The sequence below is a fragment of the Engystomops pustulosus genome, chromosome 9 (assembly GCF_040894005.1).
Source record: "Engystomops pustulosus chromosome 9, aEngPut4.maternal, whole genome shotgun sequence".
Taxonomy (NCBI): Eukaryota; Metazoa; Chordata; class Amphibia; order Anura; family Leptodactylidae; genus Engystomops; species Engystomops pustulosus.
The window spans coordinates 101,580,488-101,652,576 of NC_092419.1; the positions used below are offsets into that span (position 1 = coordinate 101,580,488).

A 72,089-nucleotide genomic window follows, 5' to 3' on the forward strand; every position below is an offset into this window, starting at 1 on the left:
AAATCCAGCAATATAGATTTTTTCACAGTCCTGCTGCTACTAACAACATACACAAAGGTATGATTACTAAGACTGGTATGATTACAAATGGTGGTATGATTACAAATCTCTCCAGGTATTATACCTAACTCTGCAGTCTGCATGGTCATGTCTGCTGACAGGTTCCCTTTAATTAGGCTTTTTTTTCCAGTGTAATTATTCTTCAGTAATCTCTAGTGTAATAAAATATTATCTATGTGTCAGATGTCTCGGACTGGCGGGGGTACAGGAGAATCGGGAGCAGTGGGTGCAGGATCATGCAGAGGTCATAGGTCACTGCTGTCACGCACCCGTCAGCTGTGCAGCGAGTGATCTCCGGGGTGATTGTTCTACAGCCGGGAGATTCTAAGAATCCGCTGTCACACCTGGAAACCCGACTCCTTCTACCGGGTGAAGGACGAGAACAGGGAACATTCCTGGAGACAAACATATGTGACGTGTGCAACCACAACATAGGGGCACATTTACTTACCCGGCCCATTCGCGATCCAGCGGCGCGTTCTCTGCACAGGATTCGGGTCCGGCTGGGATTTAAGAAGGTAGTTCCTCCGCCGTCCACCAGGTGGCGCTGCTGCGCCGAAAATAATCTTAACGCCCCGGAATGCACCATCCCATAGCAGGTGAAGGTGAGCGCTTCCCAAGCGACACATTTCGGTTTTTAAATGCGGCGGTTTTTCCGAATACGTCGGGTTTTCGTTCGGCCACGCCCCCCGATTTCTGTCGCGCGCATGCCGGCCCCGCTGCGCCACAATCCGATCGCGTGCGACACAATCCCGGGGCAATTCATGTACAAGCGGCGCAAATCGGAAATATTCGGGTAACACGTCGGGAAAACGCGAATCGGGCCGTTAGTAAATGACCCCCATAGTGTCTCGGTGACCCTGCCCCAGTGGGGTAAGTCCTGCTACATAGGCGACATGAGAAAGAGAGGCCACTCTTAGAGAGCTTCATGTATCATCTTTATTCCACAGCGTCTGTCCCCAGAGGAGCTCACACTCTAAAAGGTTCAGTATTCAGCAATGTCCGGTATCATTATGGATTCAGAGATGAGGATTATGTCTTTGGTTGCCCCAGTAATACAAGACCACCATGCTGATATCATATATCACCATTCTATGTCCGCTGATACAATGTAAGTCAATGGCTTCCATGGTTACAGACTACAATCAAATCCTGTGTAGTCTGATCCTCCCCACACACCTTGTGGAATAAAAAACTCCGCTGCTACCATTGTCTATGGAGCTTGTAGGGGATCATGTGACTGACCTGCTGCTCAGTGCATTATGGGAAATTAGCCCCCGTACCAGTGATAGGTCATATCACCACTGATCAGATGTTATCCCATATACTGTGGGTTGGACGCTTTATTATTAGAGTTTGGAAAGATTTGGGAGACCACTATAGTAGGGGAGCCCCATAATACTGGTGTGCAACCCCCATATATTTAGGATCTCTATGCCGCTGCCAGGTTACTGCCCTTGAACGTGTGATTTTGGGGCATTTCACATGTCTCCATCTCCCAGTGATAGTACATAACATGACGGGAACAGATGGCGGCTGCTTCAGAGGCACAATAACACATCGTGGTGGCCTCAGATCACACGTGACACATCCATAATCCAGCGCTGCTCCTCATGCAGCTCCCGCCCTGACTTGTACAGTCCTCAGACCACGGCAGCTGTCTGGGTAATGAGGCTTGCAATGGCATTATCACAGTCACTGACTGCCACACTGTGCAAACAAGGATGGACTCCTACTCCTACATCATCCTGGAGGACCTGCATGTCAACTCCTGAAGATCTCCAGAAATCTATAACACATGGGATTTATTACAGGCAGATGCAACACATATGGTATGAGTGTGTGTTGTTAGTAGCAGCAGGACTGTGATATATGTATGTAGTGAGGTGGGGGTGTCCTGACACAGCTGCGCTCTCAGCGCTACTCAGGGGAGAAGCACAATGCACAGAGCACAGCAGTGTAAATCTACAATCCTGCAATATAAATCCACGTTTCACAGTCCTGCTGCTACTAACAACATACACAGAGGTATATAAAGTCCACAAAATTATCACTTACCACTTCACTACCCTGGACCACCAGGGACTATGCAGGAATACATGTTGAATGTGGCAGTGTTATATGGAAGTATTGTTGGAGGTAGTATGGGGCTATTACTGGGGCATTGAATATCCGTATTGCACATGAGACATCACAAGAAGAATTACATAAAACTGTAGAATACGGGACGTTACTTTACTGAATCATGAACTTTGTTGACAAAATTTAATACCCAGAAAATCCATAAAATCTGTGTTCAAAACCAACATCATAATGGGAAGGGGGGGTCCTTGGTAACAGTATGGTCCATGTGTGACAAGGCTCATACATAGGAGACCGCTATGTAAACTTCTCCAGTCTGTAGGAGCTGGTAACACATCGGAGGTACGAGGCACGAGGTGCCACATGTCACATTCACACCGACAGCTGGTTCAGCGCCCAGTCCTGGCACCGGCAAGGCACCTCCACCTCCAGATCCCCAGCACGTATCTCCAGCTCACACCGGCAATCGTGCCGCAGTGCCAATCCCAGTTTGACTGGCAGAATGGGCAAAGAGGCTACATGGTGCCTCACCCAGCATGAAATCTCCATCCTCTAGGCCTTACGGAATATCCTCCCGGGTTTGCGGTAGTCTCTTGCGCGGTCCCTCCTGACGGTGCTCATGGTAAGAGGAGAGAGGGTCATGCGTGACGAGGATCGGGTGTAGCTGCAGGGTAGAAGAGAATGAAGAGTTAATTACTGTATACAAGAAGCATGTATGTTAAATTATTATCCCCCCATTAGCCTCTGGGTCGCTGACCTTCAGGTTACTGATTGCCCCTATTGCTCCCTGTGAAGGGGCAAGAGTAGATGGAAGGTAAGAAGATGAAGGTCCTGGAGTTCGGGATTAAGGGTCATGGTGTCTGTACAGCAGGTGCCCCCTGGTATGCCAAGCACCGGAGGGCCATAACTCATTGTCTGTCCCACATTGGGCAAGGTCACCATAGAGGTCATCCATGTAGGTGCAATGGCCCCAGTACCCCTCACTTTCTCTGTAATTTACCTTGTAGGGATCACAGTGACAGGAACATAGACCAGTGGCCAATGGTGACACAGTGCAATGGAGGCCATTACTCCCCAAAGCAGTTTAACATATCATAGTGGTCCCCAATGTGGATGTTGTAGCCCCAGTTCCAACTTTTACTACCAAACAGGAGAGAGGGTAATGGTCAGAGGGTCACCGCACCCTTCACAAGGGATAGATAGGGGGTGCTAATACCTAACGCAGACCCCCTTGAGCCACATAAACATGGCCGACTAACAATCATGTAGCAGGTATGGCCTATGCTGGGGTCATGTGACCCATATATACGGTCAGTACGGTATAAGGACACTACCGCTTTGATCCGCAGACATGACACCCGGGTGTCCGCCAGGCTCCCCTCTGCTTGTGTTGTCGGAGATTGCATCCTGCCATATTGGAAGGAGGATCAGACAACAGCCTGTAAGACATGTGCACATCCCGGGGGCCGCCCGGCTGCCCGGGAACTGACTCCGGAGACATCAAATATTGAGAATAACGAAGCCAAGAGATGAATAAACACCCGGAGAGCGGGAGAATAATCCGGAGGGGACGGTCAGGGATTTATACTCTAGATATTCTGACACCACTTATCTGCACTGAAGAAGGTTATCTCCTGAAATTTAGAAATCGCCCTGGCCTGCTGAGCTGGGAAAGCTGGGTGACAGCAAAATAGGGCAGCCATCAGGAGATAACCTAGCTAGGTGTGTGGCTTCATAGTGAGAAGGAGGTGTCACTGTGTCAGTATCTGGGAAAGCTGGGTGACAACCTCCGGCAGAGGGAATCGTCATGGTGGCCACATTGTCACTCAGCTTTGCCAGAAATGGATGAAACCTGTGAGATATTGGTCATATTTACCTTGCATCCTTTATTCGGTGGGGTTCCTCGGGGGATTCCATGCGTCCTCCTGGCCAGCAGCAAGAACGTGGGAGCGGAGTTGTCAGAGCTTAGATTCTGTTCTGTCTAAAAAGCAAAACATCTGTTGTATCCAAAATTTAAGGTTCTCTCTCCGTGATCTGCTGTAAGGGGTCTGACAACTGATTTTCGGAGGTAAGGCTGGAGCGTTTGCTCAGCAGGAGTTCCCCTTTAAGTAAAAAGCTGGGGTCTGACAACCTGTTCCTTGCCGGGTGAAAGCCCCTGATAGACCTTGTGGGTGTTGGGAAGAGTCGGAGTCGCCTTTTAAGTTTGTTTCTTACTTATTCGATGTGAACCAGACGAGAAGCACGAGATTACCCTGAATCTTGGTGACGGAGGCAAACACTGCCTGCATTGTGTGTAAGCGGCCGGAAAAAATGTGCACAATTTTAAACGGTTTATGAAATGACTTATGTCCCGAGATCCACAATATTTCTACAGAACAAGGAGACTTCCTGAACCGACTCCGTAATCCGGCATGAATGGAGACGGTTCATGGGAACAGCCGTCGCCTTCCATGACCTACATCATATGACCGTCTGTGCTGCAGCAGAAGTGGGGCAAGGTCCTCCATCCCCCGGGGCAAGGTCCTCCATCACCAGGGGCAAGGTCCTCCATCACCCGGGGCAAGGTCCTGCATCACCCGGGGCAAGGTCCTCCATCCCCTGGGGCAAGGTCCTCCATCACCAGGGGCAAGTTCCTCCATCACCCGGGGCAAGGTCCTGCATCCCCCGGGGCAAGGTCCTCCATCACTAGGGGCAAGGTCCTCCATCCCCCGGGGCAAGGTCCTCCATCACCAGGGGCAAGTTCCTCCATCACCCGGGGCAAGGTCCTCCATCACCATGGGCAAGGTCCTCCATCACCCGGGGCAAGGTCCCCCATCACCCGGGGCAAGGTCCTCCATCACCCAGGGCAAGGTCCTTTATCACCCAGGGCAAGGTCCTTTATCACCCAGGGCAAGGTCCTCCATCACCCGGGGCAAGGTCCCTCATCCCCCGGGGCAAGGTCCTGTATCACCCGGGGCAAGGTCCTCCTTCACCTGGGGCAAGGTCCTGCATCACCCGGGGCAAGGTCCTCCATCACCCGGGGCAAGGTCCTCCATCACCCGGGGCAAGGTCCCCCATCACCCGGGGCAAGGTCCTCCATCAACCGGCGCAAGGCCCTCCATCACCAGGGGCAAGGTCCTGCATCACCAGGGGCAAGGTCCTCCATCCCCCGGGGCAAGGTCCTCCATCACCAGGGGCAAGGTCCTCCATCACCCCAGGGCAAGGTCCTCCATCACCCAGGGCAAGGTCCCCCATCACCCGGGGCAAGGTCCTCCATCACCCTAGGGCAAGGTCCTCCATCACCCGGGGCAAGGTCCTCCATCACCCCAGGGCAAGGTCCTCCATCACCCGGGACAAGGTCCTCCATCACCCGGGGCAAGGTCCCCCATCACCCGGGGCAAGGTCCCCCATCACCCGGGGCAAGGTCCCCCATCATCCGGGGCAAGGTCCTCCATCACCCAGGCAAGTATTCTGTGCCCTACAAGCCCCTCTATAGGTCTGTATTTGGGCAGCATTGGACCCCAGCACTAGGGTATGGAATACAGTTACCTACAGACCAGGCATACTGTACCACATCAGTGCAGTATCTGCCGTGTCCTGATAGTATAATCCTCTGGGATTTCTGCATATCCTCACCCCCCGCACTCAGGAACACCAGACGGATTAAGGCAAAAGCTGAGACTTTTCCTTCTCCGCACTAAGGCCCTGTTCACACAGCAGTGCGGGTTGTCTGTGCGCTGTCCACATATACAAGGGACTATATCCAATTCTGCGTCGTGCACTACTTCACGCTGTGATCATGTATGAAGAATGACCACAAGCATGCTCAGCTCAGCCAAGTGTGCATGTGCACTGGGGAGTCAGGAGGAATAGCTGTCGGTGGAAATGGCTTACGGTTATTGAAAGGGACAGTATATTGACATGCAGCAGATTTATTGCAGGCGCCTTCTCTGAGATACATGTATGGGCTCACGCATTGCAGGCACTTGGGATATTGTCAACCTGACAAAGACCCCAATAACGGGCGCACAGTGTCTGACCCCGGGGGCATGCCGGGGAATTTCATCTGTAAAGTGCAATCCCGACCTCAGAGCATCATGCAAGCATTAAATGACCCCCAATAGTCCAATAAACAATGAATGTATGTGACTGGTTAATCCCGGGGAAGCTGCTAGGTCCATGTGTCAGGACCACCAGTTCTGGGGTCCTGGAAGCCATCCCTAAGCTTTCTGATCAGGAGAATCAGAGGTTCCCCCTGCTCGCCTACGGAGGGTGTATGAGGGGTCTACCTGGAGTCCCCTACATGATGGAGGGGCTCACCTGGAGGACCACACCGGTCCAGCCTTCTTCTTGGGCTTACACGCCAGCTTCTTGTACTCCATCCAGCCGCTGACCAGCTCCTGCAGGATCACCACGTACAGGAGGAAGATGAGGATCCGGGGGTCTATCTGCGGAAGCTCAGACTCCAGCTCCCCGGGCATGGCAGACAATGGAGAGAGAGGAGGGCGAGGATGTGGCTGCTATGTACAGGAGATGGAAGCATGAATGATGCAGAGCCCTCCAGGGGGTGGAGGAGGGAGGGGGACGCAGCAGCCATGGATCTGCATCTGTCCCCTGGATTTCCACAGCCTTGTCATCGCCTTATAATTAAGCTTCTTCCACCCCGTCCCCTACTCCCATCATCCATCCCCTACTCCCATCATCCATCCCCTGCTTCCATCATCCATCCATCTACTGCAACAGGATCAGCCGGGACCCTTCGTGCTGCAGGAAGCCCCCCACCATACACACACAGGAGAAGAGGATAACCCTGCTGACAATGGCGCCTCTCACTGGTGGGATGGGGTACTGCCTCTTCCTAGAGTTAATGTGGTGGTAGCAGGAGACATGGGCATCTTCTGGGGTTCTGATCTACGAAAAGTGGCCCAACAGATGAGACCTCCATCACACATCTCTAGGGGGTCCGCCCTGGACCAGTCACACCTTATATGTGACTTATGACCTGATTTCATGTGTGATTAATAAATAACCTCCATGCTTTACACTGCATCCAGAGAATTTGGGAAAATGTCTTTAACCCTATAGTATCCGGAGCCGGTTACTGCTTGTCTGTGCTGCAGCCCCCGTTGTGATGTGTAATAATGTACAGGCGCATCGGGAAGGGTCACACCGTGATGGAGGACTCCAGTTTCCATGGTAACAGCAGTTGCCGAGATGTAGAGGCGCTCACCTCAGACAGCGGCTGCAGGGACCAGCATCAGTACACCCCCGCCACCACACCAGCACCGGATAGTAACCGGAGCACTGACCTGGACACACGGGGAGTCATCATGCAAACACTGCTATATACCCCTGTATACCCTCCTCCTGTATACACTGCTATATACCCCTGTATACTCTCCTCCTGTATACCCTGCTGTATACCCCTGTATAGTCTCCTCCTGTATACACTGCTATATACCCTGCTATATACCCCTGTATACCCTCCTCCTGTATACACTGCTATATACCCTGCTATATACCCCTGTATACCCTCCTCCTGTATACACTGCTATATACCCTGCTATATACCCCTGTATACCCTCCTCCTGTATACACTGCTATATACCCCTGTATACTCTCCTCCTGTATATACTGCTATATACCCCTGTATACTCTCCTCCTGTATATACTGCTATATACCCCTGTATACTCTCCTCCTGTATACACTGCTATATACCCCTGTATACTCTCCTCCTGTATACACTGCTATATACCCCTGTATACTCTCCTCCTGTATACACTGCTGTATACCCCTGTATACACTCCTCCTGTATACACTGCTGTATACCCCTGTATACTCTCCTCCTGTATACACTGCTATATACCCCTGTATACCCTCCTCCTGTATACACTGCTGTATACCCCTGTATACCCTCCTCCTGTATACACTGCTATATACCCCTGTATACTCTCCTCCTGTATACACTGCTATATACCCCTGTATACGCTCCTCCTGTATACACTGCTGTATACCCCTGTATACCCTCCTCCTGTATACACTGCTGTATACCCCTGTATACCCTCCTCCAGTATACACTGCTGTATACTCTCCTCCTGTATACACTGCTATATACCCCTGTATACTCTCCTCCTGTATACACTGCTGTATACCCCTGTATACACTCCTCCTGTATACACTGCTGTATACCCCTGTATACTCTCCTCCTGTATACACTGCTATATACCCCTGTATACCCTCCTCCTGTATACACTGCTGTATACCCCTGTATACCCTCCTCCTGTATACACTGCTATATACCCCTGTATACTCTCCTCCTGTATACACTGCTATATACCCCTGTATACGCTCCTCCTGTATACACTGCTGTATACCCCTGTATACCCTCCTCCTGTATACACTGCTGTATACCCCTGTATACCCTCCTCCAGTATACACTGCTGTATACCCTCCTCCTGTATACACTGCTGTATACCCCTGTATACCCTCCTCCTGTATACACTGCTGTATACCCCTCTATACCCTACTCCTGTAGACACTGCTGTATACCCCTCTATACCCTCCTCCAGTATACACTGCTGTATACCCCTGTATACTCTCCTACTGTATACCCTGCTGTATACCCCTGTATAGTCTCCTGTATACCCTCCTCCTGTATACACTGCTGTATACCCCTGTATACCCTGCTGTATACCCTCCTCCTGTATACACTGCTGTATACCCCTGTATACCCTCCTCCTGTATACACTGCTATATACCCCTGTATACCCTCCTCCTGTATACACTGCTGTATACCCCTCTATACCCTCCTCCAGTATACACTGCTGTATACCCCTGTATACTCTCCTCCAGTATACACTGCTATATACCCCTGTATACCCTCCTCCTGCATACACTGCTGTATACCCCTGTATACCCTCCTCCTGTATACACTGCTATATACCCCTGTATACCCTCCTCCTGTATACACTGCTGTATACCCCTGTATACCCTCCTCCTGTATACACTGCTATATACCCCTGTATACTCTCCTCCTGTATACACTGCTATATACCCCTGTATACGCTCCTCCTGTATACACTGCTGTATACCCTCCTCCTGTATACACTGCTGTATACCCTCCTCCAGTATACACTGCTGTATACCCTCCTCCTGTATACACTGCTGTATACCCCTGTATACCCTCCTCCTGTATACACTGCTGTATACCCCTCTATACCCTACTCCTGTATACACTGCTGTTTACCCCTCTATGCCCTCCTCCAGTATACACTGCTGTATACCCCTGTATACTCTCCTACTGTATACCCTGCTGTATACCCCTGTATAGTCTCCTGTATACCCTCCTCCTGTATACACTGCTGTATACCCCTGTATACCCTGCTGTATACCCTCCTCCTGTATACACTGCTGTATACCCCTGTATACCCTCCTCCTGTATACACTGCTATATACCCCTGTATACCCTCCTCCTGTATACACTGCTGTATACCCCTCTATACCCTCCTCCAGTATACACTGCTGTATACCCCTGTATACTCTCCTCCAGTATACACTGCTATATACCCCTGTATACCCTCCTCCTGCATACACTGCTGTATACCCCTGTATACCCTCCTCCTGTATACACTGCTATATACCCCTGTATACCCTCCTCCTGTATACACTGCTGTATACCCCTGTATACCCTCCTCCTGTATACACTGCTATATACCCCTGTATACTCTCCTCCTGTATACACTGCTATATACCCCTGTATACGCTCCTCCTGTATACACTGCTGTATACCCTCCTCCTGTATACACTGCTGTATACCCTCCTCCAGTATACACTGCTGTATACCCTCCTCCTGTATACACTGCTGTATACCCCTGTATACCCTCCTCCTGTATACACTGCTGTATACCCCTCTATACCCTACTCCTGTATACACTGCTGTTTACCCCTCTATGCCCTCCTCCAGTATACACTGCTGTATACCCCTGTATACTCTCCTACTGTATACCCTGCTGTATACCCCTGTATAGTCTCCTGTATACCCTCCTCCTGTATACACTGCTGTATACCCCTGTATACCCTGCTGTATACCCTCCTCCTGTATACACTGCTGTATACCCCTGTATACCCTCCTCCTGTATACACTGCTATATACCCCTGTATACCCTCCTCCTGTATACACTGCTGTATACCCCTCTATACCCTCCTCCAGTATACACTGCTGTATACCCCTGTATACTCTCCTCCAGTATACACTGCTATATACCCCTGTATACCCTCCTCCTGCATACACTGCTGTATACCCCTGTATACCCTCCTCCTGTATACACTGCTATATACCCCTGTATACCCTCCTCCTGTATACACTGCTGTATACCCCTGTATACCCTCCTCCTGTATACACTGCTGTATACCCCTGTATACTCTCCTCCTGTATACACTGCTATATACCCCTGTATACTCTCCTCCTGTATACACTGCTGTATACCCCTGTATACACTCCTCCTGTATACACTGCTGTATACCCCTGTATACTCTCCTCCTGTATACACTGCTATATACCCCTGTATACTCTCCTGTATACCCTCTTCCTGTATACCCATGTATACCCTCCTCCTGTATACACTGCTGTATACCCCTGTATACTCTCCTCCTGTATACCCTGCTGTATACCCCTGTATACTCTCCTCCTGTATACACTGCTATATACCCCCGTATACTCTCCTCCTGTATACACTGCTGTATACCCCTCTATACCCTCCTCCAGTATACACTGCTGTATACCCCTGTATACTCTCCTCCAGTATACACTGCTATATACCCCTGTATACCCTCCTCCTGTATACACTGCTGTATACCCCTGTATACCCTCCTCCTGTATACACTGCTGTATACCCCTGTATACCCTCCTCCTGTATACACTGCTGTATACCCCTCTATACCCTCCTCCTGTATACACTGCTGTATACCCCTGTATACTCTCCTCCTGTATACCCTGCTGTATACCCCTGTATAGTCTCCTGTATACCCTCCTCCTGTATACCCATGTATACCCTCCTCCTGTATACACTGCTGTATACCCTCCTCCTGTATACACTGCTGTATACCCCTGTATACCCTCCTCCTGTATACACTGCTATATACCCCTGTATACCCTCCTCCTGTATACACTGCTATATACCCCTGTATACTTTCCTTCTGTATACACTGCTGTTTACCCCTGTATACTCTCCTCCTGTATACCCTGCTGTATGCCCCTGTATAGTCTCCTGTATACTCCCCTCTTGTATACCCTGCTATATACCCCTGTATAGTCTCCTCCTGTATACACTGCTGTATACCCCTGTATACGCTCCTCCTGTATACACTGTTATATACCCCTGTATACTTTCCTTCTGTATACACTGCTATATACCCCTGTATACTCTCCTCCTGTATACCCTGCTGTATAACCCTGTACAGTCTCCTGTATACTCTCCTCCTGTATACACTGCTGTATACCCAGGCTCTGCAGTGCTGTCTGTGGTGCTGATCCTTGATCGATGCGCTCCGCGCTCCCTCTTGTGCTCCGGGGTGATTTGTTATGTCTGGTTTCCTGAGTAACAACAGACGCTGAATGGCGGCGGCCGCACAGGAGGGAGAGCGGCGGGGGAGATGATGGCGGAGCACAGACAGGTAGATACTGCCGAGCCTATGTGTGTATATATATATATACACACACATACATGTACACAGACACACACACACACACATATATGTATGATAACACTGTTCTGCTGCTCCTGTGTAACCATGTGTATGTCTATACATCCACATATCTTATAGTTATCAATAAATATTACGAATATATATTGTATATAGTCAGTAGCGCTGGGTTAGGTGTGGTATACGGCGAGTAGCGCTGGGTTAGGTGTAGTATACGGCGAGTAGCGCTGGGTTAGGTGTAGTATACGGCGAGTAGCGCTGGGTTAGGTGTAGTATACGGCGAGTAGCGCTGGGTTAGGTGTAGTATACGGCGAGTAGCGCTGCGTTAGGTGTAGTATACGGCGAGTAGCGCTGCGTTAGGTGTAGTATACGGCGAGTAGCGCTGGGTAAGGTGTAGTATACGGCTAGTAGCGCTGGGTTAGGTGTAGTATACGGCGAGTAGCGCTGCATTAGGTGTGGTATACGGCGAGTAGCGCTGGGTTAGGTGTGGTATACGGCGAGTAGCGCTGGGTTAGGTGTAGTATACGGCGAGTAGCGCTGCGTTAGGTGTAGTATACGGCGAGTAGCGCTGGGTAAGGTGTAGTATACGGCGAGTAGCGCTGGGTTGGGTGTAGTATACGGCGAGTAGCGCTGGGTTGGGTGTAGTATACGGCGAGTAGCGCTGCGTTAGGTGTAGTATACGGCGAGTAGCGCTGGGTAAGGTGTATACGGGGAGTAGCGCTGGGTTAGGTGTGGTATACGGCGAGTAGCGCTGGGTTAGGTGTGGTATACGGCGAGTAGCGCTGGGTTAGGTGTAGTATACGGCGATAAGCGCTGGGTTAGGTGTAGTATACGGCGAGTAGCGCTGGGTTAGGTGTAGTATACGGCGAGTAGCGCTGGGTTAGGTGTAGTATACGGCGAGTAGCGCTGGGTTAGGTGTATACGGGGAGTAGCGCTGGGTTAGGTGTAGTATACGGCGAGTAGCTCTGGGTTAGGTGTAGTATACGGCGAGTAGCGCTGGGTTAGGTGTAGTATACGGCGAGTAGCGCTGGGTTAGGTGTAGTATACGGTGAGTAGCGCTGGGTTAGGTGTATTATACGGTGAGTAGCGCTGGGTTAGGTGTAGTATACGGCGAGTAGCGCTGCGTTAGGTGTAGTATACGGCGAGTAGCGCTGGGTTAGGTGTAGTATACGGCGAGTAGCGCTGCGTTAGGTGTAGTATACGGCGAGTAGCGCTGGGTTAGGTGTAGTATACGGTGAGTAGTGCTGGGTTAGGTGTATACGGGGAATAGCGCTGGGTTAGGTGTAGTATACGGCGAGTAGCGCTAGCGCTGGGTTAGGTGTGGTATACGGCGAGTAGCGCTGGGTTAGGTGTATTATACGGTGAGTAGCGCTGGGTTAGGTGTAGTATACGGCGAGTAGCGCTGGGTTAGGTGTAGTATACGGCGAGTAGCGCTGGGTTAGGTGTAGTATACGGCGAGTAGCGCTGGGTTAGGTGTAGTATACGGTGAGTAGTGCTGGGTTAGGTGTATACGGGGAATAGCGCTGGATTAGGTGTAGTATACGGCGAGTAGCGCTAACGCTGGGTTAGGTGTGGTATACGGCGAGTAGCGCTGGGTTAGGTGTATTATACGGTGAGTAGCGCTGGGTTAGGTGTAGTATACGGTGAGTAGCGCTGGGTTAGGTGTAGTATACGGCGAGTAGCGCTGCGTTAGGTGTAGTATACGGCGAGTAGCGCTGGGTAAGGTGTATACGGGGAGTAGCGCTGGGTTAGGTGTGGTATACGGCGAGTAGCGCTGGGTTAGGTGTGGTATACGGCGAGTAGCGCTGGGTTAGGTGTGGTATACGGCGAGTAGCGCTGGGTTAGGTGTAGTATACGGCGATAAGCGCTGGGTTAGGTGTAGTATACGGCGAGTAGCGCTGGGTTAGGTGTATACGGGGAGTAGCGCTGGGTTAGGTGTAGTATACGGCGAGTAGCGCTGGGTTAGGTGTAGTATACGGCGAGTAGCGCTGGGTTAGGTGTATACGGCGAGTAGCGCTGGGTTAGGTGTAGTATACGGCGAGTAGCGCTGTGTTAGGTGTAGTATACGGTGAGTAGCGCTGGGTTAGGTGTATTATACGGTGAGTAGCGCTGGGTTAGGTGTAGTATACGGCGAGTAGCGCTGGGTTAGGTGTAGTATACGGCGAGTAGCGCTGGGTTAGGTGTATACGGGGAGTAGCGCTGGGTTAGGTGTAGTATACGACGAGTAGCGCTGGGTTAGGTGTGGTATACGGCGAGTAGCGCTGGGTTAGGTGAAGTATACGGCGAGTAGCGCTGGGTTAGGTGTAGTATACGGCGAGTAGCGCTGGGTTAGGTGTAGTATACGGCGAGTAGCACTGGGTTAGGTGTAGTATACGGTGAGTAGCGCTGGGTTAGGTGTAGTGTACGGTGAGTAGCGCTGGGTTAGGTGTAGTATACGGTGAGTAGCGCTGGGTTAGGTGTAGTGTACGGTGAGTAGCGCTGGGTAAGGTGTATTATACGGTGAGTAGCGCTGGGTTAGGTGTAGTGTACGGTGAGTAGCGCTGGGTTAGGTGTAGTATACGGTGAGTAGCGCTGGGTTAGGTGTAGTGTACGGTGAGTAGCGCTGGGTTAGGTGTATTATACGGTGAGTAGCGCTGGGTTAGGTGTAGTGTACGGTGAGTAGCGCTGGGTTAGGTGTATTATACGGCGAGTAGCGCTGGGTTAGGTGTATTATACGGCGAGTAGCGCTGGGTTAGGTGTATTATACGGTGAGTAGCGCTGGGTTAGGTGTAGTATACGGCGAGTAGCGCTGGGTTAGGTGTATTATACGGTGAGTAGCGCTGGGTTAGGTGTAGTGTACGGTGAGTAGCGCTGGGTTAGGTGTATTATACGGTGAGTAGCGCTGGGTTAGGTGTAGTGTACGGTGAGTAGCGCTGGGTTAGGTGTATTATACGGCGAGTAGCGCTGGGTTAGGTGTATTATACGGCGAGTAGCGCTGGGTTAGGTGTATTATACGGTGAGTAGCGCTGGGTTAGGTGTAGTATACGGCGAGTAGCGCTGGGTTAGGTGTATTATACGGTGAGTAGCGCTGGGTTAGGTGTAGTATACGGTGAGTAGCGCTGGGTTAGGTGTGGTATACGGCGAGTAGCGCTGGGTTAGGTGTAGTATACGGCGAGTAGCGCTGGGTTAGGTGTAGTATACGGCGAGTAGCGCTGGGTTAGGTGTGGTATACGGCGAGTAGCGCTGGGTTAGGTGTAGTATACGGCGAGTAGCGCTGGGTTAGGTGTATTATACGGTGAGTAGCGCTGGGTTAGGTGTAGTATACGGTGAGTAGCGCTGTCACATGACCCCGATGCTCTCTTTGCCTATAACTTTCTCATCCTCCTCCAGGTTATGACTTCAGTGGCAAAAGTGCAGAATGCGTCAGTGATGAGAAGATCTCCGTATATGAAGAGGATCAGCGCCAACCCTGCCACCCACAAGAGCTCCCCCAGCCCGCTTCCCGGAGCCCGGTAATCTCAGGGAGGGGGGCGGGTGCCATGTGTCCAGCTGGGCTAGTGCAGGGGGCAACAGACAGCAGGAGCAGCTGTCACCTGACGGCACCTTCCTTCATTCTGATTGGACACCACACAGGGGGTAACAGTCTGCAGCTTTGTGATGGTGCACCGGGGGTAACAGTCTGCAGCTTTGTGATGGTGCACCGGGGGTAACAGTCTGCAGCTTTGTGATGGTGCACCGGGGGTAACAGTCTGCAGCTTTGTAATGGTGCACCGGGGGTAACAGTCTGCAGCTTTGTGATGGTGCACCGGGGGTAACAGTCTGCAGCTTTGTGATGGTGCACCGGGGGTAACAGTCTGCAGCTTTGTGATGGTGCACCGGGGGTAACAGTCTGCAGCTTTGTGATGGTGCACCGGGGGTAACAGTCTGCAGCTTTGTGATGGTGCACCGGGGGTAACAGTCTGCAGCTTTGTGATGGTGCACGGGGGGTAACAGTCTGCAGCTTTGTAATGGTGCACCGGGGGTAACAGTTTGCAGCTTTGTGATGGTGCACCGGTGGGTAACAGTCTGCAGCTTTGTGATGGTGCACCGGGGGTAACAGTCTGCAGCTTTGTGATGGTGCACCGGGGGTAACAGTTTGCAGCTTTGTAATGGTGCACCGGGGGTAACAGTCTGCAGCTTTGTAATGGTGCACCGGGGGTAACAGTCTGCAGCTTTGTGATGTTGCATCGGGGGTAACAGTCTGCAGCTTTGTGATGTTGCATCGGGGGTAACAGTCTGCAGCTTTGTGATGGTGCACCGGTGGGTAACAGTCTGCAGCTTTGTGATGTTGCATCGGGGGTAACAGTCCGCAGCTTTGTGATGTTGCATCGGGGGTAACAGTCAGTATTGGACAGTGTTGTGTGACCCCTTGGTCTTGCTGACAGCAGTACAGGGAGGGGTCATGCGGTTCATACCCCCAGGAAAACTAGTGACCCAGGAGATCGCCCGGGCCCCTCCGCGCAGGTGTATGAACTCTCTACCCCTCTCCTATGAAGCGCTGTCAGCAGTGTGGAGGGGTCACAGACCACAGACCCCTGTTAATACATGAGCGGTGATCACGTGGCTGCTCTATTTTTGGCTTATTCAATGTTTTGAACAGGGGTAGTAGTGGATGGGTCAGGGCGCCCCCTGCTACCCCCTCAGTGCTGCCACCGTATGGCTGGAGCAGGAAACGACCCCCTCCCCTCATCTGCAGGAGCAGCTTGTTATGGACGGAGCCGACTGTAGTGTAGAACATTGAACAGAGGGGGCGCTGCGTGTCAGCTACCTATGGATGTCAGGTCTGAGGCTTTACTATAGATTACTGATAACATCTACATTTTATCCCTCAGCAAATCAAAGACCCCACCAGTGCCCCCCTCTACAGGCTGTACCAGTGCACCCGCAGCCAGCACCCGATCACCCGCAGGAGGAGCACCCGCTCTGCACCCACCTCTGAAAGCAAAGGTCAGTGAGAGGACGGGGCTCAGATTAATGATTCGATTGGGAGGTGGGATACTAATGACTGCAACAGACACGACCCAGAGCGGGTGTCAGAGGGATAGGCGGCCTGCGGGTGCCAGTCCTGGCATCTCATGTGAGGACGGGGCACTCCTGGAAATGTTGGGGTTTGATGGTTTGTTCCTTGCAGAGAGGAGCGAGTAGTGTGAGCGTCGGGGGAGTCAGAGCCAGGCACAGCGCTCCGGTCATACAGAGGGAAGCACAGGTGAAGGGTGGCGCCCCCTACCAGCTCATACCCGTCAGGCTGAAGAGGACGGGGTAAGTGCAACCATCACATCTTCTACAGTATGTGGAAACTTCTCTGACCAATGCCATATACAACTCCACATCGCATCAAGGTATCTCACTAGAGGAGGGCTCTTCGGTACCGAAATACTGGTCTCATTATCCTCTAGCTGTTGCCCCTATATGATGATCCCATAGCAGCAGCACAGAGGATGTCAGGAAGCCATTCTCACTTGTCTGAGTAGTGACTTATTGTATAATCCTCCGTGTTTACATCAATCCAGAGCAAAGGTCCCTCCTGGTATTTATTTGTACAATCTGCTTCACCCAGTGACCTGTGGGGGGCGTACCCCTGAGAGGCCTGGGAGGAGTGTACTGCACCCAGCACGCTCTGGCATGGACGCACATAATAGACCATATATAGGAAATCCTTTCTTTTCATTGCCGTTAGAGATTTCTCTTCCTCTTTTGTCGTCTGCTTGTTGTTCGGTTGCCCTTGGATACAACCCAAAGGCGTTCTGATACAGATGTAGTGGGTTGAAAGTTTCTGATAATTGACAGGTAACATTACAATATCAAACCTTTTTCAGCTCCATCCATAGTCCTAGCATCCCCATTACACAGCGGTCATTCTGCCTCCTATCCTCAGATACACGCACCCTCTGCTCTCCTGAGCATGCATATCTTAAAAATGGGGAGATGTCAGGATCAGATACTACAATTCAACATGTCCAATGTGTCTCGGACCACAATACAAGACTGATCATCCCTCCATGAGGCACAAGCAGTGACTCCTCCTGGGGTTCACCCTCCTATCAGCCCCATTTTTGTCCCTGCCCTTCTTGTTCTGTCACCCATTGTTCTAGATTGAGCCGGCACCAGGAATATACAGTGGATGGAGATGGAGGTAGATGTGCCCTTTGATATGAATGGAGCTGGATTACATTACCCATGATGCTTCTGGCTCCATCCACAGTGTAGGACTAGTGCTAGGAGAAGTCTAGAACAGCTGATTGAGGGTTCAAAGTGTTAGACCCCACAGATCTGATACTGATGACCTGCACCAGGAATAGGTAATCTATATCCACCAGACCTCGAAAAATACACAGATTCTGCTCTGTTCCCCTCCTGTGTACAGCCTAGAAGATCACTAATTAACAAACATTTTCTTCTTCCAAGATTGAAACTTTTGGACCCCGAAAAAGTCAAGAATTTGACCTCAGCGGCTCGACTTCCCATGTCAGGTAATTCACAGTCATGGAGTACATGGGGGACGGGCGGGTCCATACGTGTGGATGTCCATACTGTTATATGGTGGGGTATATTCCAGGGTAGCACCGCGTCGGGGACAGATCACCCAATCATCACCTTGGTATCCAAGTATCAGCATCTGCCACTAGATTACAGGCAGCTGATATCAAGAGGAGTTGCCATTCAAGCAGTTGCTCATACCTTTACGTAGAGGTTATGAGACAAGTCGCACTTGTAGGGGAAACGATGAAGAAGGAAGCCGCTAATCACTGAATGGTTTCTTATCTCCATCTTCTTGTTTTGGATGGAAACAGGAAATATGAAACGTAACTTCATTCTTCATGAGACAACCATCAACAAGCAGCCGCATTGGAGCCGGAGGCAGAGCACAGCGCCCGGGTCATCAGTGAGTGAGGCTGCCGGGAAGAAGACGGGAGGCACCAGCAGAAGGTGAGGACGGTCTCCTCCACTTGTGTTCAGGTCGTAGTGACATAGATGATGGACACTGATGTGTATCCTCTCCCTCCAGAGACCACAATGTCCAGGCTGGAGGACAGAAGAGTCCAGCACCTGAAGACCCTCCTGGAGACCTCCCACTGACTGATCAGATCAATGCGCTCCTCCTGGATGATAAAGGTTCTGATGAATCCGGATCCTGTGGTGCTGATCAAGTGTGTAATGGCCATCCACAAGCTGGCCAGCCTGGAGTTCACCCACATGACACCAGACCCTCTGTCCAGGACAATGCTGGTCACTCAGAAGAAGCCATCATACAGGATGATCTCACCGACCTTCATACAACATCTGAGGAGACAGCAGATCCTAACAGGTTAGTCACCACTTCTGGTCACTCGCAGATTGGAGATGGCCAAGAGAAGCTTCCAGGAGACACAGAATCATCTTCACAAGAGAAGGAGACTACAAATCAGAGGCAGTCTCCTACTGCCATCACAGAACCTCCATGTCCTGAGGTCAGTGTGATGGATGGGCTATGTACGACCTCCACAGAAGCAGCACGTCACTCCAGTCACCTGCAAGACCCCAATACCAGGGACCATGACGTACAGCCACCTGTAGGGGAGGAGAGCGCAGAGTCCAACACAGATGATGACTTGTTGGGGGAGAAAATTTTAGGGACAAATTTACTCCCCGAGGAACAAAAGGCAACAGAAAAGCAACGTGTCTGGTCAAGAAGCAATGAGGTAATAAGACAAAGCCAAGGAGTCCTGGTCCTCACCAGAAGTACAGATGAAAGTGCAGTCTTCATTCCCAAGCTGAGGTTTGAGTTCACCCCTGATAACAGTGTAGACTGGACCATGCATGTTCCTCCACCCCCAGGCAGCCAGAGGGGAGCTCCAGCTAAGAGGAACGAGCCCAGGGACCTGCAGGCATGTACACCCCGAGGACCCAGCTTTAGTAAGAGCGTCTTAAGGAAGTCCTGCATGTTACCTGGTCCAGGTGGATCCTCAGTATCTGCCCAAAGCTTGTCCATAACTGGAGACGTCACAAGGAAGAGCAGCCGTCCTATGGACAGGATTGTGGATCTCTCCATCTCATTTCAGGGGAAGTTTGAGGCACAGGAAATTCCCGCAGACATTCCCAAAATCCTACTGACTGAGGAAGACCATGATGAGGACTAGGATGGGGCACGTGGATACTGGACTCCTTCCACAGCTCCTGATGTGCCCATACTCCATGCTCTGCCCTGATGGAGGAGAGGTGGCTTCATGGAGCGCTCCTTGTGTGTTACAGCAGTATTTTCATACAGGTGGTCAGCAGCTGCCGTAAGGTGGCTTTATTGAATGAGCATAAGTCAAAGTTACATACATTTGCACAAACCTACAGCGTATACTGTGTCGCAGCACAGACCGCGACACGACATATACAATAAATTAAGATTTATACGTAGTGTTGACAGCACACAGGAGTATAATCCTCAACCATGGCATGAAAACACTATACTTGCACACTGCTCTCTCAATTGACCTAACTAAACGCGCATTGCATCTCAATTATGGCGACGACAAAGTGGCATTTATCATCTGCAGGCGCATCACACGGATACATAAATGGACATTAAGGCCCTGGAGACCGTCTACAGTGTTATCCACCTCCCAGCAGAGCTCAGGGGGACATGGTGTAGCTCTGTCTGTTGTCCTCTGCTGGGGTCTGCTCCTATTTTTTGATGTGTTTGGACCCGGCTCTTTGGCACATAAACCACACACAGAATTTAGGAAGACAAGTATAAAAGTTTGGAAAATAGGAGCTTTTTTTCATCTTCGACTGTGAAATAACAAGTAGTGTACTCCGACTGCCAGGGGAGGCGCTCTTATGTAAATGACCTCAGGGGGCGCTATATTGCAGCCCTTTCACATGTCCGATTCTCATGTAAAGGAAGAGATGTAAGAAAATAGGAGCTTTTTTTCATCTTCGACTGTGAAATAACAAGTAGTGTACTCCGACTGCCAGGGGAGGCGCTCTTATGTAAATGACCTCAAGGGGCGCTATATTGCAGCCCTTTCACATGTCCGATTCTCATGTAAAGGAAGAGATGTAATCTCCATTCTGCTGAATGGTGAAGGTTCAGAGACAATCACCATTACCAAAACGGATGTCATGCAACACAATCTGTTATAAACGGTGGGCGGGGCTCAGGAAGATTGGATACGCGTTTCCATTGAAAGTAGCAAAACACAATGCTACCTGAACACGTGACCACAGGGAGAAGCCCTTGGATTTGCAGCTTAAAATGCAACGTATGAACACGGCCTCAGGCTGCATCCACTAGTTGAATTGTGTTTATAGACACAATGTAAATGAAAGTGGGCGACGCTCGGCCCGAACGATCGATAACGAGCACCCGATGTTTTGCTACTTACCAGGGTAACCATTGCACAGCATATTGTGTGGTCCGGAGTCCTTGTATCTCTATATTCTATGTATTATCTCACCTGCTGCTGCTAAATCTGGACTCTAGTCATTTATCTGACGTTTCCTCGCACGAAGAAACTGAAAACTATGAAAAACACAAAATGTTTATTTCCTTACAGTAAAAATACAAAATCTATTTTATCACAAGATGTGAGTTTGGTTTGTGCATCACATAGCACCGGGCAGTAATGCCATCATGTAATTGGCTGATACACACAGGGGGGGGGGGGGGGTATATACAGGGGTAGACCCAGCAAAATATGGGGCACTTGTCCCCCCAATTCCACAGGGTAATGATCTACGAGTCAGCCATGTCCATTCCAGCAGGGGGCACTGGTAGGACATATCTGGAAATCTGAAACAACCCCTTTAAATAAGACCCTATAACCCAATCAGCCCCTCTGGGCAGCAGTTACCAGGCCGGTCATAGTCCGGATACACAGCATCTGCCAGACACTGGTTTGTCCATGTCAGATCCTAAACCACGGGTGGTGTGGGCACACTGTGCAGGGGCAGGTCCATAGCAGCGGGTTCTGGTTCTGCAGCAGGGGGGCTGGGTTTCTTCTGCTGGAGCTTCTCACTCAACTGGTTGTACAATTCCTTAACTGGTTCTCCGCTCTGTAAGGCAAGAAGCAGACATGGACAGGACAATTTCTATACTTTCTGGAGATATCTGACAATAATGTGCCATCTACCACCCCCAACTTACTGTTTTGGTAGGTTCCAAGGCTTTCTGTAAAGACTCCAGCTTGGTAGGTGCCACTTTGTGGTGGAGGTGAAGCAGCAGTCTGAGGACGTGTCTGTGGATGTTCTCCTTCCTGCAGACATGTTATAGGAAACAGGTCAGAACTGACAAGTCTGCACGGCTGCTCCACTCACTGCTATGGTGCCTCTGGTTACATCCTGCACAGGCACCCCGTATATTCTGGGGTACAACAGAGGGTAATAACAGAGACCGCGATCCATCAGAGATCTTTACTGCTCCCATAAACATTAAATGAAGCCGCAGGACAAATGCTCATCCAGTCACCTCATCAATTAGTGGGAACGGTACCCGTGTTCTTGTGAGGTCCTAGCAGCTCGACTGCTGCCAAGAAGATTGCCAGCTTCCATCCTCAGGACCACCCCTTTAATGCACATTTACGAGGCAGCCTGACCTTCCCTTTAACACTGCGGCCTGAGAAATACCCGGGCTGCCTGATGGAGACCTGACCCGAGATTATCAGAACACCAGCAAACATTTACTCTGCCCGGATCACAATGGAGACATTTTCCATCCAGGAGGAGAGGGACGTCATGTGGTGTTTGCCGTGTTGAGTACACAAGAAGGATTATTGACATTTTCAGAGGATTCTGACTAGGACACGCACATTGCCATGTACCACTTGTAGGGGGGAACTTATTACTTAGGCTTCTCTTCTCACAGAGGACCAGTCCACATTTCTCTCATGTCTGATTACTAAACACTTCTATCCCCTATGAAACTATGAACTTGTAGAGCACCTTTCTGCGATGTTCCTCTGCTATCCCTCCTGAAAATGTATGAATGAATTGACAGCTGGGTGTTACATTCCCTTCTATGCGCCTATACCAGACCTTCTAGGGATGTACTACATGAACAACAGAATCACTTACCTACCTGCTTCACACACTTCCAGGAGGAATTACACTACAACACACAGTTCTAAGAGAAGTTACTATAGAATTGTTATTTCATGGGGAATCCAAGTATTTATTGGAGACCTGCTTTACCTCCAGAGAAGGAATCTATAGCGGATCTTAGGGCACTGCCCTATATTTTGACACTTCCTGGGTACAAATGGGATTCTATAGAGAACAGTGATTCTGCTAGGAGCAGTAGGGCGAGTTTAAGGGGGACATTCAGCCAAAATAATCCTCTAATGTGGCAGCTCTCTTGCTGGATGTTATATGGAGTCTATAGGGAGCACTTACTTGGTGAGGGAGACGAGGAAGAAACCTTCAAAGATGTGGCCGCAAAATTCTTCAGAACCAAACTCCTCGGAGAGCAGCGTCAGGTTACTGGTGAAAAGGTGCAGGAAGATGTCTGTGAAGCCCGTGTCATTGTAGGTCTCCTCTAGAAATAGATGAGAAGGGAAAGACATCACCATGGCGGGCACAAGACTATTGGGCAAGCCGTGACTAGATTACTATAGAGAGGACACCCCTGGTGATACAGAGGACAAGGCCATCTATAGTAGCACACGCTGGAGGTAAGAGCTGCACTTACTGATGGCGGGCAGCAGGCGGAGGAGAGAGTTCTTGTTCCTCTGCTTTGTGATGTGTAGGAGGTAATAGAGTCCAATCTCACAGGCGATTCTGTTCTCCAGAAGGAACCTGCCAGACGGACATCACATGAGACATCACAAATCTCTCCAGAATACATTTATATCAATACAAGCATAATTCTAGTCTAATGCTTAATGTAAAAAGTGTATATAATCCAGTTGTGGCCACTTGTGATCGCTGGGGATAGAGGTCTTAACTGGTATAATCCCTTTAAAAGTAATGTTAACCCACTCTACTCACTTTGTAAAGACATCAGGCAGGGTATTGGGGTACGTGACTGGCACCTTCTCTTCAGTCGGTAACTTGTGCTCCACGTTAAAGGTGTAGTCATCCACTACCAAGGACATCAGGAGAGGCAGGAATTTGGTGATCAGCTCCGCATCCTGCAAAAACAAGAAGAACCCTGATCATTGCCAACATCGGATGTAGCCATTGTTGTCACTACTGAAACAGGACTAAGCTCCAACCACCCAATGAGACTTCTTAGTGCCTGACCCCTAAAATCTATTACCTATCATGTATCCGAGAAGTGGTGATGTAGGGGGCGCACATCTGACAGACGACACAATGCGGGAGGAGAATAGTAATGTAATGTTAGACAATTGTTTAAAAGAGAGGAGCATGCAGAGAAAGGTCTGTGTGCTCTGCCTGCGCACACTCTATGATGTCATCAAGCAGCGCCACCACTGCAGTGCAAGCCCCAGGCATCGCCGGAAATAAATTTCTACTTTATTCTTATTATTTTTTAAATATGAAGACTGATCCAGTGATCCAGTGACTGACTGATCCAGTGTGGACATAATGGACTGTATATATTGTATACAAGTACGGTGCTGTGTGTATAGGTCTGTGTAGCATATATGTGTATTCTAAGGTGTAAGCAGGATCATGAAGGCAGTGCAAGTTTATATGGAGCCCCGATCCAAAGTTGGCACCGGTCTATGAAGCATTTCCTTATGGGTTGGAGTTCTCTGCTTTCACCTCCTATTTGGTAACGGTTTCCACACTTTTTTTAATCAGGTCTAATAATTATAATATTTTATTATAAAGGGACTATCTGGGAGCCTGCATGGTTTTTAGGTTTAAGTGATCTATTGATATGAACGTTCTGTAGGTAGGTATAAGGGCTATATAGGTGCATCTACTAGATATGATGTAATAATTGAAGTATTTGTATGTGATGACTAGTGGGCACCATATATCATCAGCAGATGCTTATATGTCCAATGCCTACAATCCCTGACCTGCAGAGACCCACAATACTCCACTGCTCGGCTCGGACTTACCAGCTTTGGCTCCTTGAACACCTGACTGTCTATCATGTCCCAGGCTCCGAGCCCCAGGGAAAGCATTCTCAGCAGCAGATGCAATTCATGGTTATCCTGCAAGGCAAAACCATCACAAAAAAATTCATAAAGAGTCTCAGGAACATAAAACCTTCAGAGATTCTGGGATGAGAATAGCAAAGAGTTTGTTCCATGTTTGTTCACCTCTTTTCACAGATCGAGAATAAACACTTTATTGATGGGGGCCGCACTGATCACAAGAACAGGGATCCTGTACCCACCATTTTCCACAGTGTATGGGAGATGACATTCAATTTGGGACAACCCCTTTATTGGGACAGGAGCGCTGTAGGTCCTTCAATTGGTGCAGGACCCCTCTGATCTGAGATTTTGGAAGAGATCACAAAATTCCTGATCCAGGAAAACCCATGAGATACATAGAGAACATTGTGACATGTGCAGTTTTATTATCCATCATAGTGGTGACATCTAGTGGCCACATGAAGTTACTGCACAAAACACTGGGGGCATCGGATAAACCTCTTCATCACAACTACTACAAGTATAGCACAGAGTGAGGTCATTATAAATACTCACCTGGAGGCTTCAAACAGCACCACTCCAGTCTATAGGCAGTACTGCAACAAGCAGTGTAAATGCAGCCCCTCCTCTCCAATTGTTTACAACCTCTAAGTATTTGGGTCACTCACCCTGGGTAGTGATTCCTGGGTGATCAGCTCCTGCAGGCTCCGCATGGTGCTCAGCGCTAAAGTGTTAATGGCAAAGGGGTCACACAGGATCATTGACAAGTCCCTGTTATGGACAAAATAGAAAATCGCTAACATCTACCTCTAATACACCCCCCAAAATATGTCACAATACAGGGAGATAGCACAGAACATAGACCAGCGCCACCCAGAACCAAGGAGCTCACATTGCCGTGTCCTCACCCCAGAACCTGCTCTTGCCCCTTCTTCACGCCATCCAGAAATCCCTGTAGTTCTCGCGCTCTCTTTGCGTCCACATACTTCTCGCGGATGCAGGCGTCCAAGCACCAGGTAAACTGCGCCAAGATAAGAGGGAAAGCATGAGGGGCGGACGCTGGCGCTGCGGGTATATAATAATCATTCTGTCCACGTGTGGCCTTCTCCCTCAGCCCCTTTTTAGCTGCAGTGTAAGGCATGGAGGAGCGGCTGAACAGAGACGAGTCATGTTTAGGACTGTACAGTATAGACAAAGGTCACTACGATGACTAGAAATAACTAATACAGACTGAAGGGGTTTCCTGGTAACTATCATACAGATGACCTACCCAGAGGATAGGTAACCAGTATGTGATCCGTGGGGTTCAACCCCCAGACCCCTCACTAATCAGCTGTTACAGCTATCCATCCCGTATAGCCCCAGCACCTGGAGTACAGCTGATCACAGTGAGGGGCGGGTGTCAGACCCCTACAACACAGATAGTTAGCAATATAAAAATGCCGGGGCCCTGAGAATCTGTTACCTTGTGACAGGGATCCACAGAGCAGATCTCACTGACATCCAGGTCATGTAGGGACATGAGGAGCTCCGCCCGCAGCGTGCAGTAGTGAACATTTCGTGTCCTCAAGAAGAGAGTGCGCAGGAACTGGAGGACCATGTCGTACAGCTTCACATTCTTTCCAATCATCTGAGTCAGTTTATGGACCACCTGAGAGGGACAAGGAGGAAGAGGAATGACAACCACCGAAATCACATCAGGATGAAGGATTGTAAACCAAACATACTGACATGCCGGTGTGCACTGCAATCCCCCCTAACCCACCCCCTGCTGACATTGCTGGTGTGTGCGCCGCCGAACACCCCCCCACCCCACGCTGACATTGCTGGTGTGCGTTCCCCCATCCCACGCTGACATGGCTGGTGTGCACAACCACGCTGGCAAGATCTGCTGTTCCTTAAGCTTCTTATTCCCTGGTTTTATAAAAAAAAAAAAAAAAAAAACTTAAAACAAATTATGCAAATTAGCCTGTGGGGCTCCATACTCTATAAAAATCTATGGACCCTGGAGCCCCTCAGGCTCATTTGCATAATGTTCTAATTTTTTTTTTTTTTAGTAGGGAATGGGAAGCTAAATGAACAGCAGATCTTTCCAGAGGGGACGCTCACCAGTATGTCCACGTGCTTGGTTTATAATCCTTCATCCTGGTTGTAGATGTCCTTTAATAAAAGGTCAATAATGTGCCCCGTTCCTCCCATGCAGCTGTAACCTTCAAGGAAACCTTCCTCTGAGTGTCCATCTCTCCTGTGACGGCTACAAATGACATCGCACAGCGGCCACACAAAGCCAGGAGATCCTCCAGCACAAGAGCGAATTTCCCAACAGTGCACAAAACTGGACAACTACAGCCTCAAGCTTTAGACCAGTAATTACATATCACCTCTAATTACTAATCAATAGCAGATCCATAGACTGTGTTACACTGCACCAGTTTTACCCTGTCTATAACTCTTCCATGCAGGATATTTATAGTGGGGTCCGCGCTGCGCACTTACCTCCCCCTGGCGTCTAGTCTTTGGGGAGAGGCTGAAGAAGTTGTGCAGGACGGAGAGGTCGCTGCTGAGCAGGATGTTCTCCTTCTCCAGGATGTACTGCTTGAGCAGAGGAGAGACCTCATCCCCGAACAGCGCCTGGTTATCCTGCCAGATCTGCCGCTTCACCTCCACAGCGCAGGCTTTATACAGATCCTTGTCCGCCATCACCAGCTTCAGCTTCTTCTCCGGCACCTGATGAGGAGAGGGCAGAGCGCTGAGCAGGTGCCATCAGAGGACGGGCACAGACCAGTCACAAGGCAGAGGCCTCACCTTGGGCAGGTGCTTCATCACACACATGACCACAGGCTGGATGGACGGCATCTTCACCAGCGGGAAACACTTCTCCAGGAGCTCCTCCAACTTGCTGTATCTGGTAACATAGAAAATACTAATTACATCACATCTAACTACAACTCCCAGCATGCCAGGAGTAGCAGCACAGCAGCCTGAGACCCAAACAAGCTGATCAGTCAGGGTGACCCCCACAAGCCTAATACTGATGACCTCTCTCAGGGATAGGCAATTAATAAATGAATCCAGAAATCAGGTGGTGACCTCCATATAACCCCACAACCTCATCATAATAAGCGGATACATGCGCCGCAGCCACATCCACTCAGGGTTATTGGAAAGCAGAGTGACAGCCTCATGGACTGACAGTGAGAGCCCTGGATGTCCCAGCATCACACACATGTGAGGAGCCGCACTAACCTGTTCCCGTCCTTCCCCTCTGAGGCGATGGTGGACACCCTCTCCAGTAACTTCTCCCGCAGCTCATCAAACACCGTCTGGTGGAACTCCAGCCGCGGGATACTATGCAGGTCCAGGAAGGGCAACGCCGACTGCAGGGAGGGCAACAGGACCCCATTCTCCATCTACAACAAGAGAGAGATCAGAGAGACATGAAGAGGGGCAGGCATTACTGAGGGTGGGGGCAGCAGTCTGGTGACAGGAGGCATTACCGAGGGTGGGGGCAGCAGTCTGGTGACAGGAGGCATTACCGAGGGTGGGGGCAGCAGTCTGGTGACAGGAGGCATTACCGAGGGTGGGGGCAGCAGTCTGGTGACAGGAGGCATTACCGAGGGTGGGGGCAGCAGTCTGGTGACAGGAGGCATTACCGAGGGTGGGGGCAGCAGTCTGGTGACAGGAGGCATTACTGAGGGTGGGGGCAGCAGTCTGGTGACAGGAGGCATTACTGAGGGTGGGGGCAGCCGTCTGGTGACAGGAGGCATTACTGAGGGTGGGGGCAGCCGTCTGGTGACAGGAGGCATTACTGAGGGTGGGGGCAGCCGTCTGGTGACAGGAGGCATTACTGAGGGTGGGGGCAGCCGTCTGGTGACAGGAGGCATTACTGAGGGTGGGGGCAGCCGTCTGGTGACAGGAGGCATTACTGAGGGTGGGGGCAGCCGTCTGGTGACAGGAGGCATTACTGAGGGTGGGGGCAGCCGTCTGGTGACAGGAGGCATTACTGAGGGTGGGGGCAGCCGTCTGGTGACAGGAGGCATTACTGAGGGTGGGGGCAGCCGTCTGGTGACAGGAGGCATTACTGAGGGTGGGGGCAGCCGTCTGGTGACAGGAGGCATTACTGAGGGTGGGGGCAGCAGTCTGGAGACAGGAGGCATTACTGAGGGTGGGGGCAGCAGTCTGGAGACAGGAGGCATTACTGAGGGTGGGGGCAGCAGTCTGGTGACAGGAGGAATTACTGAGGGTGGGGGCAGTAGTCTGGTGACAGGAGGCATTACCGAGGGTGGGGGCAGTAGTCTGGTGACAGGAGGCATTACCGAGGGTGGGGGCAGTAGTCTGGAGACAGGAGGCATTACCGAGGGTGGGGGCAGCAGTCTGGTGACAGGAGGCATTACCGAGGGTGGGGGCAGGCAGGTGACAGGAGGCATTACCGAGGGTGGGGGCAGGCAGGTGACAGGAGGCATTACCGAGGGTGGGGGCAGGCAGGTGACAGGAGGCATTACCGAGGGTGGGGGCAGGCAGGTGACAGGAGGCATTACCGAGGGTGGGGGCAGGCAGGTGACAGGAGGCATTACCGAGGGTGGGGGCAGGCAGGTGACAGGAGGCATTACCGAGGGTGGGGGCAGGCAGGTGACAGGAGGCATTACTGAGGGTGGGGGCAGGCAGGTGACAGGAGGCATTACTGAGGGTGGGGGCAGGCAGGTGACAGGAGGCATTACTGAGGGTGGGGCAGTCAGGTGACAGGAGTCATTACTGAGGGTGGGGGCAGTCTGGTTACAGGAGGGGGACACAACCTGGAACTGCTCTATGGCTTTCAGGGGTTCTGTGCAGTTGGTCAGAGTCTCCTTCAGATCCTCTCCATTGGCGATCCCCAGCCCCTGCAGACCCGCGAACATCCTGCCGGTATTCCGCGCCACAATTGGGTTTGGTCTTGTCTGGGCCGAGGCCGAGGCCCCGCTCCTAAACTCCCTTAAATCTTCCTCCAATCCTTTGGTATCCACGACAACCCCTGTCCCGGGCTCTTCAGTCAAAAAAGACAGGACACTTCCGGAGCACACTCAGCGACCGGAACGTCACTTCCTGTCCACCAGTAAATCCCGCCCTGTCGGAAACCGTGATGTATTCTTAGGCTTCCGGCTGTTTCAACATCCCCCTTTCCATAACCATCTGATTGATGTGTGCAGAGAGACATGAGCCAAGACATGTCACATCATGGAGGACACAGCCTTATATGTGTATCACATGTCACATCATGGAGGACACTGCCTTATATGTGTATTACATGTCACATCATGGAGGGCACAGCATTATATGTGTATTACATGTCACATCATGGAGGACACTGCCTTATATGTGTATCACATGTCACATCATGGAGGACACAGCCTTATATGTGTATTACATGTCACATCATGGAGGACACAGCCTTATATGTGTATTACATGTCACATCATGGAGGACACAGCATTATATGTGTATCACATGTCACATCATGGAGGACACAGCCTTATATGTGTATCACATGTCACATCATGGAGGACACTGCCTTATATGTGTATCACATGTCACATCATGGAGGACACTGCCTTATATGTGTATTACATGTCACATCATGGAGGACACAGCCTTATATGTGTATTACATGTCACATCATGGAGGACACTGCCTTATATGTGTATTACATGTCACATCATGGAGGACACAGCCTTATATGTGTATTACATGTCACATCATGGAGGACACAGCCTTATATGTGTATCACATGTCACATCATGGAGGACACAGCCTTATATGTGTATCACATGTCACATCATGGAGGGCACAGCATTATATGTGTATTACATGTCACATCATGGAGGACACTGCCTTATATGTGTATTACATGTCACATCATGGAGGACACAGCCTTATATGTGTATCACATGTCACATCATGGAGGACACAGCCTTATATGTGTATTACATGTCACATCATGGAGGACACTGCCTTATATGTGTATTACATGTCACATCATGGAGGACACAGCATTATATGTGTATCACATGTCACATCATGGAGGACACAGCCTTATATGTGTATTACATGTCACATCATGGAGGACACTGCCTTATATGTGTATTACATGTCACATCATGGAGGACACTGCCTTATATGTGTATCACATGTCACATCATGGAGGACACTGCCTTATATGTGTATTACATGTCACATCATGGAGGACACTGCCTTATATGTGTATCACATGTCACATCATGGAGGACACTGCCTTATATGTGTATCACATGTCACATCATGGAGGACACTGCCTTATATGTGTATCACATGTCACATCATGGAGGACACAGCCTTATATGTGTATTACATGTCACATCATGGAGGACACTGCCTTATATGTGTATCACATGTCACATCATGGAGGACACTGCCTTATATGTGTATCACATGTCACATCATGGAGGGACACAGCCTTATATGTGTATTACATGTCACATCATGGAGGACACAGCCTTACATGTGTATTACATGTCACATCATGGAGGACACAGCCTTACATGTGTATTACATGTCACATCATGGAGGACACAGCCTTATATGTGTATTACATGTCACATCATGGAGGACACAGCCTTATATGTGTATCACATGTCACATCATGGAGGACACAGCCTTATATGTGTATTACATGTCACATCATGGAGGACACAGCCTTATATGTGTATTACATGTCACATCATGGAGGACACAGCCTTATATGTGTATTACATGTCACATCATGGAGGACACAGCATTATATGTGTATCACATGTCACATCATGGAGGACACTGCCTTATATGTGTATCACATGTCACATCATGGAGGACACTGCCTTATATGTGTATCACATGTCACATCATGGAGGGCACTGCCTTATATGTGTATTACATGTCACATCATGGAGGACACTGCCTTATATGTGTATTACATGTCACATCATGGAGGACACTGCCTTATATGTGTATTACATGTCACATCATGGAGGACACAGCATTATATGTGTATCACATGTCACATCATGGAGGACACAGCCTTATATGTGTATTACATGTCACATCATGGAGGACACTGCCTTATATGTGTATTACATGTCACATCATGGAGGACACTGCCTTATATGTGTATCACATGTCACATCATGGAGGACACTGCCTTATATGTGTATCACATGTCACATCATGGAGGACACTGCCTTATATGTGTATCACATGTCACATCATGGAGGACACTGCCTTATATGTGTATCACATGTCACATCATGGAGGACACTGCCTTATATGTGTATTACATGTCACATTATGGAGGGCACAGCATTATATGTGTATCACATGTCACATCATGGAGGACACTGCCTTATATGTGTATTACATGTCACATCATGGAGGACACAGCCTTATATGTGTATCACATGTCATATCATGGAGGACACAGCCTTATATGTGTATTACATGTCACATCATGGAGGACACAGCCTTATATGTGTATTACATGTCACATCATGGAGGACACAGCCTTATATGTGTATCACATGTCACATCATGGAGGACACAGCCTTATATGTGTATCACATGTCACATCATGGAGGACACAGCCTTATATGTGTATCACATGTCACATCATGGAGGACACAGCCTTATATGTGTATTACATGTCACATCATGGAGGACACTGCCTTATATGTGTATTACATGTCACATCATGGAGGACACTGCCTTATATGTGTATTACATGTCACATCATGAAGGACACAGCCTTATATGTGTATTACATGTCACATCATGGAGGACACAGCCTTATATGTGTATTACATGTCACATCATGGAGGACACAGTCTTATATGTGTATTACATGTCACATCATGGAGGACACAGCATTATATGTGTATCACATGTCACATCATGGAGGACACAGCCTTATATGTGTATTACATGTCACATCATGGAGGACACTGCCTTATATGTGTATCACATGTCACATCATGGAGGACACTGCCTTATATGTGTATTACATGTCACATTATGGAGGGCACAGCATTATATGTGTATCACATGTCACATCATGGAGGACACTGCCTTATATGTGTATTACATGTCACATCATGGAGGACACAGCCTTATATGTGTATCACATGTCATATCATGGAGGACACAGCCTTATATGTGTATTACATGTCACATCATGGAGGACACAGCCTTATATGTGTATTACATGTCACATCATGGAGGACACAGCCTTATATGTGTATCACATGTCACATCATGGAGGACACAGCCTTATATGTGTATCACATGTCACATCATGGAGGACACAGCCTTATATGTGTATCACATGTCACATCATGGAGGACACAGCCTTATATGTGTATTACATGTCACATCATGGAGGACACTGCCTTATATGTGTATTACATGTCACATCATGGAGGACACTGCCTTATATGTGTATTACATGTCACATCATGAAGGACACAGCCTTATATGTGTATTACATGTCACATCATGGAGGACACAGCCTTATATGTGTATTACATGTCACATCATGGAGGACACAGTCTTATATGTGTATTACATGTCACATCATGGAGGACACAGCATTATATGTGTATCACATGTCACATCATGGAGGACACAGCCTTATATGTGTATTACATGTCACATCATGGAGGGCACAGCATTATATGTGTATTACATGTCACATCATGGAGGACACTGCCTTATATGTGTATTACATGTCACATCATGGAGGACACTGCCTTATATGTGTATTACATGTCACATCATGGAGGACACTGCCTTATATGTGTATTACATGTCACATCATGGAGGACACAGCATTATATGTGTATCACATGTCACATCATGGAGGACACAGCCTTATATGTGTATTACATGTCACATCATGGAGGGCACAGCATTATATGTGTATCACATGTCACATCATGGAGGACACAGCCTTATATGTGTATCACATGTCACATCATGGAGGACACAGCCTTATATGTGTATTACATGTCACATCATGGAGGACACAGCCTTATATGTGTATTACATGTCACATCATGGAGGACACAGCCTTATATGTGTATCACATGTCACATCATGGAGGACACAGCCTTATATGTGTATCACATGTCACATCATGGAGGACACAGCCTTATATGTGTATTACATGTCACATCATGGAGGACACAGCCTTATATGTGTATTACATGTCACATCATGGAGGACACAGCCTTATATGTGTATTACATGTCACATCATGGAGGACACAGCCTTATATGTGTATCACATGTCACATCATGGAGGACACAGCCTTATATGTGTATCACATGTCACATCATGGAGGACACAGCCTTATATGTGTATCACATGTCACATCATGGAGGACACAGCCTTATATGTGTATCACATGTCACATCATGGAGGACACAGCCTTATATGTGTATTACATGTCACATCATGGAGGACACAGCCTTATATGTGTATCACATGTCACATCATGGAGGACACAGCCTTATATGTGTATCACATGTCACATCATGGAGGACACAGCCTTATATGTGTATCACATGTCACATCATGGAGGACACTGCCTTATATGTGTATTACATGTCACATCATGGAGGACACAGCCTTATATGTGTATCACATGTCACATCATGGAGGGCACTGCCTTATATGTGTATTACATGTCACATCATGGAGGACACAGCCTTATATGTGTATTACATGTCACATCATGGAGGACACAGCATTATATGTGTATTACATGTCACATCATGGAGGACACAGCCTTATATGTGTATCACATGTCACATCATGGAGGACACAGCCTTACATGTGTATTACATGTCACATCATGGAGGACACAGCCTTATATGTGTATTACATGTCACATCATGGAGGACACAGCCTTATATGTGTATCACATGTCACATCATGGAGGACACAGCCTTATATGTGTATTACATGTCACATCATGGAGGACACAGCCTTATATGTGTATTACATGTCACATCATGGAGGACACAGCCTTATATGTGTATTACATGTCACATCATGGAGGACACAGCCTTATATGTGTATTACATGTCACATCATGGAGGACACAGCCTTATATGTGTATTACATGTCACATCATGGAGGACACAGCCTTATATGTGTATCACATGTCACATCATGGAGGACACAGCCTTATATGTGTATTACATGTCACATCATGGAGGACACAGCCTTATATGTGTATTACATGTCACATCATGGAGGACACTGCCTTATATGTGTATTACATGTCACATCATGGAGGACACAGCCTTATATGTGTATTACATGTCACATCATGGAGGACACAGCCTTATATGTGTATTACATGTCACATCATGGAGGACACAGCCTTATATGTGTATTACATGTCACATCATGGAGGGCACAGCATTATATGTGTATTACATGTCACATCATGGAGGACACAGCCTTATATGTGTATTACATGTCACATCATGGAGGACACAGCATTATATGTGTATTACATGTCACATCATGGAGGACACAGCCTTATATGTGTATTACATGTCACATCATGGAGGACACAGCCTTATATGTGTATTACATGTCACATCATGGAGGACACAGCCTTATATGTGTATTACATGTCACATCATGGAGGGCACAGCATTATATGTGTATTACATGTCACATCATGGAGGACACAGCCTTATATGTGTATTACATGTCACATCATGGAGGACACAGCCTTATATGTGTATCACATGTCACATCATGGAGGACACAGCCTTATATGTGTATCACATGTCACATCATGGAGGACACTGCCTTATATGTGTATCACATGTCACATCATGGAGGACACAGCCTTATATGTGTATTACATGTCACATCATGGAGGACACTGCCTTATATGTGTATTACATGTCACATCATGGAGGACACTGCCTTATATGTGTATCACATGTCACATCATGGAGGACACAGCCTTATATGTGTATTACATGTCACATCATGGAGGACACAGCCTTATATGTGTATCACATGTCACATCATGGAGGACACTGCCTTATATGTGTATTACATGTCACATCATGGAGGACACTGCCTTATATGTGTATCACATGTCACATCATGGAGGACACAGCCTTACATGTGTATTACATGTCACATCATGGAGGACACAGCCTTATATGTGTATTACATGTCACATCATGGAGGACACAGCCTTATATGTGTATTACATGTCACATCATGGAGGACACAGCCTTATATGTGTATTACATGTCACATCATGGAGGACACAGCCTTATATGTGTATCACATGTCACATCATGGAGGACACAGCCTTATATGTGTATCACATGTCACATCATGGAGGACACAGCCTTATATGTGTATCACATGTCACATCATGGAGGACACAGCCTTATATGTGTATTACATGTCACATCATGGAGGACACAGCCTTATATGTGTATTACATGTCACATCATGGAGGACACAGCCTTATATGTGTATTACATGTCACATCATGGAGGACACTGCCTTATATGTGTATCACATGTCACATCATGGAGGACACAGCCTTATATGTGTATCACATGTCACATCATGGAGGACACTGCCTTATATGTGTATTACATGTCACATCATGGAGGACACTGCCTTATATGTGTATCACATGTCACATCATGGAGGACACTGCCTTATATGTGTATCACATGTCATATCATGGAGGACACTGCCTTATATGTGTATCACATGTCACATCATGGAGGACACAGCCTTATATGTGTATTACATGTCACAACATGGAGGGCACAGCATTATATGTGTATCACATGTCACATCATGGAGGACACAGCCTTATATGTGTATCACATGTCACATCATGGAGGACACAGCCTTATATGTGTATTACATGTCACATCATGGAGGGCACAGCATTATATGTGTATCACATGTCACATCATGGAGGACACAGCCTTATATGTGTATCACATGTCACATCATGGAGGACACAGCATTATATGTGTATTACATGTCACATCATGGAGGGCACAGCATTATATGTGTATTACATGTCACATCATGGAGGGCACAGCCTTATATGTGTATCACATGTCACATCATGGAGGACACAGCCTTATATGTGTATTACATGTCACATCATGGAGGACACAGCCTTATATGTGTATCACATGTCACATCATGGAGGACACAGCCTTATATGTGTATTACATGTCACATCATGGAGGACACAGCATTATATGTGTATCACATGTCACATCATGGAGGACACAGCCTTATATGTGTATTACATGTCACATCATGGAGGGCACAGCATTATATGTGTATTACATGTCACATCATGGAGGACACTGCCTTATATGTGTATTACATGTCACATCATGGAGGACACTGCCTTATATGTGTATTACATGTCACATCATGGAGGGCACAGCATTATATGTGTATTACATGTCACATCATGGAGGACACAGCCTTCTATGTGTATCACATGTCACATCATGGAGGACACTGCCTTATATGTGTATTACATGTCACATCATGGAGGACACTGCCTTATATGTGTATCACATGTCACATCATGGAGGACACAGCCTTATATGTGTATTACATGTCACATCATGGAGGACACAGCCTTATATGTGTATCACATGTCACATCATGGAGGACACTGCCTTATATGTGTATTACATGTCACATCATGGAGGACACTGCCTTATATGTGTATTACATGTCACATCATGGAGGGCACAGCATTATATGTGTATTACATGTCACATCATGGAGGACACTGCCTTATATGTGTATTACATGTCACATCATGGAGGACACAGCCTTATATGTGTATCACATGTCACATCATGGAGGACACAGTCTTATATGTGTATTACATGTCACATCATGGAGGACACTGCCTTATATGTGTATTACATGTCACATCATGGAGGACACAGCCTTATATGTGTATTACATGTCACATCATGGAGGACACAGCCTTATATGTGTATTACATGTCACATCATGGAGGACACAGCCTTATATGTGTATTACATGTCACATCATGGAGGACACTGCCTTATATGTGTATCACATGTCACATCATGGAGGACACAGCCTTATATGTGTATTACATGTCACATCATGGAGGACACAGCCTTATATGTGTATCACATGTCACATCATGGAGGACACAGCCTTATATGTGTATTACATGTCACATCATGGAGGACACAGCCTTATATGTGTATCACATGTCACATCATGGAGGACACAGCCTTATATGTGTATTACATGTCACATCATGGAGGACACAGCCTTATATGTGTATTACATGTCACATCATGGAGGACACAGCCTTATATGTGTATTACATGTCACATCATGGAGGACACAGCCTTATATGTGTATTACATGTCACATCATGAAGGACACAGCCTTATATGTGTATTACATGTCACATCATGGAGGACACAGCCTTATATGTGTATTACATGTCACATCATGAAGGACACAGCCTTATATGTGTATCACATGTCACATCATGGAGGACACAGCCTTATATGTGTATTACATGTCACATCATGGAGGACACAGCCTTATATGTGTATCACATGTCACATCATGGAGGACACAGCCTTATATGTGTATTACATGTCACATCATGAAGGACACAGCCTTATATGTGTATCACATGTCACATCATGGAGGACACAGCCTTATATGTGTATTACATGTCACATCATGGAGGACACAGCCTTATATGTGTATCACATGTCACATCATGGAGGACACTGCCTTATATGTGTATCACATGTCACATCGTGGAGGACACAGTTTTATATGTGTATTACATGTCACATCATGGAGGACACTGCCTTATATGTGTATTACATGTCACATCATGGAGGACACAGCCTTATATGTGTATCACATGTCACATCATGGAGGACACAGCCTTATATGTGTATTACATGTCACATCATGGAGGACACAGCCTTATATGTGTATTACATGTCACATCATGGAGGACACAGCCTTATATGTCTATCACATGTCACATCATGGAGGACACTGCCTTATATGTGTATTACATGTCACATCATGGAGGACACTGCCTTATATGTGTATCACATGTCACATCATGGAGGGCACTGCCTTATATGTGTATTACATGTCACATCATGGAGGACACAGCCTTATATGTGTATCACATGTCACATCATGGAGGACACAGCCTTATATGTGTATCACATGTCACATCATGGAGGACACAGCCTTATATGTGTATCACATGTCACATCATGGAGGACACTGCCTTATATGTGTATTACATGTCACATCATGGAGGACACTGCCTTATATGTGTATCACATGTCACATCATGGAGGACACAGCCTTATATGTGTATCACATGTCACATCATGGAGGACACAGCCTTATATGTCTATCACATGTCACATCATGGAGGACACTGCCTTATATGTGTATCACATGTCACATCATGGAGGACACAGCCTTATATGTGTATTACATGTCACATCATGGAGGACACAGCCTTATATGTCTATCACATGTCACATCATGGAGGACACAGCCTTATATGTGTATTACATGTCACATCATGAAGGACACAGCCTTATATGTGTATCACATGTCACATCATGGAGGACACAGCCTTATATGTGTATTACATGTCACATCATGGAGGACACAGCCTTATATGTGTATCACATGTCACATCATGGAGGACACAGCCTTATATGTGTATTACATGTCACATCATGAAGGACACAGCCTTATATGTGTATCACATGTCACATCATGGAGGACACAGCCTTATATGTGTATTACATGTCACATCATGGAGGACACAGCCTTATATGTGTATCACATGTCACATCATGGAGGACACTGCCTTATATGTGTATCACATGTCACATCATGGAGGACACAGTTTTATATGTGTATTACATGTCACATCATGGAGGACACTGCCTTATATGTGTATTACATGTCACATCATGGAGGACACAGCCTTATATGTGTATCACATGTCACATCATGGAGGACACAGCCTTATATGTGTATTACATGTCACATCATGGAGGACACAGCCTTATATGTGTATTACATGTCACATCATGGAGGACACAGCCTTATATGTCTATCACATGTCACATCATGGAGGACACTGCCTTATATGTGTATTACATGTCACATCATGGAGGACACTGCCTTATATGTGTATCACATGTCACATCATGGAGGGCACTGCCTTATATGTGTATTACATGTCACATCATGGAGGACACAGCCTTATATGTGTATCACATGTCACATCATGGAGGACACAGCCTTATATGTGTATCACATGTCACATCATGGAGGACACAGCCTTATATGTGTATCACATGTCACATCATGGAGGACACTGCCTTATATGTGTATTACATGTCACATCATGGAGGACACTGCCTTATATGTGTATCACATGTCACATCATGGAGGACACAGCCTTATATGTGTATCACATGTCACATCATGGAGGACACAGCCTTATATGTCTATCACATGTCACATCATGGAGGACACTGCCTTATATGTGTATCACATGTCACATCATGGAGGACACAGCCTTATATGTGTATTACATGTCACATCATGGAGGACACTGCCTTATATGTGTATCACATGTCACATCGTGGAGGACACAGTTTTATATGTGTATTACATGTCACATCATGGAGGACACTGCCTTATATGTGTATTACATGTCACATCATGGAGGACACAGCCTTATATGTGTATCACATGTCACATCATGGAGGACACAGCCTTATATGTGTATTACATGTCACATCATGGAGGACACAGCCTTATATGTGTATTACATGTCACATCATGGAGGACACAGCCTTATATGTCTATCACATGTCACATCATGGAGGACACTGCCTTATATGTGTATTACATGTCACATCATGGAGGACACAGCCTTATATGTCTATCACATGTCACATCATGGAGGACACTGCCTTATATGTGTATTACATGTCACATCATGGAGGACACTGCCTTATATGTGTATCACATGTCACATCATGGAGGGCACTGCCTTATATGTGTATTACATGTCACATCATGGAGGACACAGCCTTATATGTGTATCACATGTCACATCATGGAGGACACAGCCTTATATGTGTATCACATGTCACATCATGGAGGACACAGCCTTATATGTGTATCACATGTCACATCATGGAGGACACTGCCTTATATGTGTATTACATGTCACATCATGGAGGACACTGCCTTATATGTGTATCACATGTCACATCATGGAGGACACAGCCTTATATGTGTATCACATGTCACATCATGGAGGACACAGCCTTATATGTCTATCACATGTCACATCATGGAGGACACTGCCTTATATGTGTATTACATGTCACATCATGAAGGACACAGCCTTATATGTGTATCACATGTCACATCATGGAGGACACAGCCTTATATGTGTATTACATGTCACATCATGGAGGACACAGCCTTATATGTGTATCACATGTCACATCATGGAGGACACAGCCTTATATGTGTATCACATGTCACATCATGGAGGACACTGCCTTATATGTGTATCACATGTCACATCATGGAGGACACTGCCTTATATGTGTATCACATGTCACATCATGGAGGACACAGCCTTATATGTGTATCACATGTCACATCATGGAGGACACAGCCTTATATGTCTATCACATGTCACATCATGGAGGACACTGCCTTATATGTGTATTACATGTCACATCATGAAGGACACAGCCTTATATGTGTATCACATGTCACATCATGGAGGACACAGCCTTATATGTGTATTACATGTCACATCATGGAGGACACAGCCTTATATGTGTATCACATGTCACATCATGGAGGACACAGCCTTATATGTGTATCACATGTCACATCATGGAGGACACTGCCTTATATGTGTATTACATGTCACATCATGAAGGACACAGCCTTATATGTGTATCACATGTCACATCATGGAGGACACAGCCTTATATGTGTATTACATGTCACATCATGGAGGACACAGCCTTATATGTGTATCACATGTCACATCATGGAGGACACTGCCTTATATGTGTATCACATGTCACATCATGGAGGACACAGTTTTATATGTGTATTACATGTCACATCATGGAGGACACTGCCTTATATGTGTATTACATGTCACATCATGGAGGACACAGCCTTATATGTGTATCACATGTCACATCATGGAGGACACAGCCTTATATGTGTATTACATGTCACATCATGGAGGACACAGCCTTATATGTGTATTACATGTCACATCATGGAGGACACAGCCTTATATGTCTATCACATGTCACATCATGGAGGACACTGCCTTATATGTGTATTACATGTCACATCATGGAGGACACTGCCTTATATGTGTATCACATGTCACATCATGGAGGGCACTGCCTTATATGTGTATTACATGTCACATCATGGAGGACACAGCCTTATATGTGTATCACATGTCACATCATGGAGGACACAGCCTTATATGTGTATCACATGTCACATCATGGAGGACACAGCCTTATATGTGTATCACATGTCACATCATGGAGGACACTGCCTTATATGTGTATTACATGTCACATCATGGAGGACACTGCCTTATATGTGTATCACATGTCACATCATGGAGGACACAGCCTTATATGTGTATCACATGTCACATCATGGAGGACACAGCCTTATATGTCTATCACATGTCACATCATGGAGGACACTGCCTTATATGTGTATCACATGTCACATCATGGAGGACACAGCCTTATATGTGTATTACATGTCACATCATGGAGGACACTGCCTTATATGTGTATCACATGTCACATCGTGGAGGACACAGTTTTATATGTGTATTACATGTCACATCATGGAGGACACTGCCTTATATGTGTATTACATGTCACATCATGGAGGACACAGCCTTATATGTGTATCACATGTCACATCATGGAGGACACAGCCTTATATGTGTATTACATGTCACATCATGGAGGACACAGCCTTATATGTGTATTACATGTCACATCATGGAGGACACAGCCTTATATGTCTATCACATGTCACATCATGGAGGACACTGCCTTATATGTGTATTACATGTCACATCATGGAGGACACTGCCTTATATGTGTATCACATGTCACATCATGGAGGGCACTGCCTTATATGTGTATTACATGTCACATCATGGAGGACACAGCCTTATATGTGTATCACATGTCACATCATGGAGGACACAGCCTTATATGTGTATCACATGTCACATCATGGAGGACACAGCCTTATATGTGTATCACATGTCACATCATGGAGGACACTGCCTTATATGTGTATTACATGTCACATCATGGAGGACACTGCCTTATATGTGTATCACATGTCACATCATGGAGGACACAGCCTTATATGTGTATCACATGTCACATCATGGAGGACACAGCCTTATATGTCTATCACATGTCACATCATGGAGGACACTGCCTTATATGTGTATTACATGTCACATCATGAAGGACACAGCCTTATATGTGTATCACATGTCACATCATGGAGGACACAGCCTTATATGTGTATTACATGTCACATCATGGAGGACACAGCCTTATATGTGTATCACATGTCACATCATGGAGGACACAGCCTTATATGTGTATTACATGTCACATCATGAAGGACACAGCCTTATATGTGTATCACATGTCACATCATGGAGGACACAGCCTTATATGTGTATTACATGTCACATCATGGAGGACACAGCCTTATATGTGTATCACATGTCACATCATGGAGGACACTGCCTTATATGTGTATCACATGTCACATCATGGAGGACACAGTTTTATATGTGTATTACATGTCACATCATGGAGGACACTGCCTTATATGTGTATTACATGTCACATCATGGAGGACACAGCCTTATATGTGTATCACATGTCACATCATGGAGGACACAGCCTTATATGTGTATTACATGTCACATCATGGAGGACACAGCCTTATATGTGTATTACATGTCACATCATGGAGGACACAGCCTTATATGTCTATCACATGTCACATCATGGAGGACACTGCCTTATATGTGTATTACATGTCACATCATGGAGGACACTGCCTTATATGTGTATCACATGTCACATCATGGAGGGCACTGCCTTATATGTGTATTACATGTCACATCATGGAGGACACAGCCTTATATGTGTATCACATGTCACATCATGGAGGACACAGCCTTATATGTGTATCACATGTCACATCATGGAGGACACAGCCTTATATGTGTATCACATGTCACATCATGGAGGACACTGCCTTATATGTGTATTACATGTCACATCATGGAGGACACTGCCTTATATGTGTATCACATGTCACATCATGGAGGACACAGCCTTATATGTGTATCACATGTCACATCATGGAGGACACAGCCTTATATGTCTATCACATGTCACATCATGGAGGACACTGCCTTATATGTGTATCACATGTCACATCATGGAGGACACAGCCTTATATGTGTATCACATGTCACATCATGGAGGGACTGTCTATAAAACCAATTATTCGGACATACGATTCCAAAAAATGTCTGTTCATGAAGTGGCCCAATCATTGACTTGTGTGAGAAGTCCTTCAGTGTGCACCAGTTATAAAGCACATACGGTACATCCATACAGAACACATATAGCTATAAACATAGTGAATATTACTGATATTTATTAAAACAAAGAGATTTGTGGTGAAAATTGGTCATATTCATAATAATTCTGATTCTAAGGGTGCGTTCACACGTGGCAGTAGAAGAGGAGATTTTCCTGATTACATAGCTGTTAACGTTTTGTAAACGCACTGTTAACAACTATGTAATCAGGCAATTCTCTTCTCAGCTCTTCTGATTATTGGAAGTGTATTCTGTGTTTTTTTTTATCTTTTTATTGTCTTGTTTTTGATTTGTTGATATCTTGTCTTTGTCATTAGGATCATGCACTTTAAGAATTATTTATTAGAACATAATATTATGTATTGCCCTTTATTATTGAGGATCAGTTTCAGATGAATCGGTATATATATATACAGTATTGTGTGTGTGTTGTTTTAGTATTTCTAGGAATTTCCGTCCATGGTCTATTACAGTCAGTTCTGTGTCTTCCTCGCTGTATAAGTCATTATTTTTAGTTCACATGTCATCTGTGGTTAATCATGTTGATACATGTATGTGGTACAGGGCTGATATGCCCAGCTGGTCTGTGGTACAGGGCTGATACGTCCAGCTGGTCTGTGGTACAGGGCTGATATACCCAGCTGGTCTGTGGTACAGGGCTGATATGCCCAGCTGGTCTGGGGTACAGGGCTGATATGTCCAGCTGGTCTGGGGTACAGGGCTGATATGCCCAGCTGGTCTGTGGTACAGGGCTGATATGTCCAGCTGGTCTGTGGTACAGGGCTGATATGTCCAGCTGGTCTGGGGTACAGGGCTGATATGTCCAGCTGGTCTGTGGTACAGGGCTGATATGCCCAGCTGGTCTGTGGTACAGGGCTGATATGTCCAGCTGGTCTGGGGTACAGGGCTGATATGTCCAGCTGGTCTGTGGTACAGGGCTGATATGCCCAGCTGGTCTGTGGTACAGGGCTGATATGTCCAGCTGGTCTGGGGTACAGGGCTGATATGTCCAGCTGGTCTGTGGTACAGGGCTGATATGTCCAGCTGGTCTGGGGTACAGGGCTGATATGTCCAGCTGGTCTGTGGTACAGGGCTGATATGTCCAGCTGGTCTGTGGTACAGGGCTGATATGTCCAGCTGGTCTGTGGTACAGGACTGATATGCCCAGCTGGTCTGTGGTACAGGACTGATATGCCCAGCTGGTCTGTGGTACAGGACTGATATGCCCAGCTGGTCTGTGGTACAGGGCTGATATGTCCAGCTGGTCTGTGGTACAGGGCTGATATGCCCAGCTGATCTGTGGTACAGGACTGATATGTCCAGCTGGTCTGTGGTACAGGACTGATATGTCCAGCTGGTCTGTGGTACAGGGCTGATATGTCCAGCTGGTCTGTGGTACAGGGCTGATATGTCCAGCTGGTCTGTGGTACAGGGCTGACACGTCCAGCTGGTCTGTGGTACAGGGCTGAAATGTCCAGCTCGTCTGTGGTACAGGGCTGATATGTCCAGCTGGTCTGTGGTACAGGGCTGATATGTCCAGTTGGTCTGTGGTACAGGGCTGATATGTCCAGCTGGTCTGTGGTACAGGGCTGATATGTCCAGCTGGTCTGTGGTACAGGGCTGATATGTCCAGCTGGTCTGTGGTACAGGAATGATATGTCCAGCTGGTCTGTGGTACAGGACTGATATGTCCAGCTGGTCTGTGGTACAGGGCTGATATGTCCAGCTGGTCTGTGGTCCAGGGCTGATACGTCCAGCTGGTCTGTGGTACAGGGCTGATATGTCCAGCTGGTCTGTGGTACAGGAATGATATGTCCAGCTGGTCTGTGGTACAGGGCTGATATGTCCAGCTGGTCTGTGGTCCAGGGCTGATACGTCCAGCTGGTCTGTGGTACAGGGCTGATATGTCCAGCTGGTCTGTGGTACAGGACTGATATGTCCAGCTGGTCTGTGGTACAGGGCTGATATGTCCAGCTGGTCTGTGGTCCAGGGCTGATACGTCCAGCTGGTCTGTGGTACAGGGCTGATACGTCCAGCTGGTCTGTGGTACAGGACTGTTTACTTGTTGACTTGAGGCCGTATCTTCATCTCCACCATCTTGTATGAATAGTTAAAACCTCTTCCCGCGTACCAGTGTACCCCAATCTGATTAGGGCTGTGCTCCCCCCGCAGGTACAAGCCGTTCAGGTTGGCATGGTAACAGCTTTTATACCACCAGCCGCTGAAGCAGATGGTCGCACAGTCGGCCTTATCCTCGTCGTTATCGTTGTCTTTTGTAGAGAAATTCATAAGGTTGTGGTAAGACAAGGAGTCACCTGATGGGGAGAGCAGATATCCATCATGTGTGGTCATCAGGTAAGTCAGGATCCATGTTATATTATGCAGGGGCAGGAGAGACTGGGCCCATAGCGGACTTTACCTTCTTATCCCAGAGGGGTCTCAGAGGCCCCAGATGTGGCTACTTGTAGCCCACAAGGGTAAGTAGACATGAGACATTGTCCCTCTCCCCAGACATTTCTTCTCTGAGCTGCCGTCTCATCTGTGTACAGTTATACTGTATACATATTATGCTATACATCTTCCATTCTTTTATATAGCAGGCCGAGTGGCCGGCCCCCTGACACTGTGGGCCCCATAGCACCTGCTATGTCTGCTTCCCTTGTGGTTACACCCCTGATATTATATGTATCACACACAATGGGGGTCATTTACTAAGGGACCGATTCGCGTTTTCCCGACGTGTTACCCGAATATTTCCGATTTGCGTCGATTGTACCTGAATTGCCCCGGGATTTTGGCGCACGCGATCGGATTGTGGCGCATCGGCGCTGGCATGCACGCGGCGGAAAAGGGGGGGCATGGCCGAACGAAAACCCGACGTATTCGGAAAAAACGCCGCATTTAAAAACCGAAAATGTGTCGCTTGGGAAGCGCTTACCTTCACCTGTTCCAGCTCGGTGTATTCCGGCGAGTTCAGATGATTTTCAGCTCAGCAGCGCCACCTGGTGGACGGCGGAGGAACTACCTTCATAAATCCCGTCCGGACCCGAATCCTGTTCAGAGAACGCGCCGCTGGATCGCAAATGGGCCGGTTAAGTAAATCTGCCCCAATGGCTTATCAAAGTGTCAAACGGGGTGTCACCCCCTCATCCTCATAGACTGTAAGCTCTTGTGTCACCCCCTCATCCTCATAGACTGTAAGCTCTTGGGTCATCCTCTCATCCTCATAGACTGTAAGCTCTTGTGTCACCCCCTCATCCTCATAGACTGTAAGCTCTTGTGTCACCCCCTCATCCTCATAGACTGTAAGCTCTTGTGTCACCCCCTCATCCTCATAGACTGTAAAGTCTTGTGTCTTCCCCTCATCCTCATAGACTGTAAGCTCTTGTGTCACCCCTCATCCTCATAGACTGTAAGCTCTTGTGTCACCCCCTCAATCTCATAGACTGTAAGCTCTTGTGTCCCCCCCTCATCCTCATTGACTGTAAGCTCTTGTGTCACCCCATCATCCTCATAGACTGTAATCTCTTGTGTCACCATCATCCTCATAGACTGTAAGCGCATGTCACCTCCTCATCCTCATAGACTGTAAGCTCTTGTGTCACCTCCTCATCCTCATAGACTGTGAGCTTTTGTGTCACCCCCTCATCCTCATAGACTGTAAGCTCTTGTGTCACATCCTCATAGACTGTAAGCTCTTGTGTCACCCTCTCATCCTCATAGACTGTAAGCTCTTGTGTCACCCCTCATCCTCATAGACTGTAATCTCTTGTGTCACCTCCTCATCCTCATAGACTGTAATCTCTTGTGTCACCTCCTCATCCTCATAGACTATAATCTCTTGTGTCACCTCCTCATCCTCATAGACTGTAAGCTCTTGTGTCACCCGGATCCTCATAGACTGTAAGCTCTTGTGTCACCCCCTCATCCTCATAGACTGTAAGCTCTTGTGTCACCCCCTCATCCTCATAGACTGTAAGCTCTTGTGTCACCCCCTCATCCTCATAGACTGTAATCTCTTGTGTCACCCCCTCATCCTCATAGACTGTAAGCTCTTGTGTCCCCCCATCATCCTCATAGACTGTAATTTCTTGTGTCACCCCCTCATCCTCATAGACTGTAAGCTCTTGTGTCACCCCCCTCATCCTCATAGACTGTAAGCTCTTGTGTCACCCCCTCATCCTCATAGACTGTAAGCTCTTGTGTCACCCCCTCATAGACTGTAAGCTCTTGTGTCACCTCCTCATAGACTGTGAGCTCTTGTGTCACCCCCCCCCTCATCCTCATAGCCTGTAAGCTCTTGTGTCACCCCCTCATCCTCATAGACTGTAAGCTCTTGTGTCACCCCCTCATCCTCATAGACTGTAAGCTCTTGTGTCACCCCCTCATCCTCATAGACTGTAAGCGCATGTAACCTCCTCATCCTCATAGACTGTAAGCTCTTGTGTCACCTCTCATCCTCATAGACTGTAAGCTCTTGTGTCACCTCCTCATCCTCATAGACTGTAAGCTCTAGTGTCACCACCTCATCCTCATAGACTTTAAGATCTTGTGTCACCCCCTCATCCTCATAGACTGTAAGCTCTTGTGTCACCCCCTCATCCTCATAGACTGTAAGCGCATGTCACCTCCTCATCCTCATAGACTGTAAGCTCTTGTGTCACCTCCTCATCCTCATAGACTGTGAGCTTTTGTGTCACCCCCTCATCCTCATAGACTGTAAGCTCTTGTGTCACATCCTCATAGACTGTAAGCTCTTGTGTCACCCTCTCATCCTCATAGACTGTAAGCTCTTGTGTCACCCCTCATCCTCATATACTGTAAGCTCTTGTGTCCCCCCATCATCCTCATAGACTGTAATTTCTTGTGTCACCCCCTCATCCTCATAGACTGTAAGCTCTTGTGTCACCCCCCTCATCCTCATAGCCTGTAAGCTCTTGTGTCACCCCCTCATCCTCATAGACTGTAAGCTCTTGTGTCACCCCCTCATCCTCATAGACTGTAAGCTCTTGTGTCACCCCCTCATCCTCATAGACTGTAAGCTCTTGTGTCACCCCCTCATCCTCATAGACTGTAAGCTCTTGTGTCACCCCCTCATCCTCATAGACTGTAAGCGCATGTAACCTCCTCATCCTCATAGACTGTAAGCTCTTGTGTCACCTCTCATCCTCATAGACTGTAAGCTCTTGTGTCACCTCCTCATCCTCATAGACTGTAAGCTCTAGTGTCACCCCCTCATCCTCATAGACTTTAAGATCTTGTGTCACCCCCTCATCCTCATAGACTGTAAGCTCTTGTGTCACCCCCTCATCCTCATAGACTGTAAGCGCATGTCACCTCCTCATCCTCATAGACTGTAAGCTCTTGTGTCACCCCCTCATCCTCATAGACTGTAAGCTCTAGTGTCTCCCCCTCATCCTCATAGACTGTAAGCTCTTGTGTCACCTCCTCATCCTCATAGACTGTGAGCTTTTGTGTCACCCCCTCATCCTCATAGACTGTAAGCTCTTGTGTCACATCCTCATAGACTGTAAGCTCTTGTGTCACCCTCTCATCCTCATAGACTGTAAGCTCTTGTGTCACCCCTCATCCTCATATACTGTAAGCTCTTGTGTCACCCCCTCATCCTCATAGACTGTAAGCTCTTGTGTCACCCCCTCATCCTCATAGACTGTAAGCTCTTGTGTCACCCCCTCATCCTCATAGACTGTAAGCTCTTGTGTCACCCCCTCATCCTCATAGACTGTAAGCTCTTGTATCACCCCCTCATCCTCATAGACTGTAAGCTCTTGTGTCACCACCTCCTCCTCATAGGCTGTAAGCTCTTGTGTCACCCCCCTCATCCTCATAGACTGTAAGCTCTTGTGTCACCCCCTCATCCTCATATACTGTAAGCTCTTGTGTCACCCCCTCATCCTCATAGACTGTAAGCTCTTGTGTCACCCCCTCATCCTCATAGACTGTAAGCTCTTGTGTTACCCCTCATCCTCATAGACTGTAAGCTCTTGTGTTACCCCTCATCCTCATATACTGTAAGCTCTTGTGTCACCCTCTCATCCTCATAGACTGTGAGCTCTTGTGTCACCCCCTCATCCTCATAGACTATAAGCTCATACAGTAACACACATGATAGGCTTAGATACAATGGTTCAGCAGATATCTAAACCCTAAGCAACAAATCTCAATGTCATTAATCACAGAACAGATCTTGAATAGTTTGCTTTTATGATTCGCAAAAGTTTATGGGCTTTCTAAAGTAGGTGGAGTGAACTCCAAGATGTCCGCCACATGCAACTACAACTCCCATGATCACACAGTTCTCAGTAACAGCTTCTCCCTGTCCTGCTCTGTGACCATAGTAATGATGTGTAACTGCCATCACTGCACATCACCACAACACCGGCCATACTGGATGCACTGCAACCAACCCACTATAGCCAAACATATTGATGATCACATGGACACGTCATGTAGACATATGACCAGCGCCACCTTCTGTCCTGTGTCTCCTCCCCAGGGATTATGCTTATTCCTGGAATACCCCTTGAAGTATATTAGGCATGTGTATAAGGCTGTATAATAGCTGCACGCTGTCCGCAGGCTGATGTATCTAAGGCTGATGTATCTAAGCCTTTATAAGACATGATATCTCCTTTTCCGGAGATTTTAGTGATACCAACCTGCATCCCCATCTTTGAAGCTTCCAAGCAATAATTTATATTTTTCTTCTTCTCCGAGGACCTGAAATGATGTGTATTGGGTGTAAGTCCTCGCGTTGTCAAAGTCCTGCAGATCAATGCGTAATTCCCATGTCCCTGGGGAGCAGAGGGTCAGCAGATCAGTCAGGCTCCTCTGGAGTGTGATCACATCTAGCAGTTCTACTATGTCACTATAGTTCTATAATAAGGAAGCTGCTTGCTGTCAGTGAATAGTAACATTCTCATTTACATTCGGAGGCTGAAAAAACTGTCTTTATGTAAAGGGAACCTATCATCGTTGACCAGATATAATGGGGCAGATTTACTTACCCGGTCCATTTGCGATCCAGCGGCGCGTTCTCTGTGGAGGATTCGGGTTCTGCCGGGATTCACTAAGGTAGTTCCTCTGACGTCCACCAGGTGTCGCTGCTGTGCTGAAGTCCGCCGAGGCCTGCCGGCGTTCACGGTCCTATTCTTGGTGAAGGTAAGCGCGTATCCAGCGACACTTATTTATTTATTTTTTTTAAATGTGGCGGTTTTTCCGAATCCGTCAGGTTTTCGTACGGCCACACATCCCTGATTTCCGTCGCGTGCATGCCAGCGCCACAATCCGATTGCGTGCGCCAAAATCCCAGGGCAATTCAGGGAAAATCGGCGCAAATCGGTAATATTCGGGTAACACGACGGAAAAACGTGATTCGGTCCTTTCCTAAATGACCCCCAATGTCCTTAAATTTAAGCCTGGAGACCTTACTCGATGGACCCAGCAGGACTCATCAACCCGCTGGGCTCTGTGAGCCAGGTATACAGCTCCTTACAGGCCCTAATTCATATTTCCCAGGCACAGCTATAGCATAAAATCCTCTGGTTAGGCTGCATGGCACTGCACTATGGTCCAACACCTCCATCGGCATCAGGTATAAACAATGGGCATTATTCACATGTATTTGTAACACCAAAAAGTTAACATTTTTTATTCATGTTTAAATATGTATCTTTCCTGAGGTGAAGCAGGCTGTGATCGGCTGCTTTACTAGAACCTTCCCCACTGATCTAAATACTAATTAGGCTCAGCTCTGAGGTTCAAGGGGATATTTCTGTCCCTGTATTGAGAGCTGACAGATTTCTGCTACTGTGCTGCTGATCCAACAGCGCCGACACAGCTCCCCAAGATTTAATTCAGCCTAGCGTACCATCTGAAGATTACCAAGGTTAGCAGTGATAAGTCCTTATACATGAGGTCTAATTCAATGTTTTCACATCAACTCATTAGTCTTCGACATTACCTGCAGAGGTTAACTTGTGGATATTCTCATTTCCCAACCAGAATTCAGACAGTCGGCTCCCAAATCCGTTCTTATAAGAAGCCCAGTCACGGAAGAAATCCACAGAACCATCCAGACGTCTCTGGAAAACCTGATGATAAATTGTAGAATCAGGAAAAATGCATCCATAGCGACTACATGACACTATGTGAAGATGACCTGCTCCTTATATATAGTCATTTAATCCACATGTATATCAGTCACTTACAATCCAACCTCCTCCATCAGTGTGCATATCACACAGCACCCTCAGGGGGGCGCTGCCATCTGGGTATATTGTGTACCAGTCACTCAGGACTTCACCCTGATTCAATAGCTCCTTACAGTTCCGGGCAGCTGAGGAAGAAGAAATAAAAAGTGACTCCACCAGCAGCAGAATAGTGAGTGCAGCTCTGGAATATAGTACAGGATGTAACTCAGGATCAGTAATGGATCAATAATGTCGTGTATGTACACAGTGACTGCACCAGCAGCAGAATAGCTCGTGCTGGATCATTCTGCTGTGAACTGCTGACGGGTGTGGTTGTGTTCAGCTGAGCTCCTGCACTACCTGGAGCAAACCCAATCCACCCAGGCCTGCTCTCTCCTCCCCAGGGAGGGAGTGGGTTCTGTGGGATGAATCCTGCAGGAAAGTCCCAGGCTCCTGTCTCCCGGACCAGGCCGGCGGGGGGCAGGAGAATCCAGTTACCGGCCAAAACTGATGGCGTGAGAAGATCTGCCCGGAGCCAAGGACGCAGCGATGTGACCTCGGCTGCCACCCCCAAGACCCAGGGAAGCCGCAAGGTCTCCGGAACACAGAATATTAAGGCAAGTAACATCAGCCTGAGTGCTCCTCCTGGAAAGCTGAGTGACTGTGCGGGAAAGCTGGGTGGTTCAGCTGGAAAGCTGGGTGCTCACGGAGGTGTGCAAAAAGCATGGGGTGATCTTAAGGCCCGGGAGTCTGCTTCCATCTATGGCTCCCGGATTGCTGAGCACCTCCGTGAGTACGAGGAAGCTGGAAAAGCGCTGAGGAGGCTCCAGGAGGAGATAAGGGAGACCGTGGCCCTAGCGGGGGTGGCCACTAAGAAGAAAAAGTCTGATCTTCTTAACACCATAGACAGACTAAAAGCCGAGGTCACCGCTCTGGAAGAAAAGCGTCATCTAATCCGTGAGCACAGCGGTCCGTTTCGTGAGAAATTAGAAAACGACGCCCGGTTTGATGATATGCGCCAGGAGAAGCTGAGAAAGCTGAAGGGGCTTCAGGTCCAGGCGGATGATGGCGATGATGAGGAGGATGAGGAAGACCTGCCGTGTCCGTCTGGTGGCCTGCACCAACACCAGCAGGCCTCGCACGACAGGCTGCCTGCGGAGCAAGCGCCATTACCATCAGGCTGCGGCTCTGCCAACCTGGAGGAGGAAAGTGATGACAGCGGCCAGGGGGGGGCGCTAATGGCTCAGATCCGTCAGCTTGAGTCCCCAGTTCACCTCCAGAACTTCTCCTTCGGCGATGATATGCCAGATGACGACCTAAAGAGAAAGAAGAGAGCCAAGAAGATCAAGGCGTCTCAGGAGGTGAATCTGGTGTTTCGTCCCCTCCCTGTTCCCTCCGGGCGGGCAGCAGTGCCAGCCTGTCGTGTAGGCCCCGTTACCCAGCCCAGCACGAATCCTGCAGTGGACTCGGTGCCAGGGTGCGGGGAGATTGCAAAGCCACGTTCCATCATGGCGCAGAGCACCAGCCTTGTTTGCAGTAGCAAGGATGGTGCAGGGAAGGCATCGGCCGAAAGGCCGGACAGTGAGGGCGATCCAGCAGGTCCTGGTACTGTGCGCTGCCCCCTAGTGGGAGGGGGGGGTGGCCCAGTGCCAGGGGCAGTGGCGGTGGCTCCTGTGGCCCCTAGCGCTGTTGCTTGCTCCGGTGAGCAGCGGCAGCGTGATGGGGCTGCTGGGGCTTGTAGTGCGGCGCCTCCCAAACATCCCGTGCAGCCTGCAGAGAAAGTCGCAGGAAAAGTGTTATTCTGTATTGGTGCATCAAACTCTGAAGACATGAAAGGGGCAAAAAAACTGTCTGGAGTCTGTAAGGACAAGAGGCCTCTACCACCAATCGAGCAGCGATGCTCAAACATCATAAAAACTGCTGGACAACAAGGGGTTAATGCCAATGAGGCAGAGGGCACAAGTAAGATCGGGGTTGGAGCTGCCTCTTCTCAGGCTGAATCAGCTATGGAGGTGGCTCTACCCCCAGTGCCCAGTGACGCCGAGGCAACCCCAGGTCCTCCTGGCCCAGCTGGTGTGAGTGATGCAAGGAAGCGAGGCAGTACTCTACATAGTGTGGTGAATGTGGGGGTGGTGAATGGTGCTGAGGGGGGTGATCCTGGTAAGAGTGCTGGACCATCTGCACCCCCAGTGGTGGCCGCTCCCATAAGGAGCTATGCGGGTGTCACCGCTGGGGCAAGTGGGGTTAACTCCTTGTCTCCTGGCTCTGGGAACAGCGTTTTGCAAAGGCGTCTTCTGGAGGCTCTCAGGAGAGGGGAAAAGTCAATCACTGTAGAGGGGAGAGAGGTTGATCTGTCCTTCTGGACAGACAGGCATGGCCTGGCAGCCTTCCAAGAGAAAAGGGGGGGAGAGACTGTATGGTCTTTACCCACAACCGGGCCCGGAGCTTCTCGTAGGAATGTGGTTCGTCTTCGCTGGAGGGGCAGTGACGCATGCCCACCTAGGTCAAGGGTGGTGGAGCTCCTCCTGAGGATGAACTTCAGGGCTAGTGACATCTTTGCCCTGATACATCCTTATGGTACTCTGGAGTTTGATGTCAGCTTTGTTCGGCCGGAGGGCTTAGAGCTCTTCTGGTCGAATTATGAGCTGGCAAAGAACGAGCCGGCATGGCGAGACTTTGCTGTGCAAGCAGTGTCTCGCCAAAACACAGTCAAGAAGGTGACCGTTTTGACCCGTAATGAGTCACTTTCTTGCATGGACATCATGACTTGGCTAAGTCGTTATGGTGAGGTTGTACAGGTACCTCAGAAAAACCGCGATGAATTTGGCATTTGGTCTGGAGCCTGGACCTTCATGATGAAGTTGAAGTGTTCAGGCGGCACAGTCGCCCACATTCCCTCTTCAGCCTTTCTTGGGCGAGACAGAATCCTGATTTTCTACCAGGGGCAGCCGAAGGTCTGTCACAGGTGCGGTGACCCCACACACTTTAGCGCCAGCTGCCAAGTGCAGAAGTGCGCTTTGTGTGGTGGGCTAGGTCATCTCGCTGCATCCTGTAAGGACATTAGGTGTAACCTGTGTGGTGAGCTCGGTCACCCTTTCAGCCGTTGTCCTCGCTCCTTTGCCAATGCGGTTGTGACCCCAGTGGAGGAGAGCCATGAGGTTGCTTCTGCTGGGGAAGGTACCAGCAGAGGTGGAGGAGCTAAGGGGCCTGTGAAGAAAAGCAAGAATAAGTCACCTTCTCAGTTGAGGCGGCTTGAGGCCAGACAAAAAGGGAGAGACCTGGGGAAACCTCAGGTTGCTGGGGTGACCCTTGGTCCTTCCTCAGAGGCTGATCATGCTACTGAGGCCCTGAGGGATGATGAGTTGGATGAGGAGGTCAGGAGGATGGAGCGCGAGAAAGGTGCCATGTCCTCCACGTCCTCCCATTATGAAAGTATGGATGAGGATAACAGGATTTGGCTAGAAAATAAGCGCAAGCAGAAAAAGAAAAAGCGCGGCGTATCTAAGGTACCTAAGGAAGGGAAAACTTCCTCCCCTCTGGTTGAGCTTTCCAACCGGTTCCTCACCCTCGATGAGATCGCCTCCTCGGGAAGAGAGGCTGAGGGTGGGGTTCTGGAGGTGGCGGCGGAGCAGCCTGCAGGGGGCGCCAAGTCTCTATCCTCTGGGGAAGCTGGGTCCTCAGAGTGGGAGACTGACTCAGAGCCAGGAGACAAGGACGAAGGAGAGGGTGGTCCGGGTGGGTCCTTGGGGGCCAGTAATAATATGGACACCACAATCTCATTAAAGAGAAGCTGCCCCAATTCTGAAGGTAAAAGGGAAAAGGGATCATCCTCAGAGGACAGTAGAGGGAAGGGAGGCAGTAAGAAAAAAGCCGTCTAACTCAATCACTCATGATGGCGGCACCCACTCCGTTGACGCTGGCGTCCATTAATGTCGCCAGCATTAAGTCTGATGCGGCTAGATTTGCGGCCTTTGATTTTCTCGGCCGTGTTGAAGCCGACGTTTTATTTTTGCAGGAGACCAGGCTGCCAGATTTGGCGGCCGTGTTTAAAGCTAAGAGGGAATGGAGACACGGGCCTTCCTATTGGTCTCTTGCGGCCGAGCCGTATAGCGGAGTGGCGGTCCTTTTTACCGCGCCGGTAGAATGCCGACGAGTTATTGAGTTAGAAATGGGGAGGTGCCTGATCCTGGATGTCCTCATGAAGGGACAAGAACTGCGCCTAATTAACATCTATGGTCCCCAGTCCAAGTGGGACAGGAAGTGTCTCTTTATGAGGATCAAGCCCTACCTTTTTACAAGTCGGCAGGTGGTCTTTGGAGGGGACTTCAATGCTGTCACGAGGTCCCAGGATAGGGGAGGTTCCAGAGACAAGCTGACTTATGATAGCGTCGCTCTTAATAGCATAGCTAGTGAGGCTCGCCTGGTGGATGTCCACATCCGGCACACCCCAGGCCACGCGGGGTTCACCTATTATAGGGGTAGCTGCAGGTCTAGAATAGACAGGTTTTATTTAAAGGAGGAAGCCATTTCTTCAGCAGTGTCCGTTGTTGAGGTGGAGTTCTCCGACCACTGTCTAATTTTGTTTTCTCTGAATGTTACAGAGACCCCCCGGATGGGAAGAGGCTACTGGAAGCTCAATTCGTCTCTCCTGGAAGAAGCGGAGATAAGACAATCCTTTGAGGACTTTCTTCAGAGCCAGGTACCATTGCTGGGCCTTTGTAGCAGTAAGTCAGAGTGGTGGGAGATGCTCAAGAAAAGGGTGGCGAGATTCTTCCGCCAGCTCTCGAGCCTCAGGAGCCTGGACAGGTACCGCCTGTATCAGGGCCTGAGGAGGAAACTCGAGCATCTCGTCTCGACTGGAGGTAGTCGTGAGGACATCTCCAGAGTGAAATCCTTGCTGAAGAGGTGTCAGTACGATAGACACGCATCTTTGGTTTTTGAGAGGGATTACGGGAAATACCGCTCGCCCGACCCTTACAGAAACTGCAAGATGTCAGTGAATGGTAAAGTTGTCACAGGACTGGTTGACAGTACGGGATCCCTGAAAAGGTCCAGATCAGGGATTCTGGAGGTCGTCAGATCCTTCTACTCGCACCTCTTGGGCAGGAAGGATCTAGATCGGGATGTGATGTCGGCTTTCCTGGCTGAAACTGTCCCTGAGCCAGGAGTAGACCCCTCTCTTGATGTTTTGACAGAGATGATCAGTGAAGAGGAAGTCAGCCGGGCGATTGAAGGGCTCGCCCTCAAGAAATCGCCAGGTCCGGATGGCTTAACATCTGAGTTCTATAAGACCTTTAAGGACGCCTTGGTTCCCCTCTTGACTGAGGTATTCAATGAGTGTCTTTCCTCGGGCGCTCTGCCGAAGTCAATGAGGAGGTCAGCCCTGATCATTCTGTCAAAGGGTAAGGACCGATCTCGTATTGAGAACTGGCGTCCCATAGCGCTTCTCAATACGGACAGAAAGGTTTTGGCAAAGGTGCTGTTTAATCGGCTGGTGCAGTTTGCGCCCCGGCTCCTTTCGGCGACCCAGCACTGCTCTGTTCCAGGCCGCAGTACATTTAGTGCTGTGCTTTGTGTCCGGGAGGCAGTGGAGCAGGGCAGGGCTGGTAACTGGAAGGGGTACTTGCTGTCCTTGGATCAGGCAAAAGCGTTTGATCGGGTTGACCACGAGTACCTCTGGTCTGTCCTTCTGAGGTATGGCCTGCCGGGGGAGTTTGTCAATTGGCTAAAAGTTTTGTATGCAGGGGCAGAGAGTTTCCCGCTTGTGAACGGTTGGATTGGCCGCTCTTTTGAGGTCGGGTCTGGTGTTCGCCAGGGTTGTCCTCTGAGCCCACTTTTATACGTGTTCGCGATTGACCCATTCCTTAGGAGGGTTGATCGTGGGCCGTTGGTGGGAGTCGGGATGGACCAGGCGGCACCGGAAGCCACTCTAAGGGTGGTAGCGTACGCCGATGATGTCACTGTTTTTGTGTCCTCGAGAGGGGAGGCGCAATGGGTGATGTCAGAGGTTGACCGCTACTCAGAGGCTTCTGGGTCCAAGATCAACCGGGATAAGTGTGAGAGTCTCTGGCTGGGAGAGGGGGATCCAGGCTTTGATCTCCCGGACACTCTTCCAGGGCCCCAAGACTCTGCCAAAGTTCTCGGCATCGAATTTGGCCAGGGGGATTACCCCATGCAAAACTGGGATGGCAGGCTTAAGATCGCCGCTCAGAAGGTGGACCAGTGGAAGGGTTGGTCTTTGACCCTCAGGGAAAGGGTGAACTTGATTAAAACTTACCTGCTCCCATTGCTGATATATCTGGGCAGTGTGTGCATGTTGCCAGAACCCCTCTGGACTCGGGTGTACAGTCTGTTCTTCCAGCTGTTATGGGGGAATAGGCTGAACCTAATCAAGAGGGAGGTTACTTACCGCCCGAGGAGACAAGGAGGGTTGTGTATGGTCAACCCTGTGGTGTTCCTAGTGAATACCTTTCTTAAGATCAATGTAGCAAACCTCTGGAAAGAGAGGGCTCCTCCGTGGGTATACTCCTGCAGGGGATGGTTTCGGCCTTTCTTCCAGGAATGGGAGACAGGAGGGCGAGTGAAGGATCTCCGTACACCACATGGGCATCTTCCGGCTTACGCTACCCCGGTTCTGAAGGTGATTCGCCGGTGGGGTCTGGGAATGTGGGAGATCAGGACCATGTCGAGGAAACTCCTTGACAAAAGGGTTCTGTTGACCCATTTCCAGAAGCCTCTGGCCCTCAGGGATTGCCCAAGTCGGGATCTTGGGGTGGGTTTAGGTCTTTTGAATTCCATCAGGATCCCCTTGAAGTTTTGGGACTTGACTTGGCGCTGCTTCCATGGAAAGCTGTGTGTGAGGGACAATCTGAAGTGTAGGAGCTCTGAGGAAAGGGGTTGTCCCCGGGAGGAGTGCGGTGGCCTGCTGGAGAGCATGGACCACTTCCTGCTTCAGTGCCCCTTTAACACAGAGGTGTACAACCGGGTGGGCGCTTCCATCCATTGGCCCGGGTTGGCCGGTCTCTCCTATGCGGAGTGGGCCTATGCAGCATTCAGAGGCCTGGGTGGCCGGGACCGATGCACGTTATTCCTAGTCAGTCTAGTGGTCAGGTACCACACGTGGAACGCACGGTGTTTAGTATCGACGCAGCGTAAAATCCTCCCGGTGGATGAGGTGGTTAGGAACATTCTGGGTGACCTGGTGAAGGTGCGCTCTCTGGAGTATGAGAGGCTGGGCACGGGGAGGGCCTCTCTCCTTTGGAGGGGGTTCTCCTTTAGTGTCCCTTAGTCTGTCATCTCCGCTCCTGGTGTTGGGCTGAAGCTGACACTGTAGATTTTTGTTTTGTATCTGAGGTTATAGTGATGTTGGGCTTGCAGGCGCCGAACCTGGGCTTTATGTGGTTGGTTTGTTATATGTTGATATGTTTAATGTGTTTGTATTTTGTGTACAGTGTGTATTTATGTAGTTATAGTTAATGTGTATATAGCTTGGTTGGTTTTTGGGGTGTTGGTGTTAGGGTGTTAGGTTGGGAGGGGGGTGGACGGGATTTGGACAGTATGATCCTGGGCACTGGTCTGGACTATATAGCGCGAACTTTGGACGTTAGACCAGTGTCTGGGTGGGAGGGTGATGGGCGTGGGATTTAGTTAGTTATATTTAATGTTTTTATTTCCTGTTTGTCTTTTTTTGCTGTGTATTCTTTAGTTATTTATGGAAAAAAAAAAAAAAAAAATTATTATAAAAAATTATAAAAAAAAAAAAAAAAAAAAAATTAGGTGGTGGGATTGGGTGAAGGTTTTGTTTTATAATGCTGATTGTGTGGTGTGTGTGTGGCTGGGCCAGGAGATTTTTGTAAGTCTCTTTTAGTTTGTATTATTGTTTTGTTATTATTATTATTGTTTTGTTTTGCCAGAAGTTATGGCTTGATTTATGTTTATTGTTATAATGTTTTTCATTTTTATATATAAAATAAAAGATTTACAGGATGTAACTCAGGATCAGTACAGGATAAGTAATGTCATGTATGTACACAGTGACTGCACCAGCAGCAGAACAGTGAGTGCAGCTCTGGAGTATAATACAGGATGTAACTCAGGATCAGTACAGGATAAGTAATGTCATGTATGTACACAGTGACTGCACCAGCAGCAGAATAGTGAGTGCAGCTCTGGAGTATAATACAGGATGTAACTCAGGATCAGTACAGGATAAGTAATGTCATGTATGTACACAGTGACTGCACCAGCAGCAGAATAGTGAGTGCAGCTCTGGAGTATAATACAGGATGTAACTCAGGATCAGTACAGGATAAGTAATGTCATGTATGTGCACAGTGACTGCACCAGCAGCAGAATAGTGAGTGCAGCTCTGGAGTATAATACAGTATGTAACTCAGGATCAGTACAGGATAAGTAATGTCATGTATGTGCACAGTGACTGCACCAGCAGCAGAATAGTGAGTGCAGCTCTGGAGTATAATACAGGATGTAACTCAGGATCAGTACAGGATAAGTAATGTCATGTATGTGCACAGTGACTGCACCAGCAGCAGAATAGTGAGTGCAGCTCTGGGGTATAATACAGGATGTAACTCAGGATCAGTACAGGATAAGTAATGTCATGTATGTACACAGTGACTGCACCAGCAGCAGAATAGTGAGTGCAGCTCTGGAGTATAATACAGGACGGAACTCAGGATCAGTACAGGATAAGTAATGTCATGTATGTACACAGTGACTGCACCAGCAGCAGAATAGTGAGTGCTGGCTCATTCTGCTGTGAACTGCTGTGGGTGTGGTTGTCTGTGACTGAGCTCCTGCACCACCTGGAGGAAGATCAATCCACCCAGGCCTGCTCTCTCCTCCCCAGGGAGGGAGTAGGTTCTGTGGGATGAGTGAGCCAGGAAAATCCCAGGCTTCTGCCTCCCGGACCAGGCCGACGGGGGGCAGAAAAAAACAGTTTCCGGCCAAAGCAGAAGGGGTAAGAAGATCTGCCCGGAGCCAAGGACGCAGCAATGTGACCTCGGCTGCCACCCCCAAGACCCAGGGAAGCCGCAAGGTCTCCGGTTCACAGAAGATCAAGGCAAGTAACATCAGCCTAAGTGCTCCTCCTGGAAAGCTGAGTGACTGTGCGGGAAAGCTGGGTGGTTCAGCTGAAAAGCTGGGTGCTCACGGAGGTGTTGAAAAAGCATGGGGTGATCTTAAGGCCCGGGAGTCTGCTTCCATCTATGGCTCCCGGATTGCTGAGCACCTCCGTGAGTACGAGGAAGCTGGAAAAGCGCTGAATAGGCTCCAGGAGGAGATACGCGAGACCTTGGCCCTAGCGGGGGTGGCTACACAGAGAAAGAAAAAGTCTGATCTTCTTACCACCATAGACAGACTTAAAGCCGAGGTCACCGCTCTGCAGGAAAAGCGTCATCTAATCCGCGAGCACAGCGGTCCGTTCAGGGAAAAGCTGGAGAATGACGCCCGGTTTGAGGAGATGCGCCTGGAGCAGCTGAGAAAGCAGAAGGGGCTTCAGATCCAGGCGGATGATGGCGATGATGAGGAGGATGAGGAAGACCTGCCGTGTCCGTCTGGTGGCCTGCACCAACACCAGCAGGCCTCGCACGACAGGATGCCTGCAGAGCAAGCGCCATTACCATCAGGCTGCGGCTCTGCCAACCTGGAGGAGGAAAGTGATGACAGCGGCCAGGGAGGGGCGCTAATGGCTCAGATCCGACAGCTTGAGTCCCCAGTTCACCTCCAGAACTTCTCCTTCGGCGATGATATGCCAGATGAGGCCCAAAAGAAGAAGAAGAAACCCAAGAAGACCAAGGCGTCTCAGGAGGTGAATCTGGTGTTTCGTCCCCTCCCTGTTCCCTCCGGGCGGGCAGCAGTGCCAGCCTGTCGTGTAGGCCCCGTTGCCCAGTCCAGCACGAATCCTGCAGTGGACTCGGTGCCAGGGTGCGGGGAGATTGCAAAGCCACGTTCCATCATGGCGCAGAGCACCAGCCTTCTTTGTAGTAGCAAGGATGGTGCAGGGAAGGCATCGGCCGAAAGGCCGGACAGTGAGGGCGATCCAGCAGGTCCTGGTACTGTGCGCTGCCCCCCAGTGGGAGGGGGGGTGGCCCAGTGCCAGGGGCAGTGGCGGTGGCTCCTGTGGCCCCTAGCGCTGTGGCTGCATCTAGCTCCGGTGAGCAGCGGCAGTGTGATGGGGCTGCTGGGGCTTGTGGTGCGGCGCCTCCCAAGCGTCCTGTGCAGCCTGCGGGAAAGGGCGAAGGAAAAATGTTGTTTTGCATTGGGGCATTAGACCCTGGAGATGGCACTAAGAGACTGTCCGGACTCAATAAAGATAAGAGGCCTCTTCCATCCAGCGAGCAGCGGTGGACAAACATTAAAAGAAAAGCCGGACAACAAGGGGTTAATGCCAATGAGGCAGAGGGCACAAGTAAGATCGGGGTTGGAGCTGCCTCTTCTCAGGCTGAATCAGCTATGGAGGTGGCTCTACCCCCAGTGTCCAGTGACGCCGAGGCAACCCCAGGTCCTCCTGGCCCAGCTGCTGTGAGTGATGCAGGGAAGCGAGGCAGTACTGTACATAGTGTGGTGAATGTGGGGGTGGTGAATGGTGCTGGGGGGGATCCTGGTGTGCGTGCTGATCCATCTGCACCCCCAGTGGTGGCCGCTCCCATAAGGAGCTATGCGAGTGTCACCGCTGGGGCAAGTGGGGTTAACTCCTTGTCTCCTGGCTCTGGGAATAGCGTTTTGCAAAGGAGTCTTCTGGAGGCTCTCAGGAGAGGGGAAAAGTCAATCACTGTAGAGGGGAGAGAGGTTGATCTGTCCTTCTGGACAGACAGGCATGGCCTGGCAGCCTTCCAAGAGCAAAGGAGGGGAGAGACTGTATGGTCTTTACCCACAACCGGGCCCGGAGCTTCCCGTAGGAATGTGGTTCGTCTTCGCTGGAGGGGCAGTGACGCATGCCCACCCAGGTCACGGGTGGTAGAGCTCCTCTTGAAGATGAACTTCAGGGCTAGTGACATCTTTGCCCTGATACATCCTTATGGTACTCCGGAGTTCGATGTCAGCTTTGTTCGGCCGGAGGGCTTAGAGCTCTTCTGGTCGAATTATGAGCTGGCAAAGAACGAGCCCGCATGGCGAGACTTTGCTGTGCAAGCAGTGTCTCGCCAAAACGCAGTCAAGAAAGTGACCGTTTTGACCCGTAACAAGTCACTTTCTTGCATGGACATCATGACTTGGCTAAGTCGTTATGGTGAGGTTGTACATGTACCTCAGAAAAACCGCGATGAATTTGCCTTTTGGTCTGGGGCCTGGACCTTCATGATGAAGTTGAAGTGTTCAGGCGGCACAGTCGCCCACATTCCCTCTTCAGCCTTTCTTGGGCGAGACAGAATCCTGATTTTCTACCAGGGGCAGCCGAAGGTCTGTCACAGGTGCGGTGACCCCACACACTTTAGCGCCAGCTGCCAAGTGCAGAAGTGCGCTTTGTGTGGTGGGCTAGGTCATCTCGCTGCATCCTGTAAGGACATTAGGTGTAACCTGTGTGGTGAGCTCGGTCACCCTTTCAGCCGTTGTCCTCGCTCCTTTGCCAATGCGGTTGTGACCCCAGTGGAGGAGAGCCATGAGGTTGCTTCTGCTGGGGAAGGTACCAGCAGAGGTGGAGGAGCTGAGGGGCCTGTGAAGAAAAGTAAGAATAAGTCACCTTCTCAGTTAAGGCGGCTTGAAGCCAGACAAAAAGGGAGAGAGCTGGGGAAGCCTCAGGTTGCTGGGGTGACCCTTGGTCCTTCCTCAGAGGCTGGTCATGCTACTGAGGCCCTGAGGGATGATGAGTTGGATGAGGAGGTCAGGAGGATGGAGCGCGAGAAAGGTGCCATGTCCTCCACGTCCTCCCATTATGAGAGTATGGATGAGGATAACAGGATTTGGCTAGAAAATAAGCGCAAGCAGAAAAAGAAAAGACGCGGCGTATCTAAGGTACCTAAGGAAGGGAAAACTTCCTCCCCTCTGGTTGAGCTTTCCAACCGGTTCCTCACCCTCGATGAGATCACCTCCTCGGGAAGAGAGGCTGAGGGTGGGGTTCTGGAGGTGGCGGCGGAGCAGCCTGCTGGGGGCGCTGAGTCTCTATCCTCTGGGGATGCTGGGTCCTCAGAGTGGGAGACTGACTCAGAGTCAGGAGACAAGGACGAAGGAGAGGGTGGTCCGGGTGGGTCCTTGGGGGTCAATAATAATATGGACACCACAATTTCATTAAAGAGAAGTTGCCCCAATTCTGAAGGGAAAAGGGAAAAGGGATCCTCTTCAGAGGAGAGTCGGGGGAAGGGGAATAGTAAGAAAAAAGCCGTCTAAGTCAATCACTCATGATGGCGGCACCCACTCCGTTGACGCTGGCGTCCATTAATGTCGCCAGCATTAAGTCTGATGCGGCTAGATTTGCGGCCTTTGATTTTCTCGGCCGTGTTGAAGCCGACATTTTATTTTTGCAGGAGACCAGGCTGCCAGACTTGGCAGCCGTGTTTAAAGCTAAGAGGGAATGGAGACATGGGCCATCCTATTGGTCTCTTGCGGCCGAGCCGTATAGCGGAGTGGCGGTCCTTTTTACCGCACCGGTAGAGAGGGAGTTAGAAATGGGGAGGTGCCTGATCCTGGATGTCCTCATGAAGGGACAAGAACTTTGTCTTATTAACATCTATGGTCCCCAGTCCAAGTGGGACAGAAAGTGTCTCTTTATGAGGATCAAGCCCTACCTTTTTACAAGTCGGCAGGTGGTCTTTGGAGGGGACTTCAATGCTGTCACGAGGTCCCAGGATAGGGGAGGTTCCAGAGACAAGCTGACTTATGATAGCGTCGCTCTTAATAGCATAGCTAGTGAGGCTCGCCTGGTGGTTGTCCACATCTGGCACACCCCAGGCCACACGGGGTTCACCTATTATAGGGGTAGCTGCAGGTCTAGAATAGACAGGTTTTATTTAAAGGAGGAAGCCATCTCTTCAGCAGTGTCCGTTGTTGAGGTGGAGTTCTCCGACCACTGTCTAATTTTGTTTTCTCTGAATGTTACAGAGACCCCCCGGATGGGAAGAGGCTACTGGAAGCTCAATTAGTCTCTCCTGGAAGAAGCGGAGATCAGACAATCCTTTGAGGACTTTCTTCAGAGCCAGGTACCATTGCTGGGCCTTTGTAGCAGTAAGTCAGAGTGGTGGGAGATGCTCAAGAAAAGGGTGGCGAGATTCTTCCGCCAGCCTCGAGTCTGGACAGGTACCGCCTGTATCAGGGCCTGAGGAGGAAACTCGAGCATCTCGTCTCGACTGGAGGTAGTCGTGAGGACATCTCCAGAGTGAAATCCTTGCTGAAGAGGTGTCAGTACGATAGACACGCATCTTTGGTTTTTGAGAGGGATTACGGGAAATACGGCTCGCCCGACCCTTACAGAAACTGCAAGATGTCAGTGAATGGTAAAGTTGTCACAGGACTGGTTGACAGTACGGGATCCCTGAAAAGGTCCAGATCAGGGATTCTGGAGGTCGTCAGATCCTTCTACTCACACCTCTTGGGCAGGAGGGATCTAGATCGGGATATGATGTCGGCTTTCCTGGCAGTAACTGTCCCTGAGCCAGGAGTAGACCCCTCTCTTGATGTTTTGACAGAGATGATCAGTGAAGAGGAAGTCAGCCGGGCGATTGAAGGGCTCGCCCTCAAGAAATCGCCAGGTCCGGATGGCTTAACATCTGAGTTCTATAAGACCTTTAAGGACGCCTTGGTTCCCCTCTTGACTGAGGTATTCAATGAGTGTCTTTCCTCGGGCGCTCTGCCGAAGTCAATGAGGAGGTCTGCCCTGATCATTCTGTCAAAGGGTAAGGACCGATCTCGTGTTGAGAACTGGCGTCCCATAGCGCTTCTCAATACGGACAGAAAGGTTTTGGCAAAGGTGCTGTTTAATCGGCTGGTGCAGTTTGCGCCCTGGCCCCTTTCAGGGACCCAGCACTGCTCTGTTCCAGGCCGCAGTACATTTAGTGCTGTGCTTTGTGTCCGGGAGGCAGTGGAGCAGGGCAGGGCTGGTAACTGGAAGGGGTACTTGCTGTCCTTGGATCAGGCAAAAGCGTTTGATCGGGTTAACCATGAGTACCTCTGGTCTGTCCTTCTGAGGTATGGCCTGCCGGGGGAGTTTGTCAATTGGCTAAAGGTTTTGTCTGCAGGGGCAGAGAGTTTCCCGCTTGTGAACGGTTGGATTGGCCGCTCTTTTGAGGTCGGGTCTGGTGTTCGCCAGGGTTGTCCTCTGAGCCCACTTTTATACGTGTTTGCGATTGACCCATTCCTTAGGAGGGTTGATCGTGGGCCGTTGGTGGGAGTCGGGATGGACCAGGCGGCACCGGAAGCCACTCTAAGGGTGGTAGCGTACGCCGATGATGTCACTGTTTTTGTGTCCTCGAGAGGGGAGGCGCAGTGGGTGATGTCAGAGGTTGACCGCTACTCAGAGGCTTCTGGGTCCAAGATCAACCGGGATAAGTGTGAGAGTCTCTGGCTGGGAGAGGGGGATCCAGGCTTTGATCTCCCGGACACTCTTCCAGGGCCCCAAGACTCTGCCAAAGTTCTCGGCATCGAATTTGGCCAGGGGGATTACCCCATGCAAAACTGGGATGGCAGGCTTAAGATCGCCGCTCAGAGGGTGGACCAGTGGAAGGGTTGGTCTTTGACCCTCAGGAAAGGGTTTACCTGATCAAAACTTACCTGCTCCCGTTGCTGATTTATCTGGGCAGTGTGTGCATGTTGCCAGAACCCCTCTGGACTCGGGTGTACAGTCTGTTCTTCCAGCTGTTATGGGGGAATGGGCTGAACCTTATCAAGAGGGAGGTTACTTACCGCACGAGGAGACAAGGAGGGTTGTGTATGGTCAACCCTGTGGTGTTCCTAGTGAATACCTTTCTTAAGATCAATGCAGCAAACCTCTGGAAAGAGAGGGCTCCTCCGTGGGTATACTCCTGCAGGGGATGGTTTAGGCCTTTCTTCCAGGAATGGGAGACAGGAGGACAAGTGAAGGATCTTCGCACACCGCATGGGCATCTTCCGGCTTACGCTACCCCGGTTCTGAAGGTGATTCGCCGGTGGGGTCTGGGAATGTGGGAGATCAGGACCTTGTCGAGGAAAATCCTTGACAAAAGGGTTCTGTTTGCCTGTTTCCAGAAGCCTCTGGCCCTCAGGGATTGCCCAAGTCGGGATCTTGGGGTGGGTTTGAGTTTATTGAATTCCATCAGGATCCCCTTGAAGTTCTGGGACTTGACTTGGCGCTGCTTCCATGGAAAGCTGTGTGTGAGGGACAATCTGAAGTGTAGGAGCTCTGAGGAAAGGGGTTGTCCCCGGGAGGAGTGCGGTGGCCTGCTGGAGAGCATGGACCACTTCCTGCTTCAGTGCCCCTTTAACACAGAGGTGTACAACCGGGTGGGCGCTTCCATCCATTGGCCCGGGTTGGCCGGTCTCTCCTATGCGGAGTGGGCCTATGGAGCATTCAGAGGCCTGGGTGGCCGGGACCGCTGCACGTTATTCCTAGTTAGTCTAGTGGTCAGGTACCACACGTGGAACGCACAGTGTTTAGTATCGACGCAGCGTAAAATCCTCCCGGTGGTTGAGGTGGTTAGGAACATTCTGGGTGACCTGGTGAAGGTGCGCTCTCTGGAGTATGAGAGGCTGGGCACGGGGAGGGCCTCTCTCCTTTGGAGGGGGTTCTCCTTTAGTGTCCCTTAGTCTGTCATCTCCGCTCCTGGTGTTGAGCTGATGCTGCACAGTAGATTTTTGTTTTGTATCTGAGGTTATAGTGATGTAGGGGCTTGCAGGCGCCGAACCTGGGCTTTATGTGGTTTGGATTTGTTATATGTTGATTTGTTTAATGTGTTTGTATCTTGTGTACAGTGTGTATTTAGTTATATGTAGTTATAGTTCTTGTAGGTTGGTTGGTTTTGGGGTGTTGGTGTTAGGGTGTTAGGTTGGGAGGGGGGTGGACGGGATATTGGACAATTCGATCCTGGGCACTGGTCTGGACTATATAGCGCGAACTTTGGACGTTACACCAGTGTCTGGGTGGGAGGGTGATGGGCGTGGGATTTAGTAAGTTATATTTAATGTTATTTCAGTTATATTCATTGTTATTTCTGTGTTTATTTCTTGTTTGTTTATGTGTATTTTGCTATGTATTTCAATATTAAAAAATTAGGTGGTGGGACTGGGTGAGGGTTGTGTTTGTTTTCATGCTGAGTGTGTGGTGTGTGTGTGGCTGGGCCAGGAGGTTTTGTAAGTTTATTTTTGTTTATATTTGTTCTTTTGCATTTCTTTTGCCAGAAGTTATGGCTTCATTTATGTTTATTATTGTAATGTTTTTCACTTTTATATAAAATAAAAGATTTACAGGATGTAACTCAGGATCAGTACAGGATAAGTAATGTCATGTATGTACACAGCGACTGCACCAGCAGCAGAATAGTGAGTGCAGCTCTGGAGTATAATACAGGATCAGTACAGGATAAGTAATGTCATAGGCTTAGATGTTACTGAACATTTTCCTTATAAATAATGGAGAAATATTGGAGAGAAGTGTAACTTGTGTGTTTCATAGAAAGGATAAGCAGGTGAAAGCTATTATGCAATTTTTTTGCTTTAGAAATCAAAAGAGAAGTGACCATAATCCAACATGACTGAACCTGGGGGGGAAAACAATGGGGTCTGCTAATGTTCGTCAATGACCTATGACCTCCTATGTCTCCACTTACTGTACAGTCCAGGTCCAGGCTTCTCAGATTCTCCTTTGTCTCCTGAAGATGAAATAATAAAACAATTTATATTAGTCCAAAAGTAAAGGACGTCTGTCTGCATAGACTGTGATACCAACCTTTCTGTCCCGGTGGTCCGCTCTTTCCTACTTCTCCTATAGATCCTTTCTGTCCTGGGAAGAAAACAACAACACAAATTCATCTTTCTCTGGTTGCTACAAGGTGTCAGTGAGGAGCTTGCTGCGTGCAATCTGCACTGAACAATACAATAAACCTGTATGCAGTATGCTGCAGAGCTCCCCCTAGTGGTGGCTGACTGATGAGAACCAGTAACTTTCACTTAGATATGAGCAGCAGGCTGGCACGTGGAACGAGAAGTTACATTTTAGGGGTGACACAACATGATGTGATGTCCCTTTGTCAGGATGTGGTACATAAAGAGTCAATGTCCCACATTTTAAGGACTTTGGGATGTCCCGGAGTCTCCTGGACTATTAGAGTTGGGAAACAAGCTCCAACTTTAGTAACAGAACAAACAACATTCCCCATAGACCTGACATATTGGAAGAAACCATTCCTCTCTAATCACCTTTCTCTCCTGCACCACCATTGTCTCCTTTAAGACCAGGAGCCCCAGGAAGTCCCGGGCAGCCCCTCAGGATGGTCAGTCTGTCTGAGTCTCCCACTCCCACAATCTTCACTTCTGTTGGGTGATACAAACAAGTTATCAACGTTTACTTTATACTTCTATATACAGGCTACATCCATTAGGAGAGAACTTACCTGGACACGAGTCCTCAGTGTGACCAGCTGTGATCAGCAAGGAGAAGATGGTGATCAGTATCTGCATGCTGCTCCTGAGCCTGGGAAGGTCTTCACTTAGTAAAATGCTCTAGTAAAGTGGCAGAAAGCTGCAGTGTATATACCATCCCATTACATGCCTGCGAGCTATAAATCCTGTTTGACAGTCCCACACGATCAAGGCTCAGCGTACTGAATCCATTACCATTTTTAGTATAGGAAAGCAGCAAAGAGGAGAATTTCACAGGCTCCATATTGTGTACTGTACCCACCGTCAGCAACTTCCTGAGATGGACATTATCCAACCACCAGTGATCTCCTCAGCCTATACCAACCACCAGTGATCTCCACAGCCTATACCAGTGGTGGCGAACCTACGGCACGGGTGCCAGAGATGGTACTCGGAGCCATTTCTGTGGGCACTCATGCCATTGCCCCAGGACAGAGTTCACCATATAGGACCAAATCTTCCTGCAGTCCCAGGGAACTTAAGCAACACTTCATTGGCTGTTTGGAAAAGTGAGAATGTGTTGACAAAACTGCATTATCTTTGGAGGTCCTCCTTCTGGACCATCCATTCTTTCTCTACAGAGAGACCCTAGAGAGAAGCTACAATGAGAGTCTGAATTTGCCCTTCTTCTTTCAACTGTATTGGGGGTCGATACGATCGAAAGATGTGGAAGAACAGGTAGGGATAAGTTACGGCTTAAAATGCCACGTTGGCACCTTATTGTAAATAAGTGGATTTTGGTTGTAGTTTGGGCACTCTGTCTCTAAAAGGTTCGCCATCACTGGCCTATACCAACCACCAGTCATCTCCTCAGCCTATACCAACCACCAGTGATCTCCACAGCCTATACCAACCACCAGTGATCTCCTCAGCCTATACCAACCACCAGTGATCTCCTCAGCCTATACCAACCACCAGTCATCTCCTCAGCCTATACCAACCACCAGTGATCTCCACAGCCTATACCAACCACCAGTGATCTCCTCAGCCTATACCAACCACCAGTGATCTCTTCAGCCTATACCAACCACCAGTGATCTCCTCAGCCTATACCAACCACCAGTGATCTCCTCAGCCTATACCAACCACCAGTGATCTCCTCAGCCTATACCAACCACCAGTGATCTCCACAGCCTATACCAACCACCAGTGATCTCCTCAGCCTATACCAACTACCAGTGATCTCTTCAGCCTATACCAACCACCAGTGATCTCCTCAGCCTATACCAACCACCAGTCATCTCCACAGCCTATACCAACCACCAGTGATCTCCTCAGCCTATACCAACCACCAGTGATCTCCTCAGCCAATACCAACCACCACCGATCTCCTCAGCCTATACCAACCACCACCGATCTCCTCAGCCTATACCAACCACCACCGATCTCCTCAGCCTATACCAACCACCAGTGATCTCTTCAGCCTATACCAACCACCAGTGATCTCCTCAGCCTATACCAACCACCAGTGATCTCCACAGCCTATACCGACCACCAGTGATGTCCACAGCCTATACCGACCACCAGTGATCTCCTTAACCTATACCAACCACCAGTCATCTCCTTAACCTATA

At 48.8% G+C, this 72,089-nt stretch overlaps 3 protein-coding genes across 4 annotated transcripts; 1 reads left to right on the top strand and 2 right to left on the bottom strand.

The window, feature by feature from the left end:
* The first annotated feature begins 911 nt into the window (after window positions 1-911).
* LOC140077608 (uncharacterized) lies at window positions 912-21,392 on the top strand. 2 transcript variants are annotated; one of them, XM_072124898.1, is made up of 7 exons: window positions 912-933; window positions 15,194-15,315; window positions 16,675-16,789; window positions 16,974-17,101; window positions 18,248-18,312; window positions 18,634-18,769; window positions 18,849-21,392. In XM_072124898.1, exons 2-7 carry the CDS (start codon window positions 15,197-15,199, stop codon window positions 19,957-19,959), a joined length of 1,674 nt encoding a protein of 557 aa, XP_071980999.1. In that variant the 5' UTR covers window positions 912-933; window positions 15,194-15,196; the 3' UTR covers window positions 19,960-21,392. The 2 variants fall into 2 exon arrangements, with proteins under 2 accessions (XP_071980999.1, XP_071980998.1); XM_072124897.1 differs by lacking the exon at window positions 912-933 and adding an exon at window positions 11,685-11,794.
* Window positions 21,337-30,017, bottom strand: NELFB (negative elongation factor complex member B). The gene is made up of 13 exons (XM_072124896.1): window positions 29,679-30,017; window positions 28,132-28,295; window positions 27,691-27,790; window positions 27,382-27,612; window positions 26,351-26,536; window positions 25,794-25,906; window positions 25,554-25,656; window positions 24,844-24,939; window positions 23,798-23,940; window positions 23,499-23,605; window positions 23,204-23,345; window positions 21,960-22,068; window positions 21,337-21,868 (listed from the first exon to the last, which is right to left on the bottom strand). The coding sequence occupies exons 1-13, from the start codon at window positions 29,778-29,780 to the stop codon at window positions 21,728-21,730; spliced, it is 1,737 nt and encodes a 578-aa protein (XP_071980997.1). The 5' UTR covers window positions 29,781-30,017; the 3' UTR covers window positions 21,337-21,727.
* A 16,378-nt stretch (window positions 30,018-46,395) lies between these two features.
* Window positions 46,396-70,795, bottom strand: LOC140077609 (ficolin-2-like). The gene is made up of 8 exons (XM_072124900.1): window positions 70,488-70,795; window positions 70,294-70,407; window positions 69,824-69,877; window positions 69,705-69,746; window positions 52,975-53,102; window positions 52,728-52,857; window positions 51,424-51,558; window positions 46,396-47,058 (listed from the first exon to the last, which is right to left on the bottom strand). The coding sequence occupies exons 1-8, from the start codon at window positions 70,552-70,554 to the stop codon at window positions 46,802-46,804; spliced, it is 927 nt and encodes a 308-aa protein (XP_071981001.1). The 5' UTR covers window positions 70,555-70,795; the 3' UTR covers window positions 46,396-46,801.
* Between the last annotated feature and the right edge of the window lie 1,294 nt (window positions 70,796-72,089).

Bases quoted from the DNA above. Each gene is read 5' to 3' on its own strand.
- NELFB (XM_072124896.1), bottom strand. From the start codon at position 29,780: ATGTTCGCGGGTCTGCAGGGGCTGGGGATCGCCAATGGAGAGGATCTG. The intron at 26,537-27,381 runs GTAAGTGCGCAG...TGTCCCTCTCAG, and splicing joins AGACTAGACGCCAGGGGGAG to GTGGTCCATAAACTGACTCA. The intron at 24,940-25,553 runs GTGAGTGACCCA...TTTGCCTTGCAG, and splicing joins CCCAGGAATCACTACCCAGG to GATAACCATGAATTGCATCT.
- LOC140077608 (XM_072124897.1), top strand. From the start codon at position 11,774: ATGATGGCGGAGCACAGACAG. The intron at 11,795-15,193 runs GTAGATACTGCC...ATCCTCCTCCAG, and splicing joins TGATGGCGGAGCACAGACAG to GTTATGACTTCAGTGGCAAA. The intron at 16,790-16,973 runs GTCAGTGAGAGG...TGTTCCTTGCAG, and splicing joins ACCCACCTCTGAAAGCAAAG to AGAGGAGCGAGTAGTGTGAG.
- LOC140077609 (XM_072124900.1), bottom strand. From the start codon at position 70,554: ATGCAGATACTGATCACCATCTTCTCCTTGCTGATCACAGCTGGTCAC. The intron at 69,878-70,293 runs GTGATTAGAGAG...TTTTCTTCCCAG, and splicing joins TGGTGGTGCAGGAGAGAAAG to GACAGAAAGGATCTATAGGA. The intron at 52,858-52,974 runs GTAAGTGACTGA...ATTTATCATCAG, and splicing joins CTGATGGAGGAGGTTGGATT to GTTTTCCAGAGACGTCTGGA.